Source organism: Lycium barbarum, chromosome 5 (assembly GCF_019175385.1).
Source record: "Lycium barbarum isolate Lr01 chromosome 5, ASM1917538v2, whole genome shotgun sequence".
NCBI lineage: Eukaryota > Viridiplantae > Streptophyta > Magnoliopsida > Solanales > Solanaceae > Lycium > Lycium barbarum.
Window position 1 is genome coordinate 96,801,668 of NC_083341.1, and position 72,089 is coordinate 96,873,756.

Consider the following 72,089-nt stretch of genomic DNA (forward strand, 5'->3'; position numbering starts at 1 on the left):
GCAATATTTACACGAGTATGTGTAGGTGCTCAAGTCAGCCCGGAAAATACCTTAGCGTCGCCACGCTAGTCTTTATGCAGACTTTATATCCTTTTCTTATCTCTTTCCATTGATATCAAGGCTCAACTATGGCTTTTGCCCTTAGTACTACTTTCATCTCTGTAGTTTTGTCTCAAACCATCTTACACCTTTCTTTGATGTACCCAAAATATTACAATCGCATTGTTGTTACTGAATTCTTACCCTTCTTATCAAGTACTTACTTGGTCTCATCCTTAGTATACAAATATTCGTAGATCGCATAACTATTCTTGTACAATTCGTACAAAGTGCATCCAATCTTAGTCGTAGTCCTTCCTTCTCCTGGTTTATTCTGCTCTACATACCTTATTGTACTAAAACTCACCTGTTGTCTATTTTGTCATACTCCTTTCCCTTCTTTTACTACTTATGTGTCACAATGTCATTAGCCAATAACTCTGTTTCCAACACCTTAACCTCTAATCCAGTATAGCCTTGCTCCTTATAATATCTTTTAAGTTACTCGTTACCATTCCCTTGTCGTATTCTTCCTTTTTATAAGCATCCACCTTCTGATGTCATATTATCCAAGGTCTTTACAAATAATTCTCAGCACTGTCTCAAATACCATCTTGGCTTCTATCCGTTTATTGCTGGCTTTCAGATCCCACTAACTTATTTCAACATGGGATCTCACTTGAAGTTTAAGTATTCACATTAAACGTGTTGCAATGTCAATTGTTTCCATCTCACACTTGCATTTCTCTCACCCGCTTCCCCCCTTTGGGGTTGTACTTATACCATATCCATGTCTTTCCTTTATCATTTATAACTTAGATTACCTATGTAAGAAACCCCAACACAATCACAAGGCGATGAGAACTCTCGATATATAGTACAAAATCTCTTTTGATGGTTGGTACTCGAGTAATATAATTAATGTAGCAATTTATCCAAAGCCACATTCCATTCATTCCAATCAGTAATTAGCTAGTGCTTATAATCGTTTCAAATTCTCCATTCGGTAGCACTTATATTCTGATGATAAGTGTTCCAAGCTTTCCTATAACACCATCTTTATCCCAACAGATATCATCTGTTTCTTCTAATAAATTCACAATACATCGGTTATTTCGCAAATCTGCAATCCTTTTCTTTTAAGGATTTTACTATTTCCGAGGTGAAATCACGTACACGTAGTACTCCTTTATGCCTCATGCTCTTTCATCCTTGTTGTATACCCAACGCTAACTTCCAACTTACTCAAAATCATATCAAATTTGTCTTAATGGTGGTCTTGTCTTATCATCTTTTCGTCGTACTACATCTTCAGTCCGTAGCTACATATTTCCCTTTTATCCTATACGCATACTCAATTAATTACATCTGCCTTGAGTGCTTCCTTTATTATTCCTTTCACTTCTCCAATCTGTGTCCATCTTTTATTTGTGCACAAGGAATCTCATGCTACTCCTGTATCCTTCAGAAAACACCACTTCTACATAACCCCTTCCTCGTTTTCACAACATATTCTGTCCATCTCTATTTGTTATTATCATACCAGTCATTTCTGGCATTCATTCTGTCTTGTTACTCGTCTTCTTTTAGGTTGGTCTTTCCTAATTCTGTCACTTGTATTACTCGCTTTCCAAGCTATACATGTCATAACGCATCGCTACACTATAATCCCACTCGCTTTCTTCTTATCTTCCTTTTTCTATTAACTCCTTCTCTTCCTGTGCTCGCTTTCACTTTCGTTACCATTTGACTTTTATCCTGAACTTTCCCTATAGAACTTTGTAAGTATTTCTTATTCGTTCTACATTTGCTTTTCCATTTCGCACCAATCAGATCGCATTCTTTAGTTACTTCCTCTCTAGGCTTTACTCATCTCTATTACAATCCTTATGGTACTCACATTACATCTTGTTCGTAATCCATCCTATAACGTAACACTCCTTAACCTTATTCACGATTTATACTATGTTTTAACTACACTCTGTGGACTAGGCATACTCAACCCTTTACCCTTTCTAATCGGTCTTACCCTTAGTATCTCACAAGCTGTCTTATCAATACTTTCATAATTTGTCATAACTCTTCCTCCTCTGTACTTTTGTCTCAATCATACTACTACTCCTTTAATGGTAAACTCGTCGTAATCTACCCCTACTTATCGGTTTGCTCGATACCTCAATAAAGTTTTCTGTTACGAGTTGCCACCTTTTTCTAAATCATCACTTAGTATCACAAGCCCTTCCGAATCATCCCAGCATTTCATCAATACACGTGGAACACATGATCTATGACAGCTTACAAGTTTGAGTTTTCCTTCCAAAAATTCCATCTCCAATTAGTTGATTAAGAACTAATAAAAGTTTACTATAAAGCATTCTCCAACCACCACCAGAAGAAAAATAGAATCTGACAAGCACCGCGAGACTTCTATCGCTTAATTCACATAGTTTACCCTCAGAATTCTTTTCTTTTTGGTCATGAACGAACTATTAGTTTACGACTACTTGTTGTATACTTTGTACTCCTCCAATAATGAAACTTAATTGCCGGATGCTTTTTCCCTTCACCATAAGCTTTTTCTAAGGCAAAAATGTGGTTGGGAAGTATTCTGGTCCGTTCAAATGAATTCCAAACTTTACTGCTCATATATGCTTTTTCGAAATAAAATTTTCCAAATAAGAATGGTGCCTTTTACGGATGACATGGAGGGTATCTCTTAAAGCTTTAGTCCAACATATCAAATTTACCCTATCAGTATCGATTTTCAAGACATATTATGAACTCATATCTCATTCTCTCCTTTTTTTTCCTATTTCTGGGAAAATTTTGGCAGAGTTTCCTCTATACTTTTTACTATCCCAGAACCTGCACGCAGAAAATACCAATAATTCCTCACAGGGCCAGCATATATACGCATATACCATATCGTATCATAACCACACAGGGCTCCCGATTTCCTGTAAAAAGTATAAAGGTGTCGGAACTTACCTAGCGTATCGAACCTCAGGACGTACCTGATCCTTTAACGATCTGTCATGTTACACCTTCCTCTCTGCCTCCCCTTTCATTCTTCAACTTTACATATTAATCATACCTCACTATTCTTACCTTATCCGACATGCCTCTTTCGCACCGTTACTTACCTGTGTACTTTATAACTTCCAATATCGTCAGTCGCTTCCTTCTGTCGATGTCGTTCTTCAGCTGAAATAAAAGGTTAGTATAAGGAATTTCATTTCCTATCGCTGGGCTCTATCGCACCATCTTAGATATGAAAGAAAGGTAACATCCTAAATGTCCTGTACCTTCCTGTTTATAAATGTGGTGCACAACACACCGATAAACAAGACTCTACTAGACACGGTCTGTAGACACTCTGAGGACGAACTGCTTTGATACCACTTTTGTCACGACCCAACCCCGTGGGCCATAACTAGTGCCCGAACTGGACACCCGTATACGAACCTGTTAAAATATAATCAAACTGAATCTATGAACAATACGGAAACTTGCAAAAGAACTCCAACGGTTCATAACGTCATCATATTTGTATATTCAGATAAACTGTCTCCTGAGGAGTCACAACCGATCAAATCATATAATGATACGCAAGCCGACAAGGCTGCCACTACACATCAACATCATGTCATATGCAAGCCGACAAGGCTGCCACTGCAGACGGACATCATATCATAGCACATCGGATAGACACAGCTGAACAGAACTTATACATAACCCGCACATATGTCTAAAGACCTCTAAGAGTATCAATAGTGAAATATGACGGTACAGGGCCCCGCCATACCCCTGGATAAACATATACATATACATCATTAGATCCGAACCAAAAGTCTAGACTCCGGAACAATGAAGCTCTCCAAAACAGCTGAGTAGAAGTCCTATGCCGAAGGGTCACCAAACCGACCATATGTACTTGCGGGCATGAAACACAGCCCCCCGAAGAAAGGGGGTCAGTACGGAATATGTACTGAGTATATAAAACATGAAACACAGTAAAAAGGATCATAATTTAAATAGGGAGTACATGAGACAAGGATAACATCCAGAATACCAAAACACTTGCCTTTTGAAACATAAATCATGCATGTCAATATCATATATCATACCCGGCCCATTATGGGACTCGGTGACATAATCATATCATCATCATATATATATATATAACGTGTCCCGGCCCTCTAGTGAGGGACTCGGTGAATGAAGTCATCATATGCCCTCCTGGCCGCCATAACATATCATCATATATATATATAACGTGTCCCGGCCCTCTAGTGAGGGACTCGGTGAATGAAGTCATCATATGCCCTCCTGGCCGCCATAACATATCATCATATATATATATAACGTGTCCCGGCCCTCTAGTGAGGGACTCGGTGAACAATGTATATATATATATATATATATATAACGTGTCCCGGCCCTCTAGTGAGGGACTCGGTGAACAATGCAGTGAAACTGTGCACGAAATTGTGTCCTGGCCCGGGACTCAGTGAAAGATATATTGAGGCATGCACGAGCAGAGTAGTGAGAAACCATATGCAAGTTAAAACACATCTGAGACTAGATAGAATAATCAAAACGAGCTATCATTTGAAAATCAAGGCAATAGTCATATCAAGTACCTTTCGAATGCCACTCGGAAACATATCAAGCATCCCTCGAATGTCATCACAAAGTATATCAAAGAGCCTTAGGAATCATAGTCATATGTCAATATAGTATGAAACATCTTATAGAAGTCTGGACATTAGTTATCATAGAATTCTTAAGAATAAGAACTGATATACATCGACTATTATCCAAAGTACAGAAACCTGAAGAGGGAAGCTCAATCATTTTAGGAGTTCTAACATCAAGAAGTGAATAAGAATCATGAATCACGCTCGAAACTTAAGAATAGAATTACCCCAAAGCTCATATCATTCGTCACTTAAATCTAAGACATGCCAAAAGAAAGAAGGGACAGCTTTACATACCTGTTAACGACTACTCGTAATTCCGTTCTCTTTGTCGCTCTTTTTAGACTATTTAATATAAGTGTAATGTTATCGTTAGTAACTATACTTTCTAGTTCATAAATCTGTAGCCCATTTCTTATAGAACTTATCCTTTAACTTATACATTCTCGTTTAGGGTTTTCCATTAGTTAAAGACTTAACAAAAATAAGGAAGCATTTCCCCTATATATTCGCCTAACCCGAATTTCTAATTCTCCTCCTGTAAACACAGCAATACCAACAACAGCGATATACATATAAAATTCTCATAACTTCGCTCATAACAATTCTAAATCCATTTCAACCCACAATTTCCCATAACATCAATTTTATGCATTTTCTTACTTCCAATTTCGTCCAATCCAATTTTAATAACTCCATTACAACACTATTAAAACAATTACACCATAAAACAAGAAAATCTTACCTTAATTTTCTCGGAGGAATTTCTACTCTTCATTGCTCCAATTTCGCAATTTCTTCTTCCTCGATTCAATATCCAATGTTGCTATCACCTCCTTGAACTTGTAAATCACCTTGGAATTAAATCAAAGCAATTTTTATTTTTTTAAACAACCATGGCTGGCCGTGAACAGTAGACGCCATGGCTGCTCCGTTTTTTTTTCTAAGTTTTAAATCTTTGGAAATGAAATGAAATTGTGAAGTTGTTATCCAACTTTGTATCTATATATATGGTGTCCCTTAATTTGATACGTACTCCCCCCCTTATGAGTCACCAAATTAATTTCTTGATTAATATATTTTATTTTATTTTTTTATTTAAATTGGGTGGGGCCCACACATAGTAATTAAGCCTAATTAATTTAATTAATCACTAATTCTTATTTAGTAATCTAATCACAATTAATTAATCCCCAATCTCCAATAATATTTTTTATAATAAATAAAATTTATAAATAATTTATGTCTTTAATTACAATTGAAAATTAAAGATTTCTATTTCGTGTCCGAAAATAGTTCCGCCTTTAACTTGAATCGATTTGTTTACGGATAATTCGACGTATAATATACGGGGTATAACACATACATCAAAAAGAACCTATCTCTTGATAAGCCACAGCTAACCAAAATATAACAAAATATGCAAGCCGATAAGGCTGCCACTATACACGGGAATATCTGTCACACCTCGGAAATTTCCCCATGAACGTACAACGAATAGACTAACGAAGACTACGGGTATATGATGTTTGAACAAGAAGAGAATGACATTTGACGAACCTAAGTAAGATTTCAAAGGCAATTGTAATAAGAGATAGGTTATGCTCCACGATGACTAATCATAGGTTTTGAAAATGTGAAAAAACAAATTTGCAGATTTGCATTTTGGCCAGTCGGTGGTAAAATGAAATACGGACCGTAAAGTGTTATACGGCCCGTAAACTGCCAGGTCGTATTCCAACTTACAAAACTTCAACTTTCTACTAAATGTTCAAATGGTTAAATACGACTTGGAATACGAACCGTAAATTGAAATACGGCCCATAAACTGCGATCGTAAATCACATGACCCTCAGCAGACCTTACTGGTTCTGATATGCTCAAATACGACCATGAAATACGGACCGTAAACTGGGTTTATGACCACTGTACACTTCAGCTACTGTTCATTCCGGATCAGATTTTAAGTCATTAAAAGGAGACCCAAGCTCACAAAATTCATTTCATCTCCCCGACATTTCTCTCTAGAAACCTCTAGAATATTCTCCACTTTTCACTTGCAAGAAAACAAAGTAAATCAAAGATCAATATCAAAAATTCAAGTGAATCAAGTGTATGAAACTCATCAAAGCTCATCCAAGTTAAGAAATTTCAAGAGAAGCAAACTAGGGTTTTGGGTGCAAGAAGAACAATACCACTCAAGGCTTGTTCTTACAACTTCTAAGGTAAGTTTTATGGCCTTTACATGTTATTTAGGGTATATAAGAGTTGAAACACTTGGTTTATAGAAGGATGTAAGAAATGGGTCATTAATGAGTGAATAGTGTCATGGTTGGATGATAGTTAAATTGAGCCATGATCATTGATAAATTGTGATTATAAAAATGCTATGCATGACATTTAGAATATGGAATAAGTGTCCTATGCGAGAAAAATGCCACAATGGACCATGGCCATGATTATGGAGAAATTGATGATAAATTATGAAATACGGATATTGTAAACGAAGGATGAGTGTTGTCTATCATACTGAGAATGTTGTTATGAATAATTGAGAGCTGATATTGAATATGGGAAGATTTGCATAAACGAAGGAAATGCTGCCCAATTTTCCCTAGAAATAGTCACGCGTTCTTATAGTCGATTAATTGACATTGATGCGAATTCTCTTGAAGGTAAAGACGCGAATATTGAAGAGGAACGATCAAGTGGAAGAATAGCTAAAGGAAAAGGTATGTAAGGCTAGTACTTTTTTCCAAGGCATTAATCCTATGATATGATATTATTTCCCTATATTTCCATGGCTTCCTTATATTCCAGAACCAAGAGCCTATGTTCATGGATAGCCACGTGAGATAAGAATAAGAGACATGTTATGAGCACGATAACGGAGATGATAAGCTTAAGACTAAAGATTCTAGAGTTCATGGTATAACGTTTAAACAAAGCTAAAGACATTAACTACGATCTATTGGTAATGCTCGATGTATACACTCACCTTATATACTAATTCCTTCAAGGTGAGACGGAACACCTATGAATGCTCCATAATGTAAGTTGGGGCTCTCGACCTTACGTCACCCCGACATTGTTATAGATTGTTCATAAGCCTCGGTGCATGTCCTATGACCAATGTTTCGAGATAAAGTAAGAGATACACCATAGAAATGATAATGGAAATGATGAGCTTAAGCCCAAAGATTATAAAGAATATCATGTGATACTTATACGAAATTCGTGCTACGAATACGATGTGATTTTCATAGATTGTCTTTAAGTTTAAATGTGTGCATTAATGAAAGGTTACGATAAGCTTATGAGATGTGTATGATGACAATGATGATGATGAGATATACTGATTCTTGTTATGATGTATGTGATGTGGTCGAGCCACGACGTGGCCGAATACGGAAGATATGTATGTGATATTGTCGAGCCACTACGTGGCCGATACGGAAGATATGTATGTGATATTGTCGAGCCACTACGTGGCCGAATACGGATACTGTCGAGCCACCACGTGGCCGAATACGGATGTTGTCGAGCCTTACGTGGCCGACTACGAATAATGTTTTATGTGTATGCGAAGCTACGGTACCACGATGATGAATTATATGACATGATGATGTATACGCTATGATGGTTCATGTACGACGATTATGTATATGTGATAAATGTATGAAATGTATTCATCCTTAAAGGTCGTGCAGGTTTGCCTTCATCTCATGACTTATGATTCCTCTATTATGCTTGTTTCATTCATGCCTTACATACTTAGTACAATATTCGTACTGACGTCTGTTTTCTTTGGACGCTGTGTTCATGCCCATAGGTAGACAGGGAGACGGCGCATACCTTTAGGAGCTATCAGCAGATTTGCAGAAGCACTCCATTATTCTGGAGGTGCTAATCGGGTCTATACCTTTCTGTATATATATATGTATAAATATTTTGGGCACGACGGGTTCTTGTCCCGTCCATATGTCTAGTACTCTAGTAGAGGCTCGTAGATACGTATGTGTGGGTTATATGGTCTCACAAGGTCACTACTGTATATTTGTAGATATGTGTACATTATCTTTTGATAGCCAAAGGGCTTATGTATATAAAAGTATTTATGTTCTTTAATGAAAATGATTTTCTTATGATTATGAGTTTATGAACAAAAAAGAAGGCTTAATGAGTATGATGAGTAGTAGAACGAGGGGTGCTCGGTGGTCAGCCCAGGGTACCCGTCACGGCCCCTAGTTGGGTCGTGACAGAAGTGGTATCAAAGCAGTTCAGTCCTAGGAAGTGTCTACGAGCCGTGTCTAGAAGAGTCTTGTTTATGGTGTGTTGCGCGCCACATCAATAAACAAGGGGCTACAGGGCATTTAGGAAAAATGACCATCTTTCCTCTATGAGATCGTGCGATAGAGCCGTGTATAAGATTTTATCCTCCCTAATAGTGTGTTGTGATTTAAGAATGCCTCCAAAGGGAAAAGCTACAGCCGCCCAGAAGGGCAAGACTACGGCAAAGAGGCGGGTAGAAAGAGAGCCTCCGATGTATGTAGAAGAGGGCGAGTCACATAATGAGGCCCTATCTAATACTTCCTCCACCCCGCCTAATGTGGAAGAACAAGGAGGAGCTCCAGCTCCAATTCCTCCCCCGGTTGCTTCGAGTCAACAAGTGACCGCGGCTATCCGCTTATTGACACAGCTAGTTGCCGCCCAGGTACAGTTACAGGGTTGCGGTTCAAGTGACAGGGTCGTTAGTACTAGAGCCTGCGATTTTATGACTTTAAATCCTCTGGAGTTCTTTGGGTCAAAGCCGGACGCAGACCCTCAAGGCTTTATTGATGAGATGTTGAGGACATTGAAAATTATCCAGGCCTCCGAGACTGAATCTGTGGAGTTAGCATCTTATAGACTCCAGGACGTGGTAGTCTTATGGTATAATAATTTGGTATTATCAAGAGGAGAGAATGCACCTCCTCCGGTTTGGCAAGAATTTGTAGATGCCTTCATCCGCCACTACTTGACACCTGAAACAAAGGAATATGAGTGCTCGAGAGTATAGCCTTCAATTCAATTCGTTGGCTAGATATTCCCCGGCTATGGTGGCCAATATGAAAGATAGAGTGCATAGGTTTGTGAGTGGCCTAAGGCCACATTTGTTCAAAGATTGCTTAACGACTTCATTGCAAGATAGGATGGATATCTCCAGTATTCAAGCCCATGCTCAAAATATAGAAGAGCAACGACATCCGCAAAGGGGCGAGCGTGATATGGATCAGGGGTCAAGTAAGAGGGCCAGATCCATAGGTGCTGGTAGCGACCATACAAGGGGATTGAGGCAGACGTATTCTAGACACTCAGGTCATTCGCTGACTAGTATACCTCCACGAGTTGCAGGCCAGGGGTCCGACTTCTCTAGTCATCCCGGACCGGATCAGAGTTTCACCGAGTCGGGCTCTCGGTATAGGAGTGATTCAGGCCAGAGGAGATCATCTATACCACAATGTACCCAGTGCGGTAAGATATATTAGGGACCATGCCGATTGGGCTCGGATGTTTGTTATGTTTGCGGCCAGTCAGGTCACATTATGAGAGAGTGCCCGTTTCGAGGTGGTAGGCACGCGGTTCAGCCCGCAGGATCAGCGGCTGGTTCTTCTTCGGTGAGCCCGGGAGGGCAGACTTCCCCGGTTCCGGTAGGGCGAGGTAGAGGCAAAGGGGGAGCAACTACTTCAGGTGCCACTCAGCCCCGTATATATGCTTTAGCTGAGCGACAAGATCCAGAGTCATTTCCCGATGCCGTCACAGGTATATCTGTACCTTTGATAATGTGTGAAAGGAGAATTAAATATTTTTCATATTAAACAAGTATGAATTGAGAGGTTTTATGCTATGCAGCGACGGTAATCGGTAAAGTACGATATGTGGTATTAACAGTTTTTATATATATATATATCTTTGAGGATAGTATTCATCCACCACTGGTAATCTATATGAAATACCTTTAGAAATACTACCGATAAGACTTAAAGGGGATTGTGAGGACGATGCTACACAAGCTTTAAGGAAGTAGCGTGTGAAGGGTGGAACCTCCAAGATAGCAGTTGCTAAAGAATAGAGAAAAGATAGGGTCAGTTAGAAAAGGTAAGAGAGTGACATACGCTACCGAGCAAGTTAGTTATTGATGAAAGCTTCCTTATCGTGCAAACTATATTGTCAATATATGTTTTATGAAGATGTGAGTGTGAGGAAAATATACGAGACATGAGTTAAAGAACTTTAGAAGTTACCACCACAGGATTATGGAGTTAGTAGTACGAGGCTGCATAATCAATAAAGGACATGAGAGATGTCCTAGAAGAATTTACTGTATGATGAAAAGGGAATTGGAAAGATGTAAGTTAAGAACCAAGTTTGAAAAAGGTATGTACGTTTCTTTTCATGCTTTTGGGTCGTGTGTGGCCATAGATATGTTGCTATTATGTTGTGGCCCTGAGAGGCAATGATATTATGGGTTGTTGTGATAGGGTGGTAGTACCATATTACAAGGGAAACTCTGGCGAATTTTTCGTAGAATCCCGAGTGATTAACATTCGAGGACGAATGTTCTAAAAGGGGGGAAGAATGTAACACCTCAGAAATTTCCCCGTGAACGTACAACGAATAGACTAACGAAGACTACGGGTATATGATGTTTGAACAAGAAGGGAATGACGTTAGACGACCCTAAGTAAGATCTCAAAAGAAATTGTAATAAGAGATAGGTTATGCTCCACGATGACTAATCATAGGTTTTGAAAATGTGAAAAAAAAAGTTGCAGATTTGCCTTTTGGCCAGTCGGTGGTAAAATGAAATACGGACCGTAAAGTGGTATACGGCCCGTAAAATGCCTGGTCATATTCCAACTTACAAAATTTCAACTTTCTGCTAAATGTTCAAATGGTTAAATACGACTTGGAATACGGACCGTAAATTGAAATACGACCCGTAAACTACGATCGTAAATCACCATGATCCTCAGCATACCTTTCTGGTTTTGATATGCTTAAATATGACCCCGAAATACAGCCCATAAACTGGAATACGGACCATAAACTGGGTTTACGACCACTGTACATTTCAGCTACTGTTCATTTCGGGTCAGATTTTAAGTCATTAAAAGGAGACCCAAGCTCACAAAATTCATTTCTTCTCCACGACATTTCTCTCTAGAAACCTCTAGAATACTCTCCACTCTTCACTTGCAAGAAAACAAAGGAAATCAAAGATCAATATAAAAAATTCAAGTGAATCAAGTGTATGAAACTCATCAAAGCTCATCCAAGTTAAGAAATTTAAAGAGAAGCAAACTAGGATTTTGGGTGCAAGATGAGCAATACCACTCAAGGCTTGTTCCTACAACTTCTAAGGTAAGTTTTATGGCCTTTACATGTTATTTAGGGTATAGAAGAGTTGAAACACTTGGATTATAGAAGGATGTAAGAAATGGGTCATTAATGAGTGAATAGTGTCATGGCTGGATGATAGTTCAATTGAGCCATGATCATTGATAAATTTTGATTATAAAAAGATATGAATGACATTTAGAACATGGAATAAGTGTCCTATGCGTGAAAAATGCAACAATGGACCATGGCCATGATTATGGAGAAATTGAAGAAAAATTATGAAATACGGATATTGTAAACGAATAAAGAGTGTTGTCTATCTTAATGAGAATGTTGTTATGAATATTTGAGAGCTGATATTGAATATGGGAAGAGTTGTATAAACGAAGGAAATGCTGCCCAATTTTCCCTAGAAATAGTCACGCGTTCTTATAGTCAATTAACTGACGTTGATGCGAATTCTCTTGAAGGTAAAGACGCGAATATTGAAGAGGAACGATCAAGCGGTAGAATAGCTAAAGGAAAAGGTATGTAAGGCAAGTCCTTTCTTTCCAAGCCATGAATCCTATGATATGGTATTATTTCCCTATATTTCCATGGCTTCCTTATATTCCGGAACCAAGAGCCTATGTTCATGGATAGCCACGTGAGATAAGAATAAGAGACATGTTATGAGCAAGATAACGGAGATGATAAGCTTAAGGCTATAGATTCTAGAGTTCATGGTATAATGTTTAAACAAATCTAAATACATTAACTACGATCTATAGGTAATGCTCGATGTATACACTAACCTTATATACTAATTCCTTCAAGGTGAGGCGGAACACCTATGAATGCTCCATAATTTAAGCGGGGGATCTCGACCTTACGTCTCCCCGACATTGTTGCAGATTGTTCATAAGCCTCAATGCATGTCCTATGACCAATGTTTCGAGAAACTACGAGTCTATGTTCATAAAGGATTTCATCTGAGATAAAGGTAGGAGATACGCTATAGAAATGATAATGGAAATGATGAGCTTAAGCCCAAAGATTATAAAGACTATCATGCGATACTTATACGAAATTCGTGATGCGAATACGATGTGATTTTCATAGATTGTCTTTAAATTTAAATGTGTCCATTAATGAAAGGTTACGATAAGCTTATGAGATGTGTATGATGACAATGATGACGATGAGATATACTGATTCTTGTTATGATGTATGTGATGTGGTCGAGCCACGACATGGCCGAATACAGAAGATATGTATGTGATATTGTCGAGCCACTACGTGGCCGAATACGGATACTGTCGAGCCACCACGTGGACAAATACAGATGTTGTCGAGCCCTACGTGGCCGAATACGGATAATGTTTTATGTGTATGAGAAGCTACGGTACCACGATGATGACTTATATGACATGATGATGTATACTCTATGACGGTTCATGTACGACGATTATGTATATGTGATATATGTATGAAATTTATTCATCCTTAAAGGTCGCGCAGGTTTTCCTTCACCTCATGACTTATGATTTCTCTATTATGTTTGTTTCATTCATGCCTTACATACTCAGTACAATATTCGTACTGACGTCCGTTTTCTTTAGACGCTGTGTTCATGCCCACAAGTAGACAGGGAGACGGCGCAGACCTTTAAGAGCTATTAGCAGATTTGCAGAAGCACTCCATTATTCCGGAGGTGCTAATCGGGTCTATACTTTTGTGTATATATATATATATGTATAAGTATTTTGGGCATGACGGGGTCTTGTCCCGTCCATATGTCTAGTACTCTAGTAGAGGCTCATAGATACGTATGTGTGGGTTATATGGTCTCACAAGGTCACTACTGTATATATGTAGATATGTGTACATTATCTTTTGATAGCCAAAGGGCTTATGAATATAAAAGTATTTTTGTTCTTTAATGAAAATGATTTTCTTATGATTATGAGTTTATGAACTAAAAAGGAGGCTTAATGAGTATGACGAGTAGTAGGACGAGGGGTGCTCGGTGGTCAGCCCCGGGTACCTGTCACGGCCCGTAGCTGGGTAGTGACAATATCCAAAATGAACTACATCTGTATAGCTGAGCAAACCGTATATACACAACCCACATATGTCTACAGACCTCTAAGAGTATAACAAGCCTATGTTAAAGGATCTGTACCAAAATGACTGAAGCTCCGGAACAATCGAACTCTCCAAGCGGCCGAGCAGAAGTCCTAAGCTGGCGGATCGCCAAACTGAGTGTATGTACCTGCGGGCATGAAACGTAGCCCTCGAAGAAAGTGGGTCAGTACTGAAAATGTACTGAGTATGTAAAGCATGAAGTACAATAGAGAAGATCAAGACTGAGTAAAAGATGACACGAGACAAGTATGATAATCAAGATACCAATGCATCTGTGCCTTATGAGATAGGAGTCATGCATATATAATATACCGTACCCGGCCCTCTACTGAGGGACTCGGTGAAATAATCATATATATACCATACCCGACACTCTAGTGAGGGACTCGGTGAAATAATCGTATATATATCGTACCCGGCACTCTAGTGAGGGACTCAGTGAAATAATCATATATATACCGTAATCGGCCATCTAGTGATGGACTTGGTGAAATAATCGTATATATACCGTACCCGGCTGTCACGACCCGTCTAGGGGGGCGCGACGAGTGCTCGGCGCTAGCCCACCCGGGCACCCCTTGGCTTACACTCATACTTATATTTAGGTGAGGCACATAATTAAACATACATTTCTATTAATCATTCATGCTAGTCCCATTGGACGACAATGCTTTCATATCATGGTTGGCATCTATGCCACGTCAATGTACATGAGCTGACAAGGCTATCAAAACGATACACAAAACATAAGCCGACAAGGCCAGACATATCTAACCATATACACATGTCTACGAGCCTCTAAGGAGAGTATAACATATCACATAAGCGGGACAGGACCCCGCTATGCCAGTGATTTTATACACCAAAGAATAAGTACCCAAAAGTTGTAGCTCGAAATGAAGTGGAGCTTTGCTATGTAGTCTCTGAGAATGTAGCTACGAATCAAGTTTGTCTCCCTGCGCACCTGCGGGCATGACGCAGCGTCCACAAACAAAAGGACGTCAGTACGAAGAATGTACTGAGTATGTAAAGCATGATCAACATCAATATAGAAATATAATGAACAACATGAAAAATAGATGGGAGATGATAATATCATCGTCATAGACACTTACTTTCCTTACATAGGATCTTTCCGTTTCTAATGCGTATTTACGTACATACATCCATATCCGTATCCGTTCCATATCTGTACTCATATTCGTATACATGCCCTTATTCACATTCATATCATATCACACTCGTATTCATACTCGTATCCATATCATATACATAATCATATGATATACATAGCATTTACATAGCATACCCGACCATGCAGGATCGGTGTTTCATACATACTTGGCCAACTAAAGCTCAAGGTTACTCATACCTGGCCCTAGCAAGGCTTCAGGGTTACGTCTACCTGGCCCTACCAAGGCGTCAAGGTTATCCGTACCATCTGCAGAGGTGTGCGCGCGTTACATAATAATATACATACTTATTTACATATCTTACCCGGCCTCATAAGCTCGGGGTTCCATAATAGTGATACATAGACACATATACATAATAGCTCATAAGCATCTTTACTATTTACATCATTATCATAATCGTCACTGTGACACCTCGGAAAATTTTCCGTGAGCGTACAATGAATAGACCAACGAAGAGTATGAGTGTACGATGTTTTACTAAGAAGGGAATGACTACCAATGAGTTTTGAAAACGCGAAAGTTGCAGTTTTGCAATGCGACCCAGTGGTCGTAAAACACAATACGGCCCGTAAAGTGATTTACGGACCGTAAAGTGCCATCGTCCTCCAACTATCAAAACTTCAACTTTCTGTCAAATGTTGAAATTGATTAAATACGACTCAGAATACGGACCGTAAATTGAAATACGGCCCGAAAATCGAAATGCGGCCCGTAAACTGCGACCGTAAACCACCATGGCCTACAGCAAACCTTTCTGTTTCTGATATGCTTAAATACGATCGTGGAGGATGGACTGTAAACCAGAATACGGCTCGTAAACTGGGTTTACGACCACTGTGCATCCCGACTACTGTTCACGAAAATCAGATTTTTAAGTTAAGTATAAGGGACCCCAAGCTCATTTCATTTCATTTCTCATCCTTCACAATTCAAGAATTCTCTAGAATACTCCAAAACACATCACCCACAAGAATTCAAAAGAATCAAGGGAAAAATCAAGATCAACAACGCCAAATTCGTGAAAACAAGAGTGTGATACCTAGCTCAAGTTCTTCTTCCTCAAAGAAAACCAAAAGGGGTGAAGTAGGGTTTTGGTGCTAGAGTAGAGACTCCACTCAAGGCTTGTTCCACCATCATCCCAGGGTAAGTTTCATGACCATTTCATGTTGTTTAAGGTGTTGGAAGGTTAAGATACCCGAATTGTAGAAAAACATAGCAAATGGGTCATAAATGAGTGAATAGTGCCATGAGTGAATGGTAGTTGAATTGAATCGTGAATGTTAGTGTGTTGTGAGTATGAATGCGTTATAAATGACATGTAGACCATGAGATAAGTGTGATACATGAGAATATACGATAGCGAACCCAAAACCACAAAGGTGGTAAAAATGAAGAGAAATGGTGGATCATGGTCATTGTATATGAATGATGATTGTTGATTGCTATATTGTAGTTGTTCTTGTGGGTGTTGAGAGTTGATATGGAATATGGGAAAAGTAGTATAAACGAAGGAAGCGCTGCCCAATTGTCTCTAGAAATAGTAGTGCATTCTTATAGTTGATTAACTAACGTTAGTACGAATCCTCTTTTGAAGGTAGAGACTTAACGTTGAAGGGCAATAAGCGAACGCTAGATTGCTTAAATGAGAAAGGTATATGAGGCTTAACTCTTCTTTCAAAAGGCATGAATCCTTCAAGTTTTCCATAATCCTTCTATAATATGAAGTTTATGAGTCCTTCTATATATCGAATCACCTATAAGCATGATAATAATGACAATGAGCTAGAGTATAGAGATTCAAGAAATTGTGGCACGATGTTCCTACAATGCTAATGATGTTATTATTGTTACCACTAACCTTATGCCTTATTTCCTTCAAGGCGAGGCATGATACCCATGAAATGTCCATAATACAATCGGGGGTTCATGACCTTACGTCACCCCAACATAGTGTGGTTTCCTTAAAGCCTATTGTATGCTCCTAACGCTAATGTATGCTATGACAATAAGATGATAAATAATGCTAACTTGTAACACGACTATGGGATTCATGGAATACCAAGAAATGGTAACATGATGCTATGGTATGAGATGTGTAAGAGTGATGTGTTATGATTGATTTTGTGATGATATAATTCCACCGCGCCACGATGGCCGGGCATGTCACCGCTAAGGCGGGCTGCATATGATTCCACCGTGCCTAGATGGCCGGGCATGTCACCGCTAAGGCGGGCTGCGATGTTACACCGAGCCTCGAGGGTCGGGCATGATTACTACTAGTGGACGACATATGATGGTTATCCGGACGCGGGTTAACGACGAGGACTATGATGAGATGATTTATATGATGTGATGACATGTATACCATGACTATATAAAATGTGATATATGTAAGAATGTGATTGCCTATGACACTTGTGCAGGTTATACCTTTGCCTCTTGACTCATGATCTTCCTATTATGTTTGTTTATTTCATTTCTGCCTTACATACTCAGTACAATATTCGTACTGACGTCCGTTTTCTTTGGACGGTATGTTCATGCCCACAGGTAGACAGGGAAGAGATCTTGCTCCAGATTCATAGAGGCTGTTAGCTGACTGAAAGCACCCCATTATCCTGGAGGTGCCTATGATGATTCTTTTGTGTACAATTGTAAATGTCATCTCATAGAGGCTCATAGATACTCAATGTGGGTTATGTGGTCTCATGGCGTGGTCATTGTGTAAATATATGCATATATATTATTTTGCTAGCCTAAGGGCTCATGTGTATAAAAACATTATCTTCCTAAAGGAAAACAGGTTTTCTTATAAATCGAGCATGAATCCGATAAATGATTATAAATAAGCCTAAGTAGTACTAGTACGAGCGGTGCTCGGCGGTTAGCCCCGGGTACCCGTCGCGGCCCCTAACCGGGTCGTGACAAAAGTGGTATCAGAGCAGTTCGGTCCTAGGAAGTGTCTACGAGCCTTGTCTAGTAGAGTCTTGTTTATGGTGTGTAGCGCGCCACATCGATAATGTCACGACCCAACCCCGTAGGCCATGACTAGTGCCCGAGTTGGACACTCATATTATCCGTTAACTATAATCATTTATAATCAGCATGTCATGATCTCATTTGTATAAAAAGGTAGAGTGTTATTTTAAAGCTGCCAAGTTTTGTATGTCTTAGGCACCTGTCTCCTGAGGAGTTGCACTTTTTAAACAACAACATGTATATATTCCTACGCAAGCCGACAAGGCTGCCACAATATGTAAAATACCAAACATACATATATATGCAAGCCGACAAGGCTTCCATTACGAATGGGTACGCCCCAAACATAAGTCATAGTCGTAAAACGCATCAACAACTACAAATAGACCCACACAGATGTCCACAGACCTCTGAGAGTAATGATTGTATCATATGGCGGGACAGGGCCCCGCCGTACCCAATTAAACACATATGAGTACAACATAAGGGAGTTATACCACAAGCTAGCTCCGGAACAAAGGAGCAGTCCAAAATAGCTGAATAAGTGTCCTAGGCTGGAGGATCTCCGAAATGAGCGTCTGTACATGCGGGCATGAACGCAGCCCCCCCCCCCCCCCCCCCTCGAAGAAAGGCGGTCAGAATGGAATATGTACTGAGCATATATAAAGCTTGAAACATAGTAATAGACTTATATTGAGACGAGGTATATAGGATTCAATGCAACAACCAAAATTTCATAAAACTTGCCTTTGAACATATTTCATCTGTATCATTCTCATATCAATGTCATTATAGAGTTTTGTAATCAAAGCTGCATAGCATAATCATTCTGTATATAACATATATTACGTGTCCCGGCCCTTTAATGAGGGGCTCGGTAATTAAAATCATAGCATCATAATCATAAACATGTACGTGTCCCGACCCTTTAATGAGGGACTCGGTAATAAGGAATATATGCCCTCCTGGCCACCATCTCCATATCATCATATCATCATCTTATCATCATATCATCTTGTAATCATATCATCATCATATCATCATACCATCATATATATATATATATAACGTGTCCCGGTCCTTTAATGAGGGACTCGGTGAATAATATAGTAAACATGCGCATTAAAACGTATCCTGGCCCGGGACTCAGTGAAGGATATAGCGGTAGGCACGAGCAGAATAACAGGCAACCACATATATGCAATTTATCTTTTTGAGACTCAATGGATAAGCAACTAACCAGCTCTAAAGTGTCAAAATAATATTCATATTCAGTTCATTTTAAGTCTCACAACAAACTATTACAAGGAACGTTTCAGATTTCATGTACGTATATCACTTTAACATGGTGTAGCTTTTGAAAGTCAAGTATGTCTCTAGTTGTGCAATTCTTTAAGAATAGGAACTTTCATGCATTATTCATTAGTCACTCATATTGTAGGCACAGGACAATAGCCTTAATGAAATATAGAATCATAAGTCATGCATGGAACTAGAGAATAGAATTTACCCCAAGGTTCATATCGTTTCATATTTACGTCTAGGACATGCCAAAAGAAAGGAGGAACAGGCTTTACATACCTTTAGCGATTAGTTGTATTCTAACTTGTACTTGCTGCCCAAAAACACTTATCCTATATCAAGATATGCAGAGCTACAATTAGCCTACAAGGGAATTCAATACGTATTTTGACGCTCACAATCCCTTTTTAACTTTTAAACGATGTTTCGTTCGCATTCAAACCAACTAGCGCTACAAGCTAACATTGCCAATCGTTCTTTCATGTATCAATCCAAACTTGTTTAAACACTACTTAGGGAACTTGGGCAGTCCATACATCATTCAAAACTGCCCCATACACACGACTAAACAACACACATAACGTTTTCATTCTCGCTTAGCAATTTTCCAGTTTTAACTTGCAACAACAACAACACGTTTAATGACATTAATTTCATGGTTCTTGGAACTGTTTTAGCATGATCTTTATTCTTACAACAGTCCACAATTCATTTCAGTTTTAACTTGAATCTTTGCACTTTACTTTAACTAAACGTTTGCAACAAGAATCAACATTCAACACACACAAATTAACTTCTAGTACCAAAACAGTCCACGGTTTTGGACTGCCTATACACTTCAACATAATTCATTTCTTTAACACCTCAATTCACATATTCAACATGCATACAATACACCACAATGTTCATAACAACAACAATCCAAATGTGACACAAAACTGTCCCTAAATCCCCCCAAAACAGTCCACTCACACGGCTACAACACCACTTCAACAACTTCATGATTTTCATCCATTTATCCATACTACAACACATTCAATTCACTTCCAATCCATGTACAAGAAGATTAAGCATGACTTCATTAGAATCAAGGGCACACGGCTCATTTTAATTTCAAGAAAACAGTCCAATATCCAACATGCAACATCACAACCAAACTTCTACAACCTTTGTTCATTTACCTATGTTGATACCTATTCAATTCATCAACAATACATGCAAAATGAAATCAATCATGACTTCACCACACTTCCCTCTCTCTCTCTAAGTGTTCTACACTTTGGAATGTTTAAATGAGTTGTGAAAATGTGGAGTGAACAGATTTTCTTGTCTATATGTCCCCTCCATGCCTTGGACATGTGGATCACACTAAATTGGGTCAAGATTCCTTGACCAAGGCACTATAGTGCACGGCAAAACATGGCCTAAAATAGTGGGCAGATTTTTGTCTTTCCAATACCACTTATTAATCCAATTATGGTTAGTTTAATCCCAATTTTCCATTAATACTTCAATGCCAAACGAAAATTGTAGATAAATTGTGACTCGAAACGAAACCGGAAGTTAAAATCTCTACTTCGTACCTTAAGATAGTCTTGTCTTTAACTTGTCGCGTTTATTTTAAAACGTCCCAATGTATGAAAATACGGGACATAACATCCTCCCCCCCTTTAGAACATTCGTCCTCGAATGTCGATTTTATCCCGTTGGGTTCTATAAGAGTTTTGGGAAGGGTTTTCCTTATCGCTAATATATAAAGTGAGCATCCAATTAACACAATCAAGCAAAGGAGTTTAAATTACCTGTAGATGTGGAAAACAAGTGAGGATAGTTCTTTTTCATCTCCTCTTCAGCCTCCCAAGTCATTTCCTCCCTATTATTGTTCCGCCACAACACTTTAACCGACGCCACATCTTTTGTTCGTAACCTCCTGATTTGTCGATCAAGTATGGCAATAGGCTGCTCTTCGTATGATAGCTCCTCTGTTACCTGAATATCATCTGTAGGGAATGCCCTGGAAGGATCGCCTATATACTTCTGAAGCATTGACACATGGAAGACCAGATGTACTGCTTCTAAATCTGCTGGTAGATCTAACTCGTAGGCAACTTGGCCTACCTTACGGATAACCTGGTAAGGTCCAATGTATCTCGGGCTCAACTTCCCTTTCTTGCCGAATCTCATAACACCCTTCATGGGTGACACCTTCAAGAACACCCAATCGCCAACCTGAAATTCCAAGTGTCGACGTCGATTATCTGCATATGCCTTCTATCGACTCTGGGCTGCCAGTAATCTTTCTTGAATAAGTTTCACCTTATCGACAGCCTGCTGAACCATATCTGGGCCTATCAGCTTAGTCTCGCCAACATCAAACCAGCCTATAGGGGATCTGCATTTCCTGCCGTACGGGGCTTCGTACGGTGCCATCTGAATATGGTAACTGTTATTATAAGCAAACTCGATAAGTGGCAAGTGATCATCCACGTTCTGATGTCATATTATCCAAGACCCCTACCAATAATTCTCAGCACTGTCTCCAATACCATCTTGACTTCTATCCACTTATTGCTGGCCTTCAAATCTTACTAACTTGTTTCTGCAAGGGATCTCACTTAAAGTTTAAGAATTCACATTAAACTTGTTGCAGTGTCAATTGTTTCCATTTATACTTACTTTACTTTCACCCGCTTCCCCCCTTTGGGGTTGTACTTACACCGTATCCATGTCTTTTTTTTTATAATCTATAACTTGATTATCTTCGTACGAGACCTTAACAAAATCACGAGGCGATGAGAACTCTCGATTATATAGTACAAAATTATATCTGATGGCTGGTACTCAAGTAATGTGAGTAATGTAACAATTTACCCAAAGTCACATTCCATTTATTCCGATCAGTAATGAGCTAGTGTTTATAGTCGTTTTAAATTCCAATTAGGTAGCACTTATATTCTGATGATAAATGTCCCAAGCTTTCTTATAGCAATATCTTTATCCCAACGGATATCATCTGTTTCCTCTAATAAATTCACAATACATTAGTTGTTTCGCAAATCCACAATCCTTGTCCTTTAAGGATTTCACTATTCCCGAGGTGAAGTTACATATACGCAGTACTCTTTTAGGCCTCATACTCTTTCTCTCTTGTTGTATATCAAATGCTAACTTCTAACTTACTCGAAATCATATCGAATTTGTCTTAATAGTGGTCTTGTCTTAGCATCGTTTCGTCGCACTACATCTTTAAGTCCATAACGATATGTTTCCCTTTTATTCTATACTCATACTCAATTAATTACGTTTGTCTTGGGTACTTCCTTTAGTATTCCTTTCATTTCTCCAGTCTACGTCCATCTTTTATTTTGTGCACGAGGAATCTCATGCTATTCCCGTATCTTTCAGATAGATTTTACCCTTAGTATCTCACATAAGCCCTTCCTCATTTTCTCAGCTATACACGCCATAACACATTGCAACACTGTAATCCCACTCGCTTTCTTCTTATCTTCCTCCTTCTCTTAACCCCCTTCTCTTCATGTGCGCACTTTCACTTTTGTTACCACTTGACTTTTATTCTAAACTTTCCCTGTAGGACCTCGTAAGTTCTTCCTTATTCGTTTTACTTCCGGTCTACCATTTCACACTAGTTACACCATTTCCTTTAGTTTCTTCCTTGCTAGGCTTTACTCATTTCTATAGCAATCCTTATGGTGTTCACAGTACTTCCTGTTCGTAATCCATCCTATGACGTAATACTTCTTAATCTTATTCACGATTCTTCTATGTTTTTAGTTACGTTCTGCGGACTAGGCGTACTTAACCTTTCACCCTTTCTGATAGATTTTACCCTTAGTATCTCACAAACTGTCTTACTACTATCTTCATAACTTGTTATAATTCTTCTTTCTTTGTACTTCTATCTCAATCATACCATTACTCCCTTTAACTGTAAACTCGTCATAATTTATCCCTTAGGGTCGCAAGCCCTTCCGAGTCTTCCTAGCATTTCATCAACAACACGTGGAATACCTGATTCATAACAGCTCACAAGTTGAATTTTCCTTCCATTAATTCCATCTCCAATTAATTGACTAAGAACTAATAAAGCGTCATCACGAAGCATTTTCCAACCACCGCTAGAAGAAAACTAGGATCTAACAATCACCACAGGACTTCTAGTGCTTGATGCACATAGTTCATCTCCAAGTTTATCCTTGAGTCGTGGACGAACCGTTTAGTTCACAGACTGCTTATTGTATGCTTTGTACTTTACCGGAGATTTTCGTCCTTCAATATAAGCTCCTTATTTTTTTATTTTTTATTTTTGGGCAAAAATGTGACTGCAGGTATTCTCATCCATTCAAATGAATTCCAAATTCTGCTGCTCATATAAGCTTCTTCAACACAACGTCCCCCAAATAAGAATGATGCCGCTTATACATGAGGTGGGGTATATTTTGTTAGTTTTCTAGTCCAACATGATAGATTTACCGTACTGGTGTCACCCTTCCATAACTTATTATGAACTTATGCCTTATTCTTTTCTTTTTTCCTACTTCTGGGAAAATTTGGGCAGAGTCTCCTCTGTCATTCTTATTATCCCAGAACCTGCACGCAGGAAATACCAACAATGCCTCACAGGGCCAACCCATACATATATATATCGTATTGTGGCCGCACAGGTCTTCCTATATCAATCGCAAGATGAAAATGACAAAATTGCCTCGTATACCCAACACAAACTGTACCTGTCACCCTTTCTTGTTTATTTTCCTTTTCCATGTTTTACTGCAGGTTTCAAACGTACCTGCAGCATTCGTACTATGTCTAACATATATTCTGTTTACAGTTACTGGTCCCTTTAGCTTGTTTTGTGCATACTTTCTAACTGGACTTATCTGCAATGTATCCATTCAACCTGTTTCCTTACTATACTTACCATAACTCACCATAATGACGGCTAATTTTCCATTCCGCATATATAAATTATCATTATGTACCCTTGCTATCCAACTTTCACCTGTACGTGCAACTATTTCCCATTCTAGATTCCAAAATTCCCACGGGTGGGACGCCTTGGTCACTGTTACTCGTAAATACTTGGTTGTTGACTCCTTTGATTTTCGCTTTCCGCAATTAGGTAACAATCTATAACAAATGCACATACAAAGGAAATTTCAATAAGGTCTCATATACCTGTAGTCGATCAGTCTCTAGTCTGATCCGGTGATCTAGAAGGTGAAGTGTGCTCCTCATCATCGTTTGCCCGCCATTTACTCGTCTGATCTTCATCATCTTCTTCATCTAAATCCGGCGAATGTAGATAACCGGGCAACTCCTGGTTTACCGATGACCAGGACAGGGGGCTGGAATAATCTGTAACACTTACCGGGGTAGCCGGTCTGACGTGGTGCCCTGCCATAGGAGCAACTGGTATGGGTTCAGGGGCCGCCTCCCTGGATATCAAAAACTCTGGAGGAATTGTCGCTGGATCCTCCAAGGGGTCAATCTCTATAGAATAACTGAGGTTCCTCCTATTCGGTCCTGGAGACTGGGGTCCCGAATTTACCCTAGGGGCCTTCTTAGCACCCCCACTATCTGCAGTTGGCCTCTTCATCTCTCGCAGTTCTGCACCTACCGACGGGAAAAGAGGTCAGAAACAATCTTTTCTAGGTTCAGGCTCTATCGCACGATCTTAGATATGAAAGAAAAGTAACATCCTAATTGTCCTGTATCTTCCTGCTTATAAATGTGGTGCACAACACATCGATAAACAAGACTCTACTAGACACAGTCTGTAGACACTCCGAGGATTTAACCGCTCTGATACCACTTTTGTCACGACCCAACCCCGTAGGCCATGACTAGTGCCCAAGTTGGACACTCATATTATCCGTTAACTATAATCATTTATAATCAGCATGTCATGATCTCATTAGTATAAAAAGGTAGAGTGTTATTTTAAAGTTGCCAAGTTTTGTATGTCTTAGGCACCTGTCTCCTGAGGAGTTGCACTTTTTAAACAACAACATGTATATATTCCTACGCAAGCCGACAAGGCTTCCATGATATGCAAAATACCAAACATACATATATATGCAAGCCGACAAGGCTTCCATTACGAATGGGTACGCCCCAAACAAAAGTCATAGTCGTAAAACGCATCAACAACTACAAATAGACCCACACAGATGTCCACAGACCTCTAAGAGTAATGACTGTATCATATGGAGGGACAGGGCCCCGCCGTACCCAATTAAACACATATGAGTACAACATAAGGGAGTTATACCACAAGCTAGCTCCGGAACAAAGGAGCAGTCCAAAATAGCTGAATAAGTGTCCTAGGCTGGCGGATCTCCGAAACGAGCGTCTGTACCTGCGGGCATGAACGCAGCCCCCCCCCCCCCCCGAAGAAAGGGGGTCAGTACGGAATATGTACTGAGCATGTAAAGCTTTAAACATAGTAATAGACTTATATTGAGACTAGGTATATAGGATTCAATGCAACAAACAAAAATTTCATAAAACTTGCCTTTGAACATATTTCATCTGTATCATTCTCATATCAATGTCATTATAGAGTTTTGTAATCAAAGCTGCATAGCATAATCATTCTGTATATAACATATATTACGTGTCCCGGCCCTTTAATGAGGGACTCGGTAATTAAAATCATAGCATCATAATCATAAACAAGTACGTGTCCCGGCCCTTTAATGAGGGACTCGGTAATAAGGAATATATGCCCTCCTGGTCACCATCTCCATATCATCATCTTATCATCATATCATCTTGTCATCATATCATCATCATATCATGATACCATCATATATATATATATATAACGTGTCCCGGTCCTTTAATGAGGGACTCAGTGAATAATATAGTAAACATGCGCATGAAAACGTATCCTGGCCCGGGACTCAGTGAAGGATATAGCGGTAGGCACGAGCAGAATAACAGGCAACCACATATATGCAATTTATCTTTTTGAGACTCAATGGATAAGCAACTAACCAGCTAAAGTGTCAAAATAATATTCATATTCAGTTCATTTTAAGTCTCACGACAAACTATTACAAGGAACGTTACAGATTTCATGTACGTATATCACTTTAACATGGTGTAGCTTTTGAAAGTCAAGTATGTCTCTAGTTGTGCAATTCTTTATGAATAGGAACTTTCATGCATTATTCATTAGTCACTCATATTGTAGGCACATGACAATAGCCTTAATGAAATATAGAATCATAAGTCATGCATGGAACTAGAGAATAGAATTTACCCCAAGGTTCATATCGTTTCATACTAACATCTAGGACATGCCAAAAGAAAGAAGGAATAGGCTTTACATACCTTTAGCGTTTAGTTGTATTCTAAATTGTACTTGCTGCCCAAAAACACTTATCCTATATCAAGATATGAAGAGCTACAATTAGTCTACAAGGGAATTCAATACGTATTTTGACGCTCACAATCCCTTTCTAACATTTAAACGACGTTTCGTTCGCATTCAAACCAACTAGCGCTACAATCTAACATTGCCAATCGTTCTTTCGTGTATCAATCCAAACTTGTTTAAACACTACTTAGGGAACTTGGGCAGTCCATACATCATTCAAAACTGCCCCATACACACGGCTAAACAACACACATAACGTTTTCATTCTCGCTTAGCAATTTTCCAGTTTTAACTTGCAACAACAACAACACGTTTAATGACATTACTTTCATGGTTCTTGGAACTGTTTTAGCATCATCTTCATTCTTACAACAGTCCACAATTCATTTCAGTTTTAACTTGAATCATTGCACTTTACTTTCACTAAACGTTTGCAACAAGAATCAACATTCAACACACACAAATTAACTTCTAGTACCAAAATAGTCCACGGTTTTGGACTGCCTATACACTTCAACATAATTCATTTCTTTAACACCTCAATTCACATATTCAACATGCATACAATACACCACAATGTTCATAACAACAACAATCCAAATGTGATACAAAACAGTCTCTAAATCCCCCCCAAAACAGTCCACTCACACGGCTACAACACCACTTCAACAACTTCATGATTTTCATCCATTTATCCATACTACAACACATTCAATTCACTTCCAATCCATGTACAAGAAGATTAAGCATGACTTCATTAGAATCAAAGGCACACGACTCATTTTAATTTCAAGAAAACAGTCCAATATCCAACATGCAACATCACAACCAAACTTCTACAACCTTTGTTCATTTACCTATGTTGATACCTATTCAATTCATCAACAATACATGCAAAATGAAATCAATCATGACTTCACCACACTCACGGCTCACTCTCTACTTCAACCACAACAACAATCCAACAACAACATGCATGAACTATACATTCAAATTATCATGCAACACAAGAACAATAAGCATTCTTACCTTTCAATCTTGTTCTTCACCTTGGCCGAAACTTCAACTCTATTTAGGTGCTACACTTTCTTGTTTCTTTTCAACAACTACTACACCTTCTTATACACTAGATGAGGAGTAAAATTGGTGGAGAAAACTGGAATGTTTGAGCAATTTTTGAACCTCACTCTCGGCTAGCTCTTAGCCTAGAGCTTCCCTCTCTCTCTCTAAGTGTTCTACACTTTGGAATGTTGAAATGAGTTGTGAAAATGTGGAGTGAACAGATTTTCTTGTCTATATGTCCCCTCCATGCCTTGGACATGTGGATCACACTAAATTGGGTCAAGATTCCTTGACCAAGGCACTATAGTGCACGGCAAAACATGGCCTAAAATAGTGGGCAGATTTTTGTCTTTCCAATACCACTTATTAATCCAATTATGGTTAGTTTAATCCCAATTTTCCATTAATACTTCAATGCCAAACGAAAATTGTAGATAAATTGTGACTCGAAACGAAACCGGAAGTTAAAATCTCTACTTCGTACCTTAAGATAGTCTTGTCTTTAACTTGTCGCGTTTATTTTAAAACGTCCCAATGTATGAAAATACGGGACATAACATCCTCCCCCCCTTTAGAACATTCGTCCTCGAATGTCGATTTTATCCCGTTGGGTTCTATAAGAGTTTTGGGAAGGGTTTTCCTTATCGCTAATATATAAAGTGAGCAGCCAATTAACACAATCAAGCAAAGGAGTTTAAATTACCTGTAGATGTGGAAAACAAGTGAGGATAGTTCTTTTTCATCTCCTCTTCAGCCTCCCAAGTCATTTCCTCCCTATTATTGTTCCGCCACAACACTTTAACCGACGCCACATCTTTTGTTCGTAACCTCCTGATTTGTCGATCAAGTATGGCAATAGGCTGCTCTTCGTATGATAGCTCCTCTGTTACCTGAATATCATCTGTAGGGAATGCCCTGGAAGGATCGCCTATATACTTCTGAAGCATTGACACATGGAAGACCAGATGTACTGCTTCTAAATCTGCTGGTAGATCTAACTCGTAGGCAACTTGGCCTACCTTATGGATAACCTGGTAAGGTCCAATGTATCTCGAGCTCAACTTCCCTTTCTTGCCGAATCTCATAACACCCTTCATGGGTGACACCTTCAAGAACACCCAATCGCCAACCTGAAATTCCAAGTGTCGACGTCGATTATCTGCATATGCCTTCTGTCGACTCTGGGCTGCCAGTAATCTTTCCTGAATAAGTTTCACCTTATCGACAGCCTGCTGAGCCATATCTGGGCCTATCAGCTTAGTCTCGCCAACATCTAACCAGTCTATAGGGGATCTGCATTTCCTGCCGTACAGGGCTTCGTACGGTGCCATCTGAATATGGTAACTGTTATTATAAGCAAACTCGATAAGTGGCAAGTGATCATCCACGTTCTGATGTCATATTATCCAAGACCCCAACCAATAATTCTCAGCACTGTCTCCAATTCCATTTTGACTTCTATCCACTTATTGATGGCCTTCAAATCTTACTAACTTGTTTCTGCAAGGGATCTCACTTAAAGTTTAAGAATTCACATTAAACTTGTTGCACTGTCAATTGTTTCCATTTATACTTACTTTACTTTCACCCGCTTCCCCCCTTTGGGGTTGTACTTACACCGTATCCATGTCTTTTCTTTATAATCTATAACTTGATTATCTTCGTACGAGACCTTAACAAAATCACGAGGCGATGAGAACTCTCGATTATATAGTACAAAATTTTATCTGATGGCTGGTACTCAAGTAATGTGAGTAATGTAACAATTTACCCAAAGTCACATTCCATTTATTCCGATCAGTAATGAGCTAGTGTTTATAGTCGTTTTAAATTCCAATTAGGTAGCACTTATATTCTGATGATACATGTCCCAAGCTTTCTTATAGCAATATCTTTATCCCAACGGATATCATCTGTTTCCTCTAATAAATTCACAATACATCAGTTGTTTCGCAAATCCACAATCCTTGTCCTTTAAGGATTTCACTATTCCCGAGGTGAAGTTTCATATACGCAATACTCTTTTAGGCCTCATACTCTTTCTCTCTTGTTGTATATCAAATGCTAACTTCTAACTTACTCGAAATCATATCGAATTTGTCTTAATAGTGGTCTTGTCTTAGCATCGTTTCATCGCACTACATCTTTAAGTCCATAACTATATGTTTCCCTTTTATTCTATACTCATACTCAATTAATTATGTTTGTCTTGGGGACTTCCTTTAGTATTCCTTTCATTTCTCCAGTCTACGTCCATCTTTTATTTTGTGCACGAGGAATCTCATGCTATTCCCGTATCTTTCAGATAGATTTTACCCTTAGTATCTCACATAAGCCCTTCCTCATTTTCTCAGCTATACACGCCATAACACATTGCAACACTGTAATCCCACTCGCTTTCTTCTTATCTTCCTCTTTCTCTTAACCCCCTTCTCTTCCTGTGCGCACTTTCACTTTTGTTACCACTTGACTTTTATTCTGAACTTTCCCTGTAGGACCTCGTAAGTTCTTCCTTATTCGTTTTACTTCCGGTCTACCATTTCACACTAGTTACACCATTTCCTTTAGTTTCTTCCTTGCTAGGCTTTACTCATTTCTATAGCAATCCTTATGGTGTTCATAGTACATCCTATTCGTAATCCATCATATGACGTAATACTTCTTAATCTTATTCACGATTCTTCTATGTTTTTAGTTACATTATGCGGACTAGGCGTACTTAACCTTTCACCCTTTCTGATAGATTTTACCCTTAGTATCTCACAAACTATCTTATTACTATCTTCATAACTTGTTATAATTCTTCTTTCTTTGTACTTCTATCTCAATCATACCATTACTCCCTTTAACTGTAAACTCGTCATAATTTATCCCTTAGGGTCACAAGCTCTTCCGAGTCGTCCTAGCATTTCATCAACAACACGTGGAACACCTGATTCATAACAGCTCACAAGTTGAATTTTCCTTCCACGAATTCCATCTCCAATTAATTGACTAAGAACTAATAAAGCGTCATCACGAAGCATTTTCCAACCACCGCCAGAAGAAAACTAAGATCTAACAATCACTATAGGACTTCTAGTGCTTGATGCACATAGTTCATCTCCAAGTTTATCCTTGAGTCGTGGACGAACCGTTTAGTTCACAGACTGCTTATTGTATGCTTTTTACTTTACCGGACATTTTCGTCCTTCAATATAAGCTCCTTTTTTTTTTTTTTTTTTTTTGGGCAAAAATGTGACTGCAGGTATTCTCATCCATTCAAATGAATTCCAAATTCTGCTGCTCATATAAGCTTCTTCAACACAACGTCCCCCAAATAAGAATGATGCCTCTTATGCATGAGGTGGGGGTATATTTTGTTAGTTTTCTAGTCCAACATGATAGATTTACCGTACTGGTGTCACCCTTCCATAACTTACTATGAACTTTTGCCTTATTCTTTTATTTTTTCCTACTTCTGGGAAAATTTGGGCAGAGTCTCCTCTGTCATTCTTACTATCCCAGAACCTGCACGCAGGAAATACCAACAATGCCTCACAGGGCCAACCCATACATATATATATCGTATTGTGGCCGCACAGGGCTTCCTATATCAATCGCAAGATGAAAATGACGAAATTGCCTTGTATACCCAACACAAACAGTACCTGTCACTCTTTCTTGTTTATTTTCCTTTTCCATGTTTAACTGCAGGTTTCAAACGTACCTGCAGCATTCGTACTATGTCTAACATATATTATGTTCACAGTTACTGGTCCCTTTAGCTTCTTCTGTGCATACTTTCTAACTGGACTTATCTGCAATGTATCCATTCAACCCGTTTCCTTACTATACTTACCATAACTCACCATAATGACGGCCAATTTTCCATTCCGCATATATAAATTCTCATTATGTACCCTTGCTATCCAACTTTCACTTGTACGTGCAACTATTTTCCATTCTAGATTCCAAAATTCCCACGGGTGGGAACGCCTTGGTCACTGTTACTCGTAAATACTTGGTTGTTGACTCCTTTGATTTTCATTTGCCGCGATTAGGTAACAATCTATAACAAATTCACATACATAGAAAATTTCAATAAGGTCTCATATACCTGTAGTCGATCAGTCTCTAGTCTGAGCCGGTGATCTAGAAGGTGAAGTGTGCTCCTCGTCATCGTTTGCCCGCCATTTACTCGTCTGATCTTCATCATCTTCTTCATCTAAATCCGGCGAATGTAGATAACCGGGCAACTCCTGGTTTACCGATGACCAGGACAGGGGGCTGGAATAATCTGTAACACTTACCGGGGTAGCCGGTCTGACGTGGTGCCCTGCCATAGGAGCAACTGGTATGGGTTCAGGGGCCGCCTCCCAGGATTTCAAAAACTCTGGAGGAATTGTCGCTGGATCCTCCAAGGGGTCAGTCTCTATAGAATAACTGAGGCTCCTCCTATTCGGTCCTGGAGACTGGGGTCCCGAATTTACCCTAGGGGCCTTCTTAGCACCCCTACTATCTACAACTGGCCTCTTCATGTCTCGCAGTTCTGCACCTACCGACGGGAAAAGAGGTCAGAAACAATCTTTCCTAGGTTCAGGCTCTATCGCACGATCTTAAATATGAAAGAAAAGTAACATCCTAAATGTCCTGTAGATTCCTGCTTATAAATGTGGTGCACAACACATCGATAAACAAGACTCTACTAGACACGGTCTGTAGACACTCCGAGGATTTAACCGCTCTGATACCACTTTTTCCACGACCCAACCGCGTAGGCCATGACTAGTGCGCGAGTTGGACACTCATATTATCTGTTAACTATAATCATTTATAATCAGCATGTCATGATCTCATTTGTATAAAAAGGTAGAGTGTTATTTTAAAGCTGCCAAGTTTTGTATGTCTTAGGCACCTGTCTCCTGAGGAGTTGCACTTTTTAAACAACAACATGTATATATTCCTACGCAAGCCGACAAGGCTGCCACGATATGCAAAATACCAAACATACATATATATGCAAGCCGACAAGGCTGCCATTATGAATGGGTACGCCCCAAACATAAGTCATAGTCGTAAAACGCATCAACAACTACAAACAGACCCACACAGATGTGCACAGACCTCTAAGAGTAATGACTGTATCATATGGAGGGACAGGGCCCCGCCGTACCCAATTAAACACATATGAGTACAACATAAGGGAGTTATACCACAAGCTAGCTCCGGAACAAAGGAGCAGTCCAAAATAGCTGAATAAGTGTCCTAGGGTGGAGGATCTCGGAAACGAGCGTCTGTACCTGCGGGCATGAACGCAACCCCCCCCCCCCCCCCGAAGAAAGGGGGTCAGTACGGAATATGTACTGAGCATGTAAAGCTTGAAACATAGTAATAGACTTATATTGAGACGAGGTATATAGGATTCAATGCAACAACCAAAATTTCATAAAACTTGCCTTTGAACATATTTCATCTGTATCATGCTCATATCAATGTCATTATAGAGTTTTGTAATCAAAGCTGCATAGCATAATCATTCTGTATATAACATATATTACGTGTCCCGGCCATTTAATGAGGGACTCGGTAATTAAAATCATAGCATCATAATCATAAACATGTACGTGTTCCGGCCCTTTAATGAGGGACTCGGTAATAAGGAATATATGCCCTCTTGGCCACCATCTCCATATCATCATATCATCATTTTATCATCATATCATCTTGTCATCATATCATCATCATATCATCATACCATTATATATATATATATATATATATATAACGTGTCCCGGTCCTTTAATGAGGGACTCGGTGAATAATATAGTAAACATGCGCATGAAAACGTATCCTGGCCCGGGACTCAGTGAAGGATATAGCGGTAGGCACGAGCAGAATAACAGGCAACCACATATATGCAATTTATCTTTTTGAGACTCAATGGATAAGCAACTAACCAGCTCTAAAGTGTCAAAATAATATTCATATTCAGTTCATTTTAAGTCTCACAACAAACTATTACAAGGAACGTTTCAGATTTCATGTACGTATATCACTTTAACATGGTGTAGCTTTTGAAAGTCAAGTATGTCTCTAGTTGTGCAATTCTTTAAGAATAGGAACTTTCATGCATTATTCATTAGTCACTAATATTGTAGGCACAAGACAATAGCCTTAATGAAATATAGAATCATAAGTTATGCATGGAACTAGAGAATAAAATTTACCCCAAGGTTCATATCGTTTCATACTTACGTCTAGGACATGCCAAAAGAAAGAAGGAATAGGCTTTACATACCTTTAGCGTTTAGTTGTATTCTAACTTGTACTTGCTGCCCAAAAACACTTATCCTATATCAAGATATGAAGAGCTACAATTAGTCTACAAGGGAATTCAATAAGTATTTTGACGCTCACAATCCCTTTCTAACATTTAAACGACGTTTCGTTCGCATTCAAACCAACTAGCGCTACAAGCTAACATTGCCAATCGTTCTTTCGTGTATCAATCCAAACTTGTTTAAACACTACTTAGGGAACTTGGGCAGTCCATACATCATTCAAAACTGCCCCATACACACGGCTAAACAACACACATAACGTTTTAATTCTCGCTTAGCAATTTTCCAGTTTTAACTTGCAACAACAACAACACGTTTAATGACATTACTTTCATGGTTCTTGGAACTGTTTTAGCATCATCTTCATTCTTACAACAGTCCACAATTCATTTCAGTTTTAACTTGAATCATTGCACTTTACTTTCACTAAACGTTTGCAACAAGAATCAACATTCAACACACACAAATTAACTTCTAGTACCAAAACAGTCCACGGTTTTGGACTGCCTATACACTTCAACATAATTCATTTCTTTAACACCTCAATTCACATATTCAACATGCATACAATACACCACAATGTTCATAACAACAACAATCCAAATGTGACACAAAACAGTCTCTAAATCCCCCCCAAAACAGTCCACTCACACGGCTACAACACCACTTCAACAACTTCATGATTTTCATCCATTTATCCATACTACAACACATTCAATTCACTTCCAATCCATGTACAAGAAGATTAAGCATGACTTCATTAGAATCAAAGGCACACGGCTCATTTTAATTTCAAGAAAACAGTCCAATATCCAACATGCAACATCACAACCAAACTTCTACAACATTTGTTCATTTACCTATGTTGATACCTATTCAATTCATCAACAATACATGCAAAATGAAATCAATCATGACTTCACCACACTCACGGCTCACTCTCTACTTCAACCACAACAACAATCCAACAACAACATGCATGAACAATACATTCAAATTATCATGCAACACAAGAACAATAAGCATTCTTACCTTTCAATCTTGTTCTTCACCTTGGCCGAAACTTCAACTCTATTTAGGTGCTACACTTTCTTGTTTCTTTTCAACAAATACTACACCTTCTTATACACTAGATGAGAGGTAATATTGGTGGAGAAAACCGGAATTTTTGAACAATTTTTGAACCTCACTCTCGGCTAGCTCTTAGCCGAGAGCTTCCCTCTCTCTCTCTAAGTGTTCTACACTTTGGAATGTTGAAATGAGTTGTGAAAATGTGGAGTGAACAGATTTTCTTGTCTATATGTCCCCTCCATGCCTTGGACATGGGGATCACACTAAATTGGGTCAAGATTCCTTGACCAAGGCACTATAGTGCACGACCAAACATGGCCTAAAATAGTGGGCAGATTTTTGTCTTTCCAATCCCACTTATTAATCCAATTATGGTTAGTTTAATCCCAATTTTCCATTAATACTTCAATGCCAAACGAAAATTGAAGATAAATTGTGACTCGAAACGAAACCGGAAGTTAAAATCTCTACTTCGTACCTTAAGATAGTCTTGTCTTTAACTTGTCGCGTTTATTTTAAAACGTCCCAATGTATAAAAATACGGGACATAACAGATAAACAAGAGGCTACAGGGCATTTAGAAAAAATGACCATCTTTCTTCTATGAGATCGTGTGATAGAGCCGTGTATAAGATTTTATCCTCCCTAATAGTGTGTTATGATTTCAGAATGCCGCCAAAGGGAAAAGCTACAGTCGCCCAGAAGGGCAAGACTACGACAAAGAATATCGAAGAGGGTGAATCACACAACGAGGCCTTGTCTAATACGTCTTCTACCCCGCCTAATGTGGAAGAGCAAGGAGGAGCCCCAGCTCCAATTCCTCCGCCGGCTGCTTCGGGTCAACAAATGACCGAGGCCATCCAGTTGTTGACACAATTTGTTGCCGCACAGGCACAACGACAAAATGTGGGTTCAAGTGACCGGGCAGCAAGTACCAAGGCCCTTGATTTTATGAGCCTAAATCCTCCGGAGTTCTTCGAGTCAAAGCCGGAGGAAGACCCACAAAGTTTCATTGATGAAATGTTGAGGACATTGAAGATTGTCCATGCTTCCGAGACCGAATTCGTGGAGTTGGCGTCTTATAGACTCCGGGATGTGGCGGTGTTATGGTACAACAATTGGGTATTATCAAGAGGAGAGAATGCGCCTCCTCCGGTTTGGCAAGAGTTTGTAGATGCTTTTATTTGTCACTATTTGCCACCCGAGGTCCGCCGAGCTAGAGCGGATAGATTTCTGAATTTGAGGCAAGGAAACATGAGTGCCCGGGAGTATAGCATGCAATTCAACTCTTTGGCTAGATATGCTCCGACTATGGTGCCGACATGGGAGACTGGGTATATAGGTTTGTGAGTGGCCTAGGTCCACATCTATTCAGAGATTGTCTGACTGCTTCCTTGCAAGACGGGATGGACATTTCCCGAATACAGGCCCATGCTCAGAATTTGGAGGGGCGACAACAACAACAACGGGGTGATCGCGACAGTGATAGAAGACAGGGAAAAAAGGCTAGATCTATGGGCACAGGCAGTGATTATAGATGGGGATTGAGGAAGACTAATTCCCGACATTCTGGCCAGTCAGCGACTAGCGCACCTCCCAGATTTCCAGATAGAAGATTAGACCGCTCCTTTCGCTCGGGATAGGGTCAGAGTTCGAGGGCTTCAAGTTCCCAGATCGAGGGTGATTATAGTCAGGGGAGACCCCCAGTTCCGCGATGTAGTCGGTGCCACAAATTACACTCAGGGCCATGTCGTCAGGACATTGATGCTTGCTATGTTTGTGGGCAGACCGGACATTTGATGCGAGATAGTCCCTCGCGATATGGCAGAGGTGGGGTTTAGCCCACAGGCTCCGCAGCGGGTTCCTCATCAGCACGATCAGCGGGGCAGACTCCCCAGATGACAGCAGGCTGAGGTAGAGGCCGAGGGGCGGCATCTATTTCAGGTGCCACTCAGCCCCGTGCATATGCTTTAGCCGGACGGCAGGATCTCGATTCCTCCCCGGATATAGTTACAGGTATATTGTCTACACTCTCCCATGATGTGTATGCGTTGATAGATCCGAGTTCTACATTCTCTTATATTACTCCATATGTTGCTGGTTGTATTGGGATGAAACCCGAGTCAATTAAACCCTTTGAGGTGCTTACTCCGGTTGGTGATCCCGTGATACCAAGACGAGTGTACAAGAATTGTGTCATTGTGATATGTGATCGACAGACCAAGGCTGATTTGATTGAGCTGGAAATGGTAGATTTCGATGTAATCCTGGGTATGGATTGGTTGGCTTCGGGTTATGCAAATGTTGATTGCCGCACAAAAGTGGTTTGATTTCAATTTCCGGGAGAGCCCTTGCTTGAATGGAAGGGTAATACAGCATCTCCAAAGGGCAGGTTTATTTCCTACCTCAAGTCAAGGAAGATGATAGCCAAGGGTTATATCTATCACCTAGTTCGGGTTCACGACACCGAGGCAGAACTGCCGACTTTCCAGTCAGTTTCGGTAGTGAATGAATTCCTAGATGTGTTTCCAGACGAACTTCCAGGACTTCCTCCAGAAAGAGAGATTGACTTCGCCATTGATGTGTTGCCGGATACTAAGCCTATTTCCATTCCTCCTTATCGAATGGCCCTGGCAGAATTAAGAGAACTAAAGGCGCAGTTGAGAGACTTGCTCGAGAAGGGATTCATTAGACCCAGTTAATCACCGTGGGGAGTTCGGGTCTTGTTTGTGAGAAATAAAGACGGTTCCCTGTGAAAGTGCATTGACTATAAGCAATTGAACAAGGTGACGATAAAGAACAAATATCCTCTCCCAAGAATTGATGACTTGTTCGACCAGTTGCTAAGTGCTAAGTGGTTTTCCAAAATAGATTTGAGGTCGGGTTACCATCAAGTGAGAGTTAGAGAAGCAGATATTCCTAACAGCCTTTAGAACGAGATATAGCCACTATGAATTTCAAGTAATGTCGTTCGGGTTGACTAGTGCTCCGGCTGTGTTTATGAATTTGATGAACAACGTATTCCGGCCTCTCTTGGATCTATTTGTGATAGTATTTATTGATGATATTCTAGTGTATTCTCGCACGGAATCAGAACATGCAGATCATCTGAGGATTATTCTTGGTATTCTTCGAGCCCGAGAATTGTGTGCAAAATTTTCAAAGTGTGAGTTCTGGCTGAATTCTGTGATGTTCCTGGGCCATGTCATTTCAAATGATGGTATTCGAGTCAATACCCAGAAAATTGAAGCTATGAAGACTTGGCCAAGGCCTACGACGCCCACAGAAGTCCGTAGTTTTCTGGGTTTGGCAGGTTATTATCAAAGGTTTGTAGAGGGATTTTCTTCTATTTCAGCCCCATTGTCGAAGCTAACCCAGAAGTCAGCAAAGTTTCAATAGGATGATGCCTGTGAGCGCAGTTTCCAAGAGTTGAAAAACAAGTTGACCTCAGCCTTGGTTCTAACACTTCCAGAGGGGCTAGATGGCTATGTTGTGTATTGTGACGCTTCCGGTGTCGGATTGGGATGCTTATTGATGCAGCATGGTAAGGTTATTGCATATGCTTCGAGACAATTGCAGAAACATGAGAAGAATTATCCAACTCATGATCTCGAACTAGCTGCGGTCATTCATGCCTTAAAAATATGGAGACATTATTTGTACGGTGTGCACGTTGATATCTATACAGATCACAAAAGTCATTAGTACATCTTCAAGCAAAAAGAGTTGAACCTGCGACAGAGGTGGTGGTTAGAATTATTAAAAGATTATGATGTTAACATTTTATACCACCCCGGGAAGGAGAATGTAGTAGCCGATGATGCACTTAGCCGCCGATCAATGGGCAGTTTATGTGAAGTCCCTCATGAAAGGAAAGAGATGTTTCAAGAACTTCATCGATTGGCTAACCTTGAAGTGCATGTAATTGATTCGGTTGATGCCGGGATTAGTATAAATGATTCCACAATTTCGTCCTTGGATATGGAAGTGAAAGAACGACAGTGTGAAAATCCGCAGTTATGTCGTTATGGAGACACATCTCATGGGAAAGAAAAATCTCCGTTTGAAGTTTCCATGGATGGAATTCTTAGGTACCGAGGCAGGTTATGTGTGCCGAATGTGGCGGAAATACGCCGACGAATTTTAGAAGAAGCACATTGCTCTCGATATTCTATTCACCCAGGTGCAACCAAAATGTATCATGATCTCAAGATGGTGTACTGGTGGGATGGAATGAAGAGAGACATAGCAGAATTCGTAGCACAATGTCCAAATTGCCAATAGGTAAAAGCAGAACACCAGAAGCCGGGAGGCTTATTACAAGCAATGGAAATCCCTACTTGGAAATGGGAAGTGATCAACATGGATTTCATCGTGGGATTACCCCGTTCCAGTGGCTGGTATGACTCTATATGGGTGATCGTGGATAGGCTGACGAAAGCAGCCCATTTTCTTTCAGTCAGGACCACGTACTCAGCAGAAGACTATGCAAGGTTATATCTGAAAGAAATTGTGCGACTCCATGGAATCCCATTATCTATTATTACAGATAGTGAAGCACAGTTTACAGCTAAGTTCTGGAAATCTTTTCAAGAAGGTTTGGGCACGTACGTGAAGTTTAGCACGACATTTCATCCTCAAACCGATCGGCAAGCCGAGCGCACTATTCAGACCTTGGAAGATATGATACGAGCATGTGTGCTGGATTTCGGTGGTAGTTGGGATGATCATTTGCCACTAATTGAGTTTGCATATAACAACAACTATCATTCTAGTATAAAATTGGCCCCATATGAAGCTTTATATGGAAGAAAATGCAGATCTCCAATCAGATGGTTCGAAATAGGAGAAGCACAATTAGTGGGCCCCGAACTGATCCAGGAAGCGATAGAAAAAGTCCAAGTGATCCAAGATCGGTTGTTGACAGCCCAAAGTCGCCAAAAATCCTATGCGGACAACCGTCGACGAGACTTGGAATTTCAAATTAATGATTGGTTATTTTTGAAAGTGTCACCCATGAAAGGGGTGATGAGATTTGGTAAGAAAGGGAAGCTAAGTCCTAGATACATTGGACCCTACAAAATCATCCGCAAGGTGAGCCAGGTAGCCTATGAATTGGATTTGCCTTCGGAGCTTGAATCAGTCCATCCAGTCTTTCATGTTTCGATTCTCCGCAAGTGTGTTGGAGATCCCACAAAGATTGTCCTGATAGATGATGTGCAAGTAACGGAAAGGCTAACCTATGAAGAGGTGCCTATTGCCATCCTAGATAGGAAAGTGCGAAAGCTTCGAAACAAAGAAGTAGCGTCAGTCAAAGTATTGTGGCGAAACAACAACCGAGAAGAAATGACTTGGGAAGCGGAAGAGAATATGGAGTCCAAGTACCCACACTTATTCCAACCCCCAGGAGAGATCCCAGATGAAACACCAATAATATAAGGTATGTATCCTTTATCTTTATGCTTTTGGTCGTGTGTGGCCATAGATATGTCGATGTTGTGATGTAGCCCTGTGAGGCAGTGACGTGATATTATGGGTTGTTATGGCAGGATGGTAGTACAATATTATAAAGGAAACTTTGGCGAAGTTTTTCTAGAATCCCCGATGATCTAACATTCAAGGACGAATGTTTCCAAAAGGAGGGAAGAATGTGACACCTTGGAAAATTTTCCGTGAGCATACAATGAATAGACCAACGAAGAGTATGAGAGTACGATGTTTTACTAAGAAGAGAATGACTACCAATGAGTTTTGCAAACGCGAAGGTTGCAGATTTGCATTGCGACCCAGTGGTCGTAAAACACAATACGGCCCGTAAAGTGATTTACGGACCGTAAAGTGCCATCGTCCTCAAACTATCAAAACTTCAACTTTCTATCAGATGTTGAAATTGGTTAAATACGACTCAGAATACGGACTGTAAATCGAAATACGGCCCGTAAACTGCGACCGTAAACCACCATGGCCTACAACAAACCTTTTTGTTTCTGATAAGCTTAAATACGGTTGTGGAGGACGGACCGTAAACCAGAATACGGCCCGTAAATTAGGTTTACGACCACTGTGCATCCCGACTACTGTTCACAAAAATCAGATTTTTAAGTTAAGTATAAGGGACCCCAAGCTCATTTCATTTTATTTCTCATCCTTCACAATTCAAGAATTCTCTAGAATACTCCAAAACACTTCACCCACAAGAATTCAAGAGAATCAAGGGAAAAATCAAGATCAACAACGCCAAATTCGTGAAAACAAGAGTGTGATACCTAGCTCAAGTTCATCTTCCTCAAAGAAAACCAAAAGGGGTGAAGTAGGGTTTTGGTGCTAGAGTAGAGACTCCACTCAAGGCTTGTTCCACCATCATCCCAGGGTAAGTTTCTTGACCATTTCATTTTGTTTAAGGTGTTGGAAGTTTAAGATACCCGAATTGTAGAAAAGCATAGCAAATGGGTCATAAATGAGTGAATAGTGCCCTGAGTGAATGGTAGTTGAATTGAATCATGAATGTTAGTGTGTTGTTTGTATGAATGCGTTATAAACGACATGTAGACCATGAGATAAGTGTGATACATGAGAAAATACGATAGCGAACCTAAAACCATAAAGGTGGTAAAAATGAAGAGAAATGGTGGATCATGGTCATTGTATATGAATGATGATTGTTGATTGCTATATTGTAGTTGTTGTTGCGGGTGTTGGGAGTTGATATGGAATATGGGAAAAGTAGTATAAACAAAGGAAGTGCTGCCCAATTATTTCTAGAAATATTAGTGCATTCTTATAGTTGATTAACTAACGTTAGTACGAATCCTCTTTTGAAGGTAGAGACGTGACGTTGAAGGGGAATAAGCGAACGCTTGATTGCTTAAATGAGAAAGGTATGTTAGGCTTAACTCTTCTTTCAAAATGCATGAATCCTTCAAGTTTTCCATAATCCTTCTATAAGATGAAGCTTATGAGTCCTTCTATATATCGAATCACCTATAAGCATGATAATAATGACAATGAGCTAGAGTATCGAGATTCAAGAAATTGTCGCACGATGTTCCTACAATCCTAATGATTTTATTATTGTTACCACTCGCCTTATGCCTTATTTCCTTCAAGGCGAGGCATGATACCCATGAAATGTCCATAACTCAATTGGGGGTTCACGACCTTACGTCACCCCGACATAGTGTGGTTGCCTTAAAGCCTAATGTATGCTCCTAATGCTAATGTATGCTATGAGAATAACATGATAAATAATGCTAACTTGTAACACAACTATGGGATGCATGGAATGCCAATTAATGATAAGATGATGCTATGGTATGAGATGTGTAAGAGTGATGTGCTGTGATTGATTTTGTGATGATATAATTCCACCACGCCACGATGGCCGGGCATGTCACCGCTAAGGCGGGATGCATATGATTCCACCGTGCCTAGATGGCCGGGCATGTCACCGCTAAGGCGGGCTGTGATGTTACACTGAGCCTAGAGGGCCGGGCATGATCACCACTAGTGGGCGGCATATGATGGTTACTCGGATGCGGGTTAACAACGAGGACTATGATGAGATGATTTATATGATGTGATGACAAGTATACCATGATTATATAAAATGTGATATATGTAAAAATGTGATTGCCTATGACACTTGTGCAAGTTATACCTTTGCCTCTTGACTCATGATCTTCCTATTATGTTTGTTTATTTCATTCCTGCCTTACATACCCAGTACAATATTCGTACTGACGTCCATTTTCTTTGGATGCTGTGTTCATGCCCACAGGTAGACAGGGAGGAGATCTTGCTCCAGATTCTTAGAGGCTGTTAGCTGACTGAAAGCACCCCATTGTCCTGGAGGTGCCTATGATGATTCTTTTGTGTACAATTGTAAATGTCATCTCATAGAGGCTCATAGATACTCAATGTGGGTCATGTGGTCTCATTGCATGGTCATTGTGTAAATATATGCATATATATTATTTTGCTTGCCTAAGGGCTCATGTGTATAAAAACATTATGTTCCTAAAGGAAAACGGGTTTTCTTATAAATCGAGCATGAATCCGATAAATGATTGTTATATAAGCCTAAGTAGTACTAGTACGAGCGGTGCTCGGCGGTTAGCCCTGGGTACCCATCGCGGCCCCTAGCCGGGTCGTGACAGTCACCAACATCATTATACTATCATCGTCATTCATCACATTTATATTTATCGGCTTACTCGTCATACGAGGGATTTAGTACAATCGTGGCGTATCAAGAATCATCATCTTACTAGCTCGGGAGATCAAGTCATTTGAAGGACATCATAGTCTCATAGAAGAGTTAGATATTTGGCCAAAGAACCATGCCTTATGAAAGAAGGGTTAGCCTTACATACCTTTTCCGTTCAACTATTCTACACTTGCGCTTTCTCCTCCAATGCTAGCGTTTCTACCTTCATTAAAGTCATACCATCATTAGAATCGATAGCTAGCATATATGAAAAAAACTAGAGAAAATCGGACAACATCTCCTTTATTTATACGACATTCCTCCATAGCGTATATCAACTCCCAAACGTCAATGATACATTCACAATACCATAGCAATAGCCATTATTCATCCGCATTATCCATGGCTATAACACACAACTTTGTCCATTCACGTACATTGCTCATCTCATGTTATCAACATCATTAATAACTCAATTCAAACTATTTCTCAAAAAGGCACTATTCCACATTCATGACCCATTTTTCCATACCTTTCTACAATCCAAGTATTTCAACTCTTAAATACCTTAAACATAGAAATATCACTAATCTTACCTTAGATGTTGTAGGAACAAGCCTTGGTTGATAATACTCCACTTGAGCAAAACCCTAGTTTATCTCCATTGGGATTTCTTGACTTGAGTGAGCTTTGATGGGTTTTCTTACTCTTGATTCACTTAGTTTATGTTGTTGATCATTAATAATGCTTGAATTCTTATGGAATAAATGTAGAGAGAGGTTTTAGAGAGAAGGGGTGAAGTGTGGAAATGAAATAATAGCCTTGGTCCCCTTTTTAATAACCCAAAATCTGATTTAGAATAAATAGTCGTTGAAAGTGCACAGTGATCGTAAACCCAGTTTACGGGCCGTATTCCAGTTTACGATCCGTATTCTGTGGGCGTATTTAAGCATAACAGAACCAGAAAGGTATGTTGGAGATCATGGTGATTTACGATCGCAGTTTACGGGCCGTATTTCAATTTACGGTCCGTATTCCAAGTCGTATTTGTTATACCCCGTATTTTATATGTCGAGTTATTCATAAAAGAATCGACGCGAGTTAAAGACGGAACCCTTCCCGGACATGGAATAGAAATCCTTAATTTTTCAATTTTTATTAGAACATAAATTTGTTTATAAATTTTACTTAGTGTAAACATATTAATGGAGATTAGGGATTAATTAACCATGATTGGATTATTAAGTGGGGATTAAGACTTAAATATTCACTAATTATGCACTAGTGGTCGTGTGGGCCCCACTGTCACATGACCAAATTAGATTTTTGCCCATGCTTTAGTTGGGGGAACGTGTAAGACTATCTTGAGCAGCAAAATGGTCTACTTTGTTGACCATGCTTCAATCACAACTCATTTCCCAACCCCACAAAGTGAACTTAGAGAGAGAGGCTCTCATTTTCACCAAGTGAAGGGGAGAGAGAGCCACGGCCAGCCATGGCAGTTCCATCACCAAGCACGGCCAGCCCTTCTATTTTCTTTCCTACCATTAAGTCCCTAAAGTGTTCTACACATTCACCATTATGTTTCAAGTGAAGGAGAAACCATAAACATGCCATGCAAGCTCTTATAAGCTCACGGCCAGATTTGAGCTCTGCATTTTGATTCAAAAAATATTTTCCAAGGTGTTTCAACCTTTAGGAAGGTGCATAGTAATGTGGAATAGCCATTGGAGCAACAAGAACAAGTATTAGTTCAAGTCATCAAATTCTAGCCAAGTTGAGAAGTTAGATTGTTAAGGTAAGAATTGATCATATTTTTACACGTTTTTAGTAAGGATTTGGACGTGTTGTAAATGTGCAAATGTAAATTTAATCCATGCAATTAGGTGTGTTGATGTTGGAGCATGATAATAGCCATGGAATTATATGTGTTGATGTTGAAGTATGGTTGTAACTTGGTGAACATGAATTGCATTTATAAAATTTTGAATGTTGGTGTTGGAATGCTAATGTGGCCGTAGGGACTGTTTTAGTTGAAATGGGTGGACTGATTTTATTTAGTAATTATGGTTGTTGCTATCATAAATTACATATTAAAAGAATGAAAAGAATTAGAAAGTTAAAGGTGAAATTGTGTTGATATGAATATAAATTGAATCCATGAAATTATGTGTGTTGATGTTGAAGCATGGTTGAAGTTGTGTAGGGACTGTTATGTGTAGAAGGTGGTGAACTAATTTTACTTGGTACTTTGATTGTTGTTGTCATGAATTTTATGATGGAAATGAAGATATTTAATGGTTAGAGTTGGAGAAAAAATTGTTTGTGGGTTGTTGTAAGGATTGTAGTGATGATAATGTAGCTTATTTGTGTATGAATTGATGATGTAGTTGTCGTGTGGCTGCTGGTTGTATCTCACTTAAATTATATGAAAAGAAGATATGAAATAATGTGTAAGAATCGTATATGGTTTTCTTAGTATGTTCGTAAGCGTTTGCAAGAATTCCGAGCATCTTTTGTGTGAAAGTTAGGGGCTGTTTTGGATGTGTCGTTGTTGTTCTTATTTAGTTTGGCAGATTGATGATAATTAAGATTATGCATTGTGTTGTATGTTGGTTGGGCTGCTATAAAGTTGGTTACATGAAAACGTTAAGGTTATGGGCTATTAGGAATAACTTGAAGACGTAGTAGTCGTATGTGAATCGTTATTGAATATTGTGAACGTTGGCTGTTTGGAATATGGCGTGGACTGTTTGGAATGTTGTGCGGGCTGTTCGGAGTGATTCTTGCATCTTGTCTTGAATAGCCTCGATATAGTACTTAAACGTATAATTATTGGCGTTAGCTTGACTAGTATGTAATTAGTTTGGGATGTAAGGAAACTGTCGTCTAAATTGTCTAGAAAGGAGTTGCTAACGTTGGGAAACGTTTTGAATCTCCCCGTAGCTTAACCATAATTCTTGATGTCTTAATATAGGTTGAAACTTTGGGCAGCGTATACGTGTTGTGTTACGAATAAACGCCAAAGGTATGTAAAGTTAACACTTGTTTCTTCTTTTTGGCATGATCCTTACAAAACGAATAGACGATATGTATATGGTTCCAAAGAAGTTCCTATTCTTAGAGCCACTAGGATGGATAATGTTCTTGATTCTCACAATTTGATTTATTATTATTTTGATATGTACATATGATTTCAAAGCTCCATTTTGATAAAATCCACAGGGACATCCGAAGGTACTTGATATGATTATTATTTGAATTTGCAAATGATAGTTCGTTTTGATTATTCCATTGAGTTATGATAATGTTTAAAATTGCATATGGTTTCTCACTACTCTGCTCGTGTATGCCTCAATATATCTTTCACCGAGTCCCGGGCCGGGTATGTTATCATGCACAGTTTCACTGCATTGTTCACCGAGTCCCTCACTAGAGGGCCGGGTACGGTATATATATATGATGATATGATGACATGATGATGAGATGATGATATAATGACATGTTATGCCGGCTAGGAAGGCATATGATGACTTTATTCACCGAGCCCCTCACTAGAGGGCCGGGTATGGTATATATGTATATGATATATCATATTGACAAGCATGATTATGTTTCAAAGGCAAGTGTTTTGGTATTCTGAACATTGTACTTGTTTCCTGTACTCCTTATTTCAGATATGCTCCTTTTACTGTATTTCCCGCTTTACATGCTCAGAATATATTCCGTACTGACCCCCTTTCCTCGGGGGCTGCGTTTCATGCCCGCAGGTACAGATACTCGCTTTGGTGAGCCGCCAGCTTAGGACTTCCCTTCAGCTATCTTGGAGAGCTCCGTTGTTCCGGAGCCCAGATTTGGTATAGATCCTTTTGATCTAAATATATGTATATGTTATCAAAGAGCTCCCTATCCCGTCATATTTCACTGTTGAAACTCTTAGAGGTCTGTAGACATGTATGTGGGTTGTATTCAGACGTGATCAGTTGTGTGTATTATCGGTATACGTAATCCATCGATGTAGCAGCCTTGCCGGCTTGCATATATTCTCATGTCGTGGTAGCAGCCTTGTCGGCTTGCTTATGATATTGTTTTGTAGTGGAAGCCTCGTCGGCTTGCGTTTATATATTTATAGTTGGGATTCTCCCACCTGTTATGACAGCCTTGTCGGCTATTGTACTGCGTTATCTGTTGATAGTTGTGACTCCTCAGGAGACAGGTTGCCGAACATATATATACATTTATGCGACAGTTCCGAGACTATGTTTCGGTCGTTATAAGTTCCATATTATGTTTGTTGTTGACTGAACATATAGCTAACGGGTGTGTATACGGGTGTCCAGCTCGGGCACCAGTCACGGCCTACGGGGTTGGGTCGTGACAAAAGTGGTATCAGAGCAGTTCATCCTTGGAGTGTCTACAGACCGTGTCTAGTAGGGTGTTGTTTATCGGTGTGTTGTGCACCACATCTATAAACAGGAAGCTACAGGACATTTAGGATGTCATCTTTCCTTCTTATCTTAGATAGTGCGATAGAGCTATATTATCAGGAAAATCCCTTTCTAATAGACTACTATGTTTACAGTTATGCCTCCGAAGAAAGCGACAGCTGCCCAGAAGGGCAAATCGATAGCAGGGAATACTAGCCAGACAAAGAGAGTTACCAGAGCTCGTGCCCAGTCTAAGCTTGAGGTTGGGTTCCAGTCCGCGAGTTCTGCTACATCGTCACCTCCAGAGGAACCCAGAACAGCGACAACTCCAGGTCAGGGGGCGGCTCCACCGCTAGCTCCCGAGTTCCCAGCACCTGAGCCTCCAGCTCCTCAGCCAGGGGCAGAGGATATAGCTATGAAGGATGCAGTTTAGTTGTTGACTAGATTAGTGGCAGGACAGGCTCGCAGGCAAGGACTAGGGGTTGATCAGATAGATAGACATGACAGTCTGAGAGCCCGTGACTTTCTAAGTTGCAATCCTCTAGAGTTTTTCGGGTCAAAGCCCGAGGATGACCCGCAGGAGTTCGTTCGGCAGATGCAGCGTACGCTGAGGATAATTAAGGCTTCTGAGACTGAGTCGTTTGAGTTAGCATCGTATCGACTGCGGGATGTAGCTGTCAACTGGTATGAGTCGTGGGAGCTGTCTAGGGGCGCGAATGCTCCTCCAGCAGTATGGGACGAGTTTGTGGAGGCCTTCCTTGGCCACTTTTTGCCTCTAGAGATGCGGCGAGCGAGAGTTGATAGATTCTTACGTCTGAGGCAAAATAGCACGAGTGTTCGGGATTATAGTCTTCAGTTTGATTCGTTGGCCAGATATGCAGCCACTATTGTGGCTGATATGACCGACAGGATGCATCGATATGTAGTGGGGTTGGATCGTTATTTGGTTGATAGCTGTATGGTAATGGCCACCCAGCCAGGGATGGATATTGCTCGAGTACAAGTGTATGCACAGGGGATGGAGGACCGGCACAGAGGGCGTCAGCCCGATAGAGATCATGACCGGGGTCAGCCCAAGAGGGCTAGATCGGCTGGTTATTCTGGTGAGTTTCGAGGCAGACAGCCTCAACAGCAGCATAGTAGATATCCTTCTCAGCCAGCACGGAGTGCACCTCCGCAGTTCTCGGGTAGGAGATTTGATAGTACAGGGTATTCAGGAGCCGGTCAGAGCTCCAGGGCTTCGGTTTCGCAGGTGCCCAGAGGTTCGAGTCAGTTGAGGCCACCCTTACCTCGGTGTTCTCGGTGTGGTAGACCCCATTCTGGGGAGTGTCGTATCGCTACTGGTGCTTGTTTTTCTTATGGTCGTCAAGGCCATATTATGGGAGAGTGTCCTTATGAGGGTAACCCAGGTGGTGCAGCTCAGCCTACTGGGTCAGTTGCTGGTTCATCTTCTTCTGTGGCTATGCGCCCTATGGGGCAGGGTTTCCAGGTACCAGAAGGCCGTGGTAGAGGTCGTGGCGGAGCTTCTAGTTCTAGCGGTCCTTCGAACCGCATATATGCTTTGGCCAGTAGACAGGATCAGGAGGTGTCACCTAATGTGGTTACAGGTACGTTATCGGTTTTCTCTCGAGACGTGTATGCATTGATAGACCCAAGTTCCACATTATCGTATATATCTCCATATGTTGCTAGTAGAATTGGGATAAAACCTAAATTGATAGAACCATTTGAGGTAGCTACACCAGTAGGAGATTCTGTTATAGCAAGACAAGTATATAGAGATTGTTCGGTGATCATATATAGTCATTGCACCAAGGCAGATTTGATAGAGCTAGATATGACTGAGTTTGACGTTATTATGGGTATGGATTGGTTAGCTTCTTGTTATGCTAACGTTGATTGTAGGGGCAAGATAGTCCGGTTCAGTTCCCAGGAGAGCCAATTATAGAGTGGATGGGAAATACAGTGTTATATCCCGTATTTTTGCATATTCGGGAAATTTGAAATAATTGTGACTGGTAAGAAATAAGGTCATGTTTGGATTTTAATTAATATATATATGTTTTTCATGAAAAATATTGATGCAAAAATATCGAGGAAGGCTAACGGAAAAATTGGAATTTTGAAAATTAGTTTCGTGAATTACGAAATATGAACTAAAAGAAATTGGGCTAAAAAAAATGAAAACAAAAGGCCCAAAGTTGAGGGGTGGCTGGCCATATACCATGGCCCAAGCCCATGAATAATTAAATTCATGAGATAAATAATAGAAAGGGCCATAAAGTCTTCATTTTCAAGAACTTTCAAGAACAAAAAAATATAGAGCAAAGAAACTAGAGGGGTTCGGCCATAGCAAGAAAGAAAGAAAAAAAATCTTGAAGCCTTAACCTTTGGTTCAAAAATTCCTTTCATCTTGAATTCTTGCTAAGTGCAAGACTCTCTTCAACGTAGTATAATTATTTTGGCAAGAAAGTCACTTTGGTGGCAAGTGAAGAATTTGAAGGAAAGGTAAAATTCTATCTTTTTATGGAAGAATTATATATGTTATAGTGAGTAGAATTCAATGAAAATCATAGAAATGTTGTGTGTTGTGTGCAAGCCGTGTGGTGTGTGTATGTGTGTATGGCCGTGGGTATTAAGTGGGTGAAGGAACATGAATTAAATTTATTTAGTATGTTAATTATGTTGTTGTGGCCTTGTGATGGAAATGGAAGAATAATGATTCAAGATTGGCATGAAAATTTGTTGTAAGTTGTTGTAGGAAATTATGTAATTTTATTATAGTTTTATGTAATTATGGAAATGGAGTTGCTAAAGTGGAATTGTGGTTGTTGTTGATGAATTTGAAAGAAGAAAAATGTGTCGTCGTAGTTTCGTTGCATTTATGGAGATTTCGAGTGGATTATGGTGTTGGTGGGATTGTTGAATATTTTGTAGATTGTTTAAAATGCTTTTGAATTGTGTTGCATGATATTGGATTAGTACTTGAATATGTGCTCGAATATGGATTGAATATAATTGAGACGCCGTTGAAGTTGTAGAACGAAGTTGCTAATGCAAGTATGCGTTTTGAATCGATGATGGATATTGTTAGAATAATTGTTGGTATTATTGTTGATATTGTGGCCGAGTTAAAATTCTCGGATTTGTTGTTGTATTTTTGGCCGAGTTGAATTCTCGGGGATGGCCCATTTACAGGGGAAATGCTGCCGAAATTTCTGTAGATTAAGTGATGGTCTTGAATTGGACTCTAAGTGTTTATATCTAATGGTTGGTGCGCATTAATGTTGTTGTAGATCTTGTGGAGCCAAAGGATTAAATTCGGATTTGCGTAGAAAGCAGGCAAGGTATGTAAGGCTTAACCTTTCCTTCTTTTGGCATGATCCTTTTGAAATGAACAAAAATGTATACGTACGCTTATAAAGGAAATCCTACTCTTAGAGCCACGAGGATGACTAACATCATTGACTTCCATAAGCTATTTCAAACGGCTTGATGTATATTTGTGATATTTGAAGACTCTAGTTGTTATGTTTCCGAATGTTGTTCGAAAGAAAATCGGGATGACTAAAGTCTTTAATGAATATTTTGGTACGTAAATATGGTCCAAAGGTCTTCATTTGATTTGATCCATAATGTCATTTGAAGTTTCCTAATATGAATATTTGATCCATAATAATGTTCGGAAGTTTTCTAATATGAATGATACCTAAATTTCCAAGTATGGCTTATGAAATGTTTTTCAGAAAGATTCTTACTCTTAGAGCCATTAGGTTGGCTACCGTCCTTGAATTCCCATAAGCTGTTCCGTATGGTTTTGCTATGTATCTATGATGTCCGATGACGTGTATCTATGATGTCCGATGACGTGTATCTATGATGTCCGGTGATGTGCACCTATGATGTCTAAGGTTTGGCTAAAATGTTTCCGAATGGTATTCGAGAAGTGAAAGATTTGACTCAAGTCTTTGACATACTTTGATACGTACATATGATCCCAAGTTCTATTTGGTTTGATCCATAACGATACCCGAAAGATACTTGACATGATTTTGGTCTTGATTTTCCAAAAATGACTTCTAAAACGCTCATAGAACGTTCTGTACTTCAAACGCTCGTAATTTTCTTATACAAATTCCGATTGACCTGAAACTTGTTTCTGAGCCTTCAGGGATTGGTGAGTATACTTGTCCACCGAGTCTTAGAATTTATTTATATGCATATCGTTCTCACTACTCCGCTCGTGCGTACAACTATTACATCATCCGCCGAGCCTCAGATTGATTATATCACTGTGTGTACTATGTTATACTCGCCACTAACATGTTATGCTACATATATGGATCGGAGCCGACGCCTCGGCAACACGATATATTCTGTTTCCTGTACATATATGAACATGATATGTTCTGTTTTCTGTATAGAGATGAACGCGATATGTTCTGTTTTCTGTATATATATGAATATGATATGTTTATCAAAGAAAGTCATACTATGGATATGCATATGATATAGGTATGGATCGAGCTGCACGTTCCGCAGCAGTATGATATATTATTTATGGATCGGGCCGAACGTTCCTTGGTAGTATATATTATTTATGGATCGGGCCGAACGTTCCTCGGCAGTATATATTATTTATGGATCGGGCCGAACGTTCCTCGACAGTATATGTTATGTATATATATATATGTGGATCGAGTCGAACGTTCCTCGACAGTATGTGTTATACGTAGATATGGATCGGGCCGTACGTTCCATGGCATTATCATATTAGTGTGGATCGGTTATATGTATACGTCTACGGAGACATATGATGTCAGCACGAATGATCTGTGTTTGGAAAGTAAGTATGTTGGTACTCTAGATGATTCACACATTTTCGGTACTTCTCTGACATCAGTAAGCATGATGTACATTTGGGAAATAAGCACCTTAGTGTTCTGATTAATGTACTCACTTTCTTGTACCGTTGTTCCGGATATGTTTCTGTTTTCTGTATTCCATGCCTTACATACTCAGTACATATTCCATACTGACCCCCTGTTCTTCGGGGGCTGCGTTTCATGCCCGCAGGTACAGACACTTATCGAGGTGATCCTCCAGCCTAGGGTACACATTCTGCCATCTGAAGTGCTCCTTTGATCCGGAGCCCATACTTTTGGTACAGATCTTTCTGATGTACATAGCTTTGTGTTTATGATTATTCAGGGGTACGGCGGGGCCCTGTCCCTTCATATGATTTTGTTATGTTCGTTAGAGGCCTGTAGACATGTATGTGGGTCATGGGTCGTTTGTCCTGATATGCTAATATGGTTTACGTCTGGCATTCCTCTAATCTACACTAACCTGGTCGGTTTGTGTACTATGTTATAACTAACGATATGAGTGATATGTTGCTTAGTCTACACTATAATTTTTAATATGTTAGATACAGGTGAATATCGGTTAGTAAGTATGTATGAGTGCCCATCTCGAGCACTAGTCACGGCCTACGGGGTTGGGTCGTGACAGAAGTGGTATCAAAGCGGTTTGTCCTCGAAATGTCTACAGGCCGTGTCTAGTAGAGTCTTGTTTATCGGTGTGTTGTGCACCACATCTATAAATAGGAGGCTACAGGACATTTAGGATGTTTCCCTTTCTTTGGATCTTAGATCGTGCGATAGAGATGTTTTATTAGGATGGCTCCTTTCTAACGGATTGCTATGTTTACAGTGATGCCTCCGAAGAAGGCGACGGCTGCCCAGAAGGGCAAAGCAGTTGCTGACGAGGTTAGTAGCAGGACAGGCTCGAAGACGCGGGCTAGGGGATGATGATATGGACAGACGCGACAGTTTGAGGGTCCGCGATTTCTTGACTTGTGGACCCCAGAGTTCTACGGGTCTAAGCCCGAGGAGGAACCCCATGATTTCATTCGACAGATGCAGCATGCAATGAGATTGTTTAGGGCTTCTGAGACCGAGTCTGTCGAGCTGGCTTCACATAGACTGCGGGATGTGGCGATTAATTGGTACGAGTCCTGGGAGCTGTCCAGAGGTCAGGATGCTCCCCTAGCTGTGTGAGACGAGTTTGTAGCCGCCTTTCTCAGCCACTTTTTTCCCCCAGAGTTGCGGCGGGCGAGAGTTGACAAATTTTTACAGCTGAGACAGAATGGCAGGAGTGTCCGAGATTACAGCTTAGAGTTTGATTCTTTGGCCAGATATGCACCCACCATTGTGGCCGATATGACTGACAGGATGCACCGATACGTGATGGGGTTAGATGATTACCTGATTGATAGCTGTTTGGCGATGGCATCTCAGTCCGGGATGGATATTGCTCGGGTGCAGGCATACGCACAAGGAATGGAGGATCGACATAGAGTGCGTCAGCCCGGCACAGATCGTGATAGAGGTCAGCCCAAGAGGGCTAGATTAGCTGGATATTTTGGGGAGTGTCGAGGCGGCCAGCCTCAGCTGCAGTATAGCAGATACCCTTTCCAGTGAGCACGGAGTGCACCCCCACAGTCTGCGGGAAAGAGACCAGATAGTGCAGGGTAGTCATGAACAGGCCAGAGCTCCAGGGTTTCGGGCTCGCAGGTGGTCAGAGGTTCCGGTACCACGGGTGCTTGTTTTACGTGTGGCCGGCAGGGCCATTTTACGAGGGATTGTCCGCTTAGGAGGGGTTCAGCTAGTGTAGCTCAGCCTACCGGGTCAATTGCTGGTACATCTCTCCCTTCTATAGCCATGCGCCATACAGGGAAAGGTATGCCGACACTAGCAGGCCGCGGTAGAGGTCGTGGTGGAGCTCCCGGTTCTAACGGTCCTTCGAACCGCTTATATGCTTTGGCCAGCCGACAGGACTAGGAGGCGTCACCAGACGTGATGACAGGTATACTGTTGATTTTCTACTGAAATATATATGCATGGATAGATTCAGACTCTATTTTATTATATATTTTCCCCCCTGATTGCTAAAAGAACTGAGATAAAAACTCGAAATTGATAGGACCGTCTGAGGTAGCTATACATACAGATGAAAAGTGAATGTTGAGAATTTAAAAGGATAACTCGGTAATTGCATAGTCAGAAAAATAAAAGACCCTCTCTAGATCGGAGTGGGACCCGCTACGAGGACCTTCCGGAAATTGTTAAGGCCCCGACTCGCCCTAGATTACGTGGAAAAGGTCGTGTGGAGTAGTAGGTGCAGTTATACCAGCATTAACGCATTGAAATGCATTAAAGTTTTGAGGTTAAGCGTGCTAGGGCCAGAGCAATTTTGGGATGGGTGACCCCCTGGGAAGTACACCAAAAGTTCCATAAATGTAGATATAAAAGACAGATGGGAAATCTGGGGTAACCTAAAGGAAATTAGAATGTACCGAACGGTCAGAAACCCTAAATAGGTCGGGTAGGCTAAGGCAGACTCGGCCGGTGAAGAAGAAGGAAGCGCAACACAGTTCTGGAATCAGAGTAAGTTTGAATAAGCGTTTGGAAACGTTTTGTGAGCAAAATGGTAGTAAATTCATAAGTATACATAAGATATCCCATCTATGACTGTACCGATCGGCGGTGGGCCCCAGCAGCCAGTGTTGCGATATATGAAAGACATTAGCTAAACGAAATTCAGGAGACAAGTAAAGGGTGTGGTATAGATGTTATGAAATAAACTGATACTGATCTTACTACAATAAGGGTAGGAGCTTCTGATACAACGATATTTGGAAAGGAGAGAAAAGTAAGTAAATGGAAGACAAGGAGATAGCAATTGTAACGTTTGAAAAAAAAAATTGAAGGAAAGAAACAAGCCTCCCCGAAGTATTACGAGACCCCCTAAGGTTAGTTGAACATTCGAGGACGAATGTTCTAAAGGGGGGGGGGGGAGGATGTTATATCCCGTATTTTTGCATATTCGGGAAATTTGAAATAATTGTGACTTGTAAGAAATAAGGCCATCTTTGGATTTTAATTAATATATATATGTTTTTCATGAAAAATATTGATGCAAAAATATCGAGGAAGGCTAAGGGAAAAATTGGAATTTTGAAAATTAGTTTCGTGAATTACGAAATATGAACTAAAAGAAATTGGGCTAAAAAAATGAAAACAAAAGGCCCAAAGTTGAGGGGTGGCTGGCCATATACCATGGCCCAAGCCCATGAACAATTAAATTCATGAGATAAATAATAGAAAGGGCCATAAAGTCTTCATTTTCAAGAACTTTCAAGAACAAAAAAATAGAGAGCAAAGAAACTAGAGGGGTTCGGCCATAGCAAGAAAGAAAGAAAAAAAATCTTGAAGCCTTAACCTTTGGTACAAAAATTCCTTTCATCTTGAATTCTTGCTAAGTGCAAGACTCTCTTCAACGTGGTATAATTATTTTGGCAAGAAAGTCACTTTGGTGGCAAGTGAAGAATTTGAAGGAAAGGTAAAATTCTATCTTTTTATGGAAGAATTATATATGTTATAGTGAGTAGAATTCAATGAAAATCATAGAAATGTTGTGTGTTGTGTGCAAGCCGTGTGGTGTGTGTATGTGTGTATGGCCGTGGGTATTAAGTGGGTGAAGGAACATGAATTAAATTTATTTAGTATGTTAATTATGTTGTTGTGGCCTTGTGATGGAAATGGAAGAATAATGATTCAAGATTGGCATGAAAATTTGTTGTAAGTTGTTGTAGGAAATTATGTAATTTTATTATAGTTTTTTGTAATTATGGAAATGGAGTTGCTAAAGTGGAATTGTGGTTGTTGTTGATGAATTTGAAAGAAGAAAAATGTGTCGTCGTAGTTTCGTTGCATTTATGGAGATTTCGAGTGGATTATGGTGTTGGTGGGATTGTTGAATATTTTGTAGATTGTTTAAAATACTTTTGAATTGTGTTGCATGATATTGGATTAGTACTTGAATATGTGCTCGAATATGGATTGAATATAATTGAGACGCCGTTGAAGTTGTAGAACGAAGTTGCTAATGCAAGTATGCGTTTTGAATCGATGATGGATATTGTTAGAATAATTGTTGGTATTGTGGATATTGTTAGAATAATTGTTGTTGATATTGTGGCCGAGTTAAAATTCTCGGATATGTTGTTCTATTTTTGGCCGAGTTGAATTCTCGGGGATGGCCCATTTACAGGGGAAATGCTGCCGAAATTTTTGTAGATTAAGTGATGGTCTTGAATTGGACTCTAAGTGTTTATATCTAATGGTTGGTGCGCATTAATGTTGTTGTAGATCTTGTGGAGCCAAAGGATTAAATTCGGATTTGCGTAGAAAGCAGGCAAGGTATGTAAGGCTTAACCTTTCCTTCTTTTGGCATGATCCTTTTGAAATGAACAAAAATGTATACGTACGCTTATAAAGGAAATCCTACTCTTAGAGCCACGAGGATAACTAACATCGTTGACTTCCATAAGCTATTTCATACGGCTTGATGTATATTTGTGATATTCGAAGACTCTAGTTGTTATGATACCGAATGTTGTTCAAAAGAAAATCGGGATGACTGAAGTCTTTAATGAATATTTTGGTACGTAAATATGGTCCAAAGGTCTTCATTTGATTTGATCCATAATGTCATTTGAAATTTCCTAATATGAATATTTGATCCATAATGATGTTCGGAAGTTTTCTAATATGAATGATACCTAAATTTCCAAGTATGGCTTATGAAATGTTTTTCAGAAAGATTCTTACTCTTAGAGCCATTAGGTTGGCTACCGTCCTTGAATTCCCATAAGCTGTTCCGTATGGTTTTGCTATGTATCTATGATGTCCGATGACGTGTATCTATGATGTCCGGTGATGTGCACCTATGATGTCTAAGGTTTGGCTAAAATGTTTCTGAATGGTATTCGAGAAGTGAAAGATTTGACTCAAGTCTTTGACATACTTTGATACGTACATATGATCCCAAGTTCTATTTGGTTTGATCCATAACGATACCCGAAAGATACTTGACATGATTTTGGTCTTGATTTTCCAAAAATGACTTCTAAAACGCTCATAGAACGTTCTGTACTTCAAACGCTCGTAACTTTCTTATACTAATTCCGATTGACCTGAAACTTGTTTCTGAGCGTTCAGGGGTTGGTGAGTATACTTGTCCACCGAGTCTTAGAATTTATTTATATGCATATCATTCTCACTACTCCGCTCATGCGTACTACTATGACATCATCCGCCAAGCCTCAGATTGATTATATCACTGTGGGTACTATGTTATACTCGCCACTAACATGTTATGCTATATATATGGATCGGAGCCGACGCCTCGGCAACACGATATATTCTGTTTCCTGTACATATATGAACATGATATGTTCTGTTTTCTGTATAGAGATGAACGCGATATGTTCTGTTTTCTGTATATATATGAATATGATATGTTTATCAAAGAAAGTAATACTATGGATATGCATATGTTATATGTATGGATCGGGCTGCACGCTCCGGAGCAGTATGTATTATTTATGGATCGGGCCGAACGTTCCTCGGCAGTATATATTATTTATGGATTGGGCCGAACGTTCCTCGGCAGTATATGTTATATATATATATATATATATATATATATATATATATATATATATATATATATATATATATATATATATATATATATATATATATATGTGGATCGGGTCGAACGTTCCTCGGCAGTATATGTTATACGTAGATATGGATCGGTCCATACGTTCCTCGGCATTATCATATTAGTGTGGATGGGTTATATGTATACGTCTATTGAGACATATGATGTCAGCACGAATGATCTATTTTTGAAAAGTAAGTATTTTGGTACTCTGGATGATTCACACATTTTCGGTACTTCTCTGACATCAGTAAGCATGATGTACGTTTGGGAAATAAGCACCTTAGTGTTCTGATTAATGTACTCACTTTCTTGTACCGTTGTTCCGGATATGTTTCTGTTTTCTGTATTCCATGCCTTACATACTCAGTACATATTCCGTACTGACCCCCTGTTCTTCGGGGGCTGCGTTTCATGCCCGCAGGTACAGACGCTTATCGTGGTGATCCGCCAGCCTAGGGTACACATTCTGCCGTCTGAAGTGCTCCTTTGATCCGGAGCCCATACTTTTGGTACAGATCTTTCTGATGTACATAGCTTTGTGTTTATGATTATTCAGGTGTACGGCGGGGCCCTGTCCCGTCATATGATTTTGTTATGTTCGTTAGAGGCCTGTAGACATGTATGTGGATCATGGGTCGTTTGTCCGGATATGCTAATATGGTTTACGTCTGGCATTCCTCTAGTCTACACTAACTAGGTCGGTTTGTGTACTATGTTATAACTAACGATATGAGTGATATGTTGCTTAGTCTGTACTATAATTTTTAATATGTTAGATACAGGTGAATATCAGTTAGTAAGTATGTATGAGTGCCCATCTCGGTCAGAATGGGTTATATTTATCATCTGGTACGGGTACACGACCTGAAGGCAGAGGCGCCGACTTTTCAGTCAGTGCCGGTAGTTAGCGAGTTTCCCGATGTATTTCCAGATGAACTTCCAGGCCTTCCTCCTGAGCGTGAGATAGAGTTCACTATAGATGTATTGCCAGACACTCAGCCGATATCTATTCCCCCTTACAGAATGGCACCTGCAGAACTGAAGGAACTGAAGGAGCAGCTGAGAGATTTATTAGAAAAGGGCTTCATCAGGCCCAGTATATCACCTTGGGGAGCACCAGTGCTATTTGTGAGGAAGAAGGATGGGCGCTGCGAATGTGTATTGATTATAGGCAGCTGAATAAAGTAACAATAAAGAACAGGTATCCCCTCCCCAGGATCGATGATTTATTTGACCAGTTGCAGGGTGCTAAGTGTTTCTCGAAGGTAGACTTGCGGTCAGGTTATCACCAGGTGCGGGTAAGGGAGGCAGACATTCCCAAGACTGCATCCAGAACCCGATACGGGCATTACGAGTTTAGAGTGATGTCCTTTGGGTTGACTAATGCTCCAGCGTATTTATGTATTTGATGAACCGAGCGTTCAAGCCATTCCTTGACCTGTTCGTGATTGTATTCATTGATGATATTCTGGTTTATTCACGATCAAAAGAGGAGCATGCAGATCATTTGAGGGCGGTACTTAGGGTGCTTCAGCACCAGAAATTGTATGCTAAGTTCTCCAAATGTGAATTCTGGTTAACTGCAGTAGCATTCTTGGGGCATATTATTGGAGCTGACGGCATTCGGGTAGATACACAGAAGATCGAGGCGGTGAAGACTTGGTCCAGACCTACAACACCTACTGAAGTACGCAGTTTTCTGGGACTAGCAGGGTATCACAGGAGGTTCGTAGAGAAGTTTGCCTCAATTTTAGCACCTTTAACAAGGCTAACCCAGAAGGCAGCTAAGTTCCAGTGGACCGATGCTTGTGAGCGGGGCTTCCAGTTGCTGAAAGATAAGTTGACTACGGCCCCAGTTCTAACTCTCCCTGAGGGACCAGATGGCTATGTCATTTATTGTGATGCTTCCGGTGTTGGGTTAGGTTGTGTGTTGATGCAGCATGGTAAAGTTATAGCCTATGCCTCCCGACAGCTCAGAAAGCACGAAAGAAATTATCCCACCCATGATTTGGAGTTAGCAGCGGTGATTCATGCTTTAAAAATATGGAGACATTATTTATATGGTGTGCATGTTGACATTTATACAGATCATAAGAGTCTCCAGTACATCTTTAAGTAGAAGGAGCTGAATTTGCGGCAGAGGCGGTGGCTAGAGTTGCTGAAGGACTATGATATTGACATTCTATACCACCCAGGGAAAGAAAATGTCGTAGCAGATGCACTCAGCCGTAAATCTATGAGTAGTTTGGCAGATGTACGACCAGAACAAAAGGGCATAGTCCGTGAGATTTGTCAGTTAGCTAATCTGGGAGTCCGTTTGACTGATGCTGATATGGCAGGGTTTCTGTTCGAGCAGTTGCTGAGTCCTCTATCATAGAAGGGATAAAGAGACACCAGTACGAGGATCCTATTCTTGTACATCATAGAGATGCAGCTCTTCAAAAGGAAGAAACCCCATTCGAGGTTGCACCTGACAGAGTGCTACGATACAAAGGTAGATTATGTGTACCTGAGGTTGCAGGGTTACGACAACAGGTGATGGTAGAGGCACACCATGCCCGTTATTCTGTTCATCCAAGTTCAACAAAGATGTATCATGACCTCAAATGCTTGTATTGGTGGGATGGCATGAAGAGGGATATAGCAGAGTTTGTTACTCAGTGTCCGAATTGTCAACAGGTTAAGATCGAGCAACAGAAGCCTGGGGGACTATAACAGGAGATGGAGATTCCGACCTGGAAATGGGAGGTGATCAATTTGGACTTCGTCACAGGTTTACCTCGCACTCCGCGAAAATATGACTCTATTTGGGTCATCGTTGTTAGGTTGACAAAATCATCCCACTTTCTTCCAGTCAGGACTACATATTCAGCTAAGGATTATGCCAGGTTGTACCTTAAGGAGATAGTGAGACTTCACGGGGTTCCCACAGCTATTATCTCTGATAGAGGAGCCCTGTTCACAGCTAACTTCTGGAGATCTTTCCAGGAGGGATTGGGGACACAAGTGAGTCTCAGCACGGCATTTCACCCTCAGACTGACGGATAGGCCGAGCGTACCATTCAGACGCTACAAGATATGTTACGGGCCTGTGTTATTGATTTCAGGGGTAGCTGGGATGATCACTTGCCACTTATTGAGTTCGCCTATAATAACAGCTACCATTCAAGTATTCAGATGGCACCGTATGAGGCCTTGTATGGGAGGAAGTGCAGATCACCTATTGGCTGGTTTGATGTTGGTGAGACCAAGTTGATAGGCCCAGATATGATTCAGTAGGCTGTTGATAAAGTGAAGCTTATTCAGGAGAGATTACTGGCAGCACAGAGTTGGCAGAAATCATATGCAGATAATCGACGTCGACACTTAGACTTTCAGGTTGGTGACTGGGTGTTCCTGAAAGTGTCGCCCATGAAGGGTGTTGTGAGATTTGGCAGGAAAGGGAAGCTAAGCCCGAGATACATTGGGCCTTATCAGATTGTCCGTAGAGTAGGCCAGGTTGCCTACGAGTTAGACCTACCAGCTGATTTGGAAGCCGTGCATCCAGTCTTTCACGTGTCAATGTTTCGCAAATGTGTAGGCGATCCTTCCATAGTATTTCCCGTAGATGATATCCAGGTGACAGAGGAGTTATCCTACGAAGAGCAGCCTATAGCCATACTTGATCGACAGGTTAGGAGGTTGCGAACTAAGGATGTGGCTTCCGTCAAAGTATTATGGCGAAACAACAATAGGGAAGAGATGACCTGGGAAGCTGAGGAGGAGATGAAGAACAAGTATCCTTACTTGTTCCCTACGCCTAAAGGTAACGTAAACTCCTCACTTGATTATATTGATTGTCTGATAAGACTATATGTTATGACGATAAGGGAAACCTTTCCAAAACTTCTTATAGAACCTTACGGGACCAATTCAACATTCGAGGATGAATGTTCTAAAGGGGGGAAGAATGTTATACCCCGTATTTTATACGTCGAGTTATTCATAAAATAATCGACGCGAGTTAAAGACGGAACCCTTCCCGGACATGGAATAGAAATCCTTAATTTTTCAATTTTTATTAGAACATAAATTTGTTTATAAATTTTACTTAGTGTAAACATATTAATGGAGACTAGGGATTAATTAACCATGATTGGATTATTAAGTGGGGATTAAGACTTAAATATTCACTAATTATGCACTAGTGGTCGTGTGGGCCCCACTGTCACATGACCAAATTAGATTATTGCCCATGCTTTAGTTGGGGGAACGTGTAAGACTATCTTGAGCAGCAAAATGGGCTACTTTGTTGACCATGCTTTAGCCACAACTCATTTCCCAACCCCACAAAGTGAACTTAGAGAGAGAGGCTCTCATTTTCAGCAAGTGAAGGGGAGAGAGAGCCACGGCCAGCCATGGCAGTTCCACCACCAAGCACGGCCAGCCCTTCTATTTTTTTTCCTACCATTAAGTCCCTAAAGTGTTCTACACATTCACCATTATGTTTCAAGTCAAGGAGAAACCATAAACATGCCATGCAAGCTCTTATAAGCTCACGGCCAGATTTGAGCTCTCCATTTTGATTCAAAAAAATATTTTCCAAGGTGTTTCAACCCTTAGGAAGGTGCATAGCAACATGGAATAGCCATTGGAGCAACAAGAACAATTATTAGTTCAAGTCATCAAATTCTAGCCAAGTTGACAAGTTAGATTGTTAAGGTAAGAATTGATCATCTTTTTACACGTTTTTAGTAAGGATTTGGACGTGTTGTAAATGTGCAAATGTAAATTTAATCCATGCAATTAGGTGTGTTGATGTTGGAGCATGATAATAGCCATGGAATTATATGTGTTGATGTTGAAGTATGGTTGTAACTTGGTGAACATGAATTGCATGTATAAAATTTTGAATGTTGGTGTTGGAATGCTAATGTGGCCGTAGGGACTGTTTTAGTTGAAATGGGTGGACTGATTTTATTTAGTAATTATGGTTGTTGCTATCATAAATTAAATATTAAAAGAATGAAAAGAATTAGAAAGTTAAAGGTGAAATTGTGTTGATATGAATATAAATTGAATCCATGAAATTATGTGTGTTGATGTTGAAGCATGGTTGAAGCTGTGTAGGGACTGTTTTGTGTAGAAGGTGGTGAACTAATTTTACTTGGTACTTTGATTGTTGTTGTCATGAATTTTATGATGGAAATGAAGGTATTTAATGGTTAGAGTTGGAGAAAAAATTGTTTGTGGGTTGTTGTAAGGATTGTAGTGATGATAATGTAGCTTATTTGTGTATGAATTGATGATGTAGTTGTCGTGTGGCTGCTGGTTGTATCTCACTTAAATTATATGAAAAGAAGATATGAAATAATGTGTAAGAATCGTATATGGTTTTCTTAGTATGTTCGTAAGCGTTTGCAAGAATTCCGAGCATCTTTTGTGTGAAAGTTAGGGGCTGTTTTGGATGTGTCGTTGTTGTTCTTATTTAGTTTGGCAGATTGATGATAATTAAGATTATGCATTGTGTTGTATGTTGGTTGGGCTGCTATAGAGTTGGTTACATGAAAACGTTAAGGTTATGGGCTATTAGGAATAACTTGAAGACGTAGTAGTCGTATGTGAATCGTTATTGAATATTGTGAACGTTGGTTGTTTGGAATATGGCGTGAACTGTTTGGAATGTTGTGCGGGCTGTTCGGAGTGATTCTTGCATCTTGTCTTGAATAGCCTCGATATAGTACTTAAACGTATAATTATTGGCGTTAGCTTGACTAGTATGTAATTAGTTTGGGATGTAAGGAAACTGTCGTCTAAATTGTCTAGAAAGGAGTTGCTAACGTTGGGAAACGTTTTGAATCTCCCCGTAGCTTAACCATAATTCTTGATGTCTTAATATAGGTTGAAACTTTGGGCAGCGTATACGTGTTGTGTTACGAATAAACGCCAAAGGTATGTAAAGTTAACACTTGTTTCTTCTTTTTGGCATGATCCTTACAAAACGAATAGACGATATGTATATGGTTCCAAAGAAGTTCCTATTCTTAGAGCCACTAGGATGGATAATGTTCTTGATTCTCACAATTTGATTTATTATTATTTTGATATGTACATATGATTTCAAAGCTCCATTTTGATAAAATCCACAGGGACATCCGAAGGTACTTGATATGATTATTATTTGAATTTGCAAATGATAGTTCGTTTTGATTATTCCATTGAGTCATGATAATGTTTAAAATTGCATATGGTTTCTCACTACTCTGCTCGTGCATGCCTCAATATATTTTTCACCGAATCCCTCACTAGAGGGCCAGGTACGGTATATATATATGATGATATGATGACATGATGATGAGATGATGATATGATGATATAATGACATGTTGTGGCGGCCAGGAGGGCATATGATGACTTTATTCACCGAGTCCCTCACTAGAGGGCCGGGTACGGTATATATGTATATGATATATGATACTGACAAGCATGATTATGTTTCAAAGGCAAGTGTTTTGGTATTCTGAACATTGTACTTGTTTCCTATACTCCTTATTTCAGATATGCTCCTTTTACTGTATTTCCCGCTTTACATGCTCAGTACATATTCCGTACTGACCCCCTTTCCTCGGGGGCTGCGCTTCATGCCCGCAGGTACAGATACTCGCTTTGGTGAGCCGCCAACTTAGGCATTCCATTCTTCTATCTTGGAGAGCTCCGTTGTTCCGGAGCCCAGATTTGGTATAGATCCTTTTGATCTAAATATATGTATATGTTGTCTAAGGGTACGACGGGGCCCTGTCCCGTCATATTTCACAGTTGAAACTCTTAGAGGTCTGTAGACATGTATGTGGGTTGTATTCAGACGTGATCAGTTGTGTGTATTATCGTTATACGTAATCTATCGATGTAGCAGCCTTGCCGGCTTGCATATATTGCAATGTTATGGTAGCAGCCTTGTCGGCTTGCTTGTGATATTGTTTTGTAGTGGCAGCCTCGTCGGCTTGCGTTTATATACATATAGTTGGGAAGCTCCCACCTGTTATGACAGCCTTGTCGGCTTATGTACTGCATTATCTGTTGATAGTTGTGACTCCTCAGGAGACAGGTTGCCGAACATATATATACATTTATGCGACAGTTTCGAGACTATGTTTCGGTTGTTATAAGTTCCATATTATGTTTGTTGTGGACTGAACATATAGCTAACGGGTGGGTATACAGGTGTCCAGCTCGGGCACCAGTCACGGCCTACGGGGTTGGGTCGTGACAGTATTTAACCATCCGCATATTCTGCCTCAGATCTAGAATATACCAAGACGTCGTCGATAAATACGATCACAAATAAATCCAGAAAGGGCCTGAACACATTGTTCATCAAATCCATAAATGCCGCCGGTGCATTAGTTAGCCCAAATGACATTACCCGAAACTCAAAATGACCATATCTTGTTCTGAAGGCTGTCTTAGGGATATATTGCTCCCTAACTCTCACTTGATGATACCCGGACCTCAAATCAATCTTTGAAAACCATTTGGCGACTTGCAATTGATCAAATAAATCATCAATCCTCGGAAGAGGATACTTGTTCTTAATCGTCACCTTGTTCAATTGCCGGTAATCAATGCACATTCTCAAGGAGCCATCTTTCTTTCGGACAAACAATACGGGTGCTCCCCACGGGGATGAACTAGGCCTAATAAAGCCTTTTTCAAGCAAGTCTTTCAACTGCTCCTTCAACTCTTTCAATTTTGCGGGGGCCATTCTAGAAGGAGGAATAGATATAGGCTTAGTGCCTGGCAACACATCAATAGAAAAATCAATCTCCCGCTCGGGAGGAAGGCCTGGGAGTTCTTCCGGGAACACATCCAAAAATTCATTTACTACGGGAACTGACTGAAGAGTCGGTCATTCAGCTTCTACATCTTGAACCCGAACTAGACGGTAAATGCAACCTTTCGTGATCATTTTCCGTGCCTTTAGATAGGAAATAAACCTACCCTTTGGTGACGCCGTATTCCCTTTCCATTCTAGGACTGGTTCTCCCAGAAATTGGAAACGAACCATCTTCATTCTACAATCAACATTGGCATAACAAGAAGCCAACCAATCCATGCCCATAATAACATCAAAATCCATCATTTCTAACTCATGCAAATCAATCATGGTACGACGATCACAAATCACAATTATACAATTTCTATATACTCGGCTAGCTATTACCGATTCAACCACGGGTGTAGACACCTCAAAAGGTTTAATCAACCCGTAATATACGGAGTAACATATGACAAGGTGGAGCTCGGATCAATCAAAGCATATACATCATGAACCTGGCCCCATAGGGCGTACAGATGCTGAAGATCCGGCTACCGACCCTGAAGGCTGGGTCCTACCTCTACCATGAACTGACGGGTAATCACGCATAATATGGCCTGGTTGACCATATGAATAGCAAAACTTTGAACCCATTCGGCATCGACCCCAATGCAACTTCCCACATTGGGAACATCATGGTACGGGTGGTCTTGCCTGACCCGCATCATCTCTACACTGAGACCCCGAATAGCTTTGACTCGGCCCGGAACGAAGAGGCCTATCGAATCTCTGGCCTGAAAACCGTGGAGATGCACTAGTCATAGAATAGCCTGAGTGCCTAAAAATCTGTTGTCTGTGCCTACCTCTAAACTCACTCATCGGGCCTGAAGATCTGGCCCTCTTACTATAGCCCCTATCCTGCTCGCGTTCACTTCTCTGCTGTTGTAAACTTGCTTCTAAGTTCTGACCATGAGACTGAATGCGTGCAATATCCATATTGTCCTGAAGGGACGCGGTCAAACATCTATCCATCAAATGTGGCCCTAGGCCCTTCACAAATCAGTGTACCCGGTCACCCATATCCGCTACCATGGCCGAAGCATACCTAGCCAAAGAATTGAAGTGGAGACTATACTCTAGAGCACTCATGCTACCTTGTCTCAAATTCAAGAATTTATCGGCCCTAGCTCGCCGAAGTTCTGGAGGCATATAGTGTCGGATGAAGGCATCAACAAACTCTTGCCATACCGGGGGAGGTGCATTGGCTCCCCGTGAAGCCAAACCGTATACCATTGGATCGAGACATCTCTCAGTCTATACGATGCTAACTCCACTGATTCAGTGTCTGAAGCATGTATCAAACGAAGCGTCCTCAACTTACCATCGATGAAGTCCTGAGGGTCCTCCTATGGCTTTGACCCAAAGAATTCCGGAGGGTTCAAAGCAATGAAATAACGGGCTCTTGCACTAACAGCCCTGTCACTTTGCCCCGTACTTTGCCGCTGAGTCTGAGCAGCAACCAACTGGGTAAGCAAATGTATGGCCTCTTTTACATCTTGGCCTGAAGCATCCGGTGGAGGAGCTGGAGGTGCTAGAGCTGGGGCTGAGGCTCCCTCACGCTCTTCTAATATAGATACTGATCGGGAGGAATGAGATTGAGCCGCACTCTGGGACTCACTTTCCTCTACTACCGGTGGCGGTGCTCTTTCAGCCAGCTTTTCTGCCATCGTCTTGCCCCTTTGGGCTGCTGTAGCCTTTCTCTTTACAGACATTTCTAAAATACACAACACACGATTAAGGGACAAGAATTTCTTGTATCATAGCTCTATCGCACGATTATTATGAAGAAAGAAGGTCATTTATTCCTAAAATGCCCGCAGCTTCTTGTTTATAAGTGTGGCGCGCAACACACCCATAACCAAGACTCTACTAGACACGGCTCGCAGACACACCCTAGGACTGAACTGCTCTGATAACACTTTTGTCATGACCCATCTAGGGGGCCACGACGAGCGCCCAGCGCTAGCCCACTGTTATATCCCGCATTTTTGCGCATTTGGAAAATTTGGAATAATCTTGACTTGTAGGAAATAAGGCTATGGATGTATTTTATTTAATACATGTGTGATATTCATGGAAAATATTGATGCGGAAATACGGAGGAAGGCCAAGGGTAAAATTGGAATTTTAGAAATTAGTTTCGCAAATTACAAAAATAAGATTTATAACTAATTGGGCTCAAAAAATAAGAGAGAATTGAGGCCCAAAGATTGGAGGGTGGCCGGCCATAGGCCTTGGCCCAAACCCATTTAATTGATCATGTGATTAATTAATGTAAGAGGGTGATACATAGATGTTTATCCTTTAGAACATTCAAGAAATTAAAACAAAACAAAGGAGAGAGCCAAGAGGAGCCATTCGGCCGAGTATAGGGTGAAAAGAAAAAAAAATTCTAGCCTTCCAACTTTGATTCTAAAATCTCATCCTTCCCGAATTCTTAACAAGTTCAAGACGCTCTTCGACATGGTATAATTAGTTAAGCGAGAAAACAACACTTGCGGCAAGTTGGAAATTGAAAAAAAAGGTAAGAATTTTATTCTTTTGCGTTATGGAATAAGTGTATATGTTATAATAATTGGAATTGGATGAGAATTATGAAATTGTGGTGTGTGTGTGCATGGCCGTGTGTGTGTGTGAAGTGGTGCATGGCCGTGAGCCATAGTGTAATGAAGGGAAGGTGAAGTGAAGTTCATTTAGTTGGTTAGTTATGTTGTTGTGACCTTTGTGACACAAATAAAGGTTTAATGAATCGAGTCGGCATTGAAAATTGTTGTAAGTCGTTATAGGAGATTATGTGATTTTTATATAATTCTTATGTAATTATGAAAGTAAGATTCTAAATGTGAATTATGGTTGTTGTTAATGAACTTGGAAGAAAGCAATGCGATTTGGTAGTTTTGTTGCACTTGTAGAAGTTTCGGATAGAATAGGGAATTGGCGGGATGTCTTGAATCCTTGAATATTGTTTGAAATACCATTGAATTATGTTTGAGTAATCTCGAGTTAGTTAATGAATATGGAAAATGTTGATATTAGTTTGATAGTGTGAAGTTGGAATGGAAGTGTTGCATTATGTAACAAAGAAGAATAAATATGTTGAATGTGTTTTAGTGTGGTTGTTGATGTTGTTGGGATTGTTATAGGTGTTGATTGTTGATATTATGGCCGAGTAAATTCTCGGGGATGTTGAGTTTATAGGGGAAGTGCTGCCGAAATTTCGGTAGACAAATATGAATTTAAGATTTGATTCTTAAAAGCTTGTAATTCACATTTGGTAACTATGACCAATTGTAGATTTTGGAGGAAACGGGGATTGAGTTTGGGCGAGCGTAAGACGCAAGTAAGGTATGTAAAGCTATCCCTTTCTTTCTCTTGGCATGTCCTAGGTGTACTAGGTTTGGATTTGAGCCTCGGGGGTTATTCTGATCATAGAAATCCGAGTTTACTTTTGGTACTATTTCATTCAGCAAAATTGAATTAGAACCTTTTACTTTGTTGGAAGGAAATGTTCAAACATCTATAATTATCATAAACGTAACCGAATCCCCTTGAAACTTTCATGGGTGACTCCATAGAGTCTAATGTTTGTAAATTATGTATGCCACCTCGACTTGACCCGAGGTGGGCCCGCTAGCCCCGAGATCTCCTTCGTTCATCCTATTCGACTTATTTTTGTATGATGTCAAAAAGGAACTTTTGCTTATTATTCTGTCTAACAAAGAATGACGTTTTAGTGGCTCCATTATATTCTAATATATACTCCAAATTACAAATCTGATTTCAGAAATACTTTTGTGAGACAGATTCCATATCTCGTTCAGTTATTCAAACTAGTTTACTTAGTTTGTTGTCATATGATCATACCAAGTCTTCACCATTGTTTTTATGTGTAAATTGCATTGATTTCTCACTACTCCGCTCGTGCATGTAATTATGATATCGTTCGCCGGATCCCGGGCCAGTTTTGTGATCGTACGTATTATGACATATTCGGTAGTATGATGTGTTACGGTTCCCGAGACCTCGCCATAGGGCCGGGTACCGTTTATGGAGTTATGCTGTGATATGGCTTATGAGATGCTTTGATGATATGATATATTGTGATGATATGTTATGTTCGGGGTTGTACGGAGATTTGAAACCTTCTGGAGTATGTTGTGTTGTGGCACCAGCGTCGGAGTGGTGACCACGTTCCTGCCCCTTATGCATGATTTTTATTTGCATTATATATACATATAATTTCAGCACGGACTTTGATGTACTGGTTCGGTATTTACTGCCTGTACCCTTCTATGTCAGTTATGGTTTGGATTTTTGTACTCTATGCTTTACATACTCAGTACATCTTTCGTACTGACCCCCTTTCTTCGGGGGCTGCGTTTCATGCCCGCAGGTATTGAGGTTCGTGACCCGCCAGTGTAGGCCACACTTTCTGCTATTACGGAGTGATTCTCTTTATCCGGAGCCCATATTTTGGTATATATCTTTTGTTATGTATATGCTTCAGTATATTGGACTATTTGGGGTACGGTGGGGCCCTGTCCCGTCACATGATTCTGTTTCGATTTGTAGAGGCCTGTAGTCATATATGTGGGTCGTGGGTCCTACGTGTGTTCGTTCTGTTTATGATTTGTGTCTTAATGCGGTCCTACCTGCTATGGAGGCTATGGCGGCCCATATGTTTGTATATGTGTATATTTATTCGGCGATATGTATTCCACCGTCCCTTCTGACTTTGATGTGATACTGTTGCACGTGTGACCGCTTAAGATAATATTTGCTTCCAATCTATTCAAAATGATTAATATGAAATCTGAGATAAATTAGAATATGACGAGTTAGTATGTAAGTCAGTTTGGGGTGTCCAAATAGGGCACCAGTCGCGGCCCACGGAGCTGGGTCGTGACACCCGGGCACCCCTTGGCTTACACTCATACTTACATTTAGGTGAGCCACATAATTAAACATACATTTCTATTCATCATTCATGCTAGTCCCATTGGACGACATTGCTTTCATATCATTGGTGGCATCTATACCACGTCAATGTACATGAGCCGACAAGGCTATCAAAACGATACACAAAACATAGGCTGACAAGGCCAGACATATCTAACCATATACACATGTCTACGAGCCTCTAAGAAGAGTATAACATATCACATAAGCGGGACAAGACCCCGCTATGCCCATGATTTTATACACAAAAGAATAAGTACCCAAAAGTTGTAGGTCCGAATGAAATGGAGCTCTGCTATGTAGTCTCTGATAATGTAGCTACAAATCAAGTCTGTCTCTCTGCGCCCCTGCGGGCATGACGCAGCGTCCAAAAATAAAAGGACGTCAGTACGAAGAATGTACTGAGTTTGTAAAGCATGATCAACATCAATATAGAAACATAATGAACAGCATGAAAAATAGCACAAGATGGGA